Genomic DNA, 72,089 nt, shown 5'->3' with positions numbered 1-72,089 from the left:
CCAACGTTTTGCATGTCCCATGCTATCCTTGCAACCTCTATCTTTCACTCGATTTTGTACCCTATACAATGTTTAAACTTAAGATCACCTATTCCCCCTTTACTTCTTGTTTTTCTTTAATTCAAGTTTAACCTTCACAAAACCAAGTGTATAAATGATTGTTACATTATGTAGAAATCATATACCCTTGAGATCTTAATTCCCTAATTTATTCTTACTCTCTTTTAATAATTTTTTTTTCAAGAAAATCCTATTTATTTTCTTCTCTAGTTTTGACCACAAAACTACTTCTAGTTTTATCAAAGCTTTTCAAATTATTTTCTCAAATAAAATGGGAGATGTGTGTGGTACTTTATATCACCCTATCTCCACCCAAAAATACTTTATTTTTTTAATTATTTTATTTGTTTTATTTTCTTTTTGACAAAGTGCATGATCATGGTACTTCTACCATATCTGGCCTCTCCTTGCTTACATACAATTTGAGAAAATCTATCTTCCTTGATAAGTAAGTAGAACATTGGAAAACCTATCTACCCTCTTACTATTCTCCAGAGGTTTCTAAAAACTTAACAAATGAATTCCCTTCCAATTGACCATAGGCATAGAGAGTGATCCAAACCATTGTGAAATAAATCCAGAAATAAATGACAACCCTTGGACACCCTATGCACCTCTCTGAATCATCCATCATCATTTCCTTACCAAACAATAATTTTGTGGATTGGTCGTTTCACTATTCAAATGATCACTTTCCCTTTTTCACCTCTTTATCCAAATTTATTCAAATCCCTCTAACCAAACTTCACTAATCTAACCTCTATTAGGGCCACCACCTTACTAGCCTACTTGACCTAGGGGAGCGCATGGTGAGCCATTTTGGCTTGCTTCATAAGAGTGGCCGGCCATACCACCCTCCATTTTCTTCTCTCTCTATCTCTTGCCTTGACTAGTCTATGGGAGAGCCACAATCCTGCACCACTCCCCTCTCCCTCTCTCATGGTCAACATGCATGGCCCTCTCCTTGTCATCTTCTTGAAGGACGCTTGGTGGTGGCCGGTTATGCCAACTCATGGCAAGGATATGTCAAGCACCTCACTCTCTCCCCCCTACCTTGCTCCACCACTTAGCTGCACCTGCACTCCTCCTGAACCACCAGCATGCATCGAACCACCCCAGCTGGCCCCAAACCCTCCTCCCTCTCTCATGATGACCTAGGACACCCGTCGGCATGGACACCAATTAATCAAGCACCTCTGCCACGACCAGCGCGCCACTAGGCTCCCCTAGCTGACCTCGAGGCGTCCCTATCACGCTCCCGTTCTTGTCCGGTCCCTTCTGGCCGCGCTTGGCCCTGCTCTGTAAGCAGACGCGGCATTGAGCACCTGGCGTGCACAGGTTAGTCGTCCTCCCTCTGAGCCGACCGACCTCCCCCTCACCTGTCCTCTCGCAAGCGGCACCGCCTCACCTCATTGGCGTACCGGCATAGCCACCACCCCTCTCCCTGTCCTTTTTCTCTTGGTCGAGCTCGCCGCCCTAACTAGCCTGTCCGTGGTGACCACGTCACCCGAACGGACGGTGCGGCGCCCCTCCTCTCCACTTATAAGTTATCCCCATGCCTCTCCCTACCCGACTCCTCTCACTCTCACCAGAGCACCACCAGGGCGTACCCCTCTTCACCCTCGATCAAGGACAAGGCCGAGCCGCGCCGTCGTTCTGCTTGACGTCGCGCGCGACGCACGTCGCGCTGTCATCGCTCTCCACCTTCGTTCTGCATCCCTTCCGCATCAGCACTTCCTCCTGGTCCTGACCATGCCCCTTTCCTTTGCCAGATGCCTGTAAGGACGCCGTCGCCGGTGAGCTCAGTCCGCGGCACGTCTGCCGTCATCGTCGAGAACCACGGCCGCGCAGTCAGCCACGAGCCCGCGCGTCCGAGACGGCCTGGGCGTGCTGCGCCGCCTCACCCCTGGGCCTTCTCCGCGCGTCTCTGCGCCGTCTTCCTCCTCCCCGAGCTACCCACGTCTCCGTCCGCGCACGCGACCGGCAGCCTCGCCTCGCATCCGAATCGACCAAGCAGAAGAGCAGCACACCGCTGCACCCTTCCCTGCATCTCCTCCATCGTCTCCAAGACCCCTGGTGTGCTCTCCGTCTTCATCGCTGATGGGGCCGTGCGAGCAGACGCCATGGAAGCCCTCGACCTTGCCGGCATACGGGAGCCTGGTGAGCACGTCCTTCACGTCGTCGCGAGCTGCCCCCGGCCACCGCCCCATCCTCTTCGCGTCTGCGTTGCCCCTGCACCACCCCGGAGCTCGCCGGAGAACCTCCGCTCGACCACGCCGTCGCCCGCGGCAGCCCCATGGTGAGTGCTCCCTTCCTCCGTCACGCGTACGCGGCGGCGCCGCTGTCCGTTGATCGTGGCCGGCGGAAGCCGTGCGATCCGTTGGATCGTGGATCCACGGCCGCATGCAGGCCTAGCCATGCATGGCCGCGGGACTGGCGGGCCCCAGGCTCCAGCTCGACGGGCCACGTCCCTGCCCGTTTGAAACGGCAAACTCCCGCGCTGCGCCGCTGCTCTTGGGCCAAATCTGGCCGAGTCCAGCGAGCCCCGGCCCGATTCCTTTTCTTTTTTTTCTCTCCATTAATCAGCCAGTAAATCCTTGCTCAGGAATTAAATCACCGAAAATTCATCGATTGACCAAATAAACTGATTCAAGTTTCTGGATGTTCAAAAATGTTTTCTCTACCAATAGAAGTTGCATGCACATGGTTTAGTGTTGCAGAAATGTGCCAACAAATTAAACCCTAAAAAGTTACAGATTAGGCATTTTAATTCGTGTGATGGTTGTACTAGCCCTTTTTGAATGAGGTCAATTCTGTAGTGATATATATGTTAGTACCTTCCATTTCGCACTGGTCCCACATGCAAAAGCTTCCTGGATTTGGTTTGGTTAATAAATTAAATATTGTCCAGAGGGCTCTTCTCTGATTTTTAGTTCAAAAACTACACATGTTATTGAAGCAAACCAAGGGCTACCAGTAGAAATTGTTAAGGTATTTCTGTGCCAAAGGAAATAATTTTTTAGAGTGGTAGTTTATTCCTGGGGAATTTATTACTGAAACATGACACCTTTTCAGTATTTTATTTTTTATAAAATCATTTACAAAACAGAAAAATACCAAACCAGTGGGGTTAGTTCAAATTTAGTCTCATCTATCCAGGGGTATGTTTGGTGTTGTTTTGTGATGCTCTGATACTGGTGTGGCTAGCTGTTTGTGTTCTCTGGATTCTGGATTGTTTAATTTGTCTAGGATAATTAAAAATTAATCTGCAAATGATTCTTGTGTAAGTGTGTTCTAAATGTTGTTAGCTTTCTGTAGGTATGCTGCATGCATTTTTTGTGACTCACAGAAAGATTTAGAACATTTAATTGGTCCCTAAGTCATTTCTGGTTTTATAAAAATCATAACTTTTGTTTTAAAAACCCAAATTTAGTGAATTCAATTCCTGTAGCTTTATAAAATCAAGCTTTACTCTCTGTGATTTTACCAAAAATTTGTGTGCATTATTCTGGAGTGGCTGGTTAAATTGTTGCTGGTGCTTAATTTACCCATAGTACAATTGGGTTATTTTTGTTTAAGATGTTTTGTAATGAACTTTGGCACCAGACCCTTTCTGGTGGTTTCCAATATTCATTACCTACCAGTATTAGTGCGGATTATATCTTGGTATGTGCTAGAGCCTTTTTAACTTATAGTTGTTATGTTAAGGCCTTTTCGAGTAGCGGTAAAATCAGCCCCTTTATAAATAAAATGACCATCTGGCACTAGGTGCTATTTATTCTGTGTGTTTAGTGCCTCTAATTGAGTGGTTTGATACTGATTTTGTATGAGTGGTTTTTGCTATGGCTATGTGTTGATTGTTCGTCTTTTATTTTGCGACGTTAGAATGCGAACGCTACCGGAGAAGGAGAGGATCTTGGTGAGGATTTCGAAGAGGAAGGAAGAGCAGAAGGTTCGTGAAGATGAAGTCCATGGACAAATAGCCAACCAAGGCAAGCCACCTCTTGATGCATCTCTGATCCTATATATATATCTTATGCTTGCATTATTTCAGATTTTATAAAGTGCATGTCTTTTATTTCCATTTTGGTGGTTAGTGCCACCCGGAGTTTTATAAATCCACCCTTGGGGTGTAGCCCTCGTTGGTACCTACTGAACACATCTCTATTAGTGATATGGTGCTTATCACCTTGTCATCCTTGTCGCCATTTTTCGAAGAAGAATTGGACTATAGGTTGGGAGCCCTGGAAAAATGGTTACGAAAATGTTTTCCTGAAAAGAAGTTTTTCGAAAACCTTGGAATGGGGTAGCCCTGCCCAAGTGTGAGTTTATCAAATGAAAAATGTTTATGAAAGGGAGATTTGCTGGAGGCAAGTGGAGAAAAGAAAATATTTTCGAAAACTTTAGCGCCTAAGTACTCACCCGGACTGAAAAATAGTGCAACCACATTACCCCAAAGTGGGCACGGGGCGTAGTGTAGTAGTTTGTCTCGCCTTAGTTTGGGTCCTGCAAGTGTAGTGGCAGTCCGACTATGGACACTTCGACCGGGGTTCTCCCCATGAGGAGGGACGCAACCCATTTGCCTGTTTAGGTACGCGGGGTACAACTTATGAGCTCCCATTGAAAGATGCCTAAGTGGTTGGATGGCATTCCGGAGGGTCGGGTGTCGGGGACTTTGCAACTCCTGGGTAAACGGCATCCCGGACTCTGGTGTTGGGAGGTACAACTCATTCGACATGTCTTAGGCTAAGGCGAGCAGGCGAAAAACTATGATCGAGTATTTGTGGCATAGCTTATTATGCAGGGATGATGCCCACACGATGAATATCCGGATCTTGTGGGGAAAGTGTACAACCTCTGCAGAGTGAAAACTATTCGAATAGCCGTGTCCGCGGTTATGGACGGTTGGAAAGGCTGCTGCTTAGCACTAAAGGGTTTTGGTCTTTAAAAGTGTTTTCTCAAATATTGTTTTGGGAAAGTGACGCCAGTGGGGCTGGTGGAAAGGTACCTGCGAGGTACGGTGGAGAGTTGGAAAGGAAATGGCCATATGAGATGGCTGAAGTTAAATTGGGTCACCCTTACCTATTAGTCTGCAAATAAAATGGTTTACCAAAAAGTTTTCAACAAAGATAGGGAAATGCCATACTCTCGAGAGGATCCACCTCTCGCTCCTTGTCGCCCTAGTTAGTGCCTGTTCCTTGCTACTGCCATACTGCATATCCTTTATTTCTCTCTAAGGTGGTTTGCGAGTACATTCAAACGTACTCATTGGCATTGTTGTCCTGGCTATTTACTTGGCCAGACTTTGAAGAGGAGTACCACGAAGAAGAAGAGTACGACGCCGAAGACGCGAACTAGGACGCTCTCCCAGTCAGCCGCCTGTAGGGTAAAGGCCTGACTTGGGTGCCACCACTTTTGGAGTCAAGTTGTTTCCGCTGCTGTTTGGTGAACTACGGCCTTGATGGCCTATGATGTAAGACTTCGTATCACTTGAGTTCGGTACTGTAATGGATGATGTAATCTGGTATCAGTTCGGTTATGTATTCACGATGGAATGATCTTGGGATCGTGAAATTGTATGCATAACAGGAGTTCTGGACTGGTAAGTCCGGGGCCCCACACAACCGCAAGCAATGCAATGGATCGAGGTAAACAGATCGCTGCTGGTTCTGTCGATTTTGTTCCTCACCCACCCTCCCGTTTGGATGCATATGCGTATCTGGCGGAGCCTATGGAGATGACGTTCGGAAGGTTTCACTTTCGCGTCGAGAAAGAAGGATCGTATCGTGTCGAAATTCCGATTTCGTCGGGATCATCGGCGGTCGATTCCGATTTTTCAAGCTATACATCGTCAACCGAATCAGGAGAAGAAGAAACTTCATCGTCACGCTACATCAGCATCAGGGCAAGAGAGAAACTCGCCAAGATCTTCAGCGACATGTCGTTTGAGTCATCTGCGGACTCATATATAAGCGATGGCTCAAGCAGTGTCGACAGTTACGACTTCATCGACAAATCTACTATAGTGGGCAAGGTCTTCACCAATCTCAACGATGGTGTCACCAAACCCAACATAGATCTGAATACAAAATATCATCAGATTTATGTCATTGGAGAGTCAAGCAATGACCAAGAGGAAACATCCGAGGCTTTCGACGGTCTGGGAAATCCATACGTCGATCCCTCCGATCTGCGACGAGGTTTGGGCAATAAATACGTCAGGCCACAGCCGCGACACAGAGTTCGACTCCCGCAAGCAGCATGGGATAGAGACGCGAGAGCTATAGACGGCTCAGAACCAATGGCCACCACAGCCACGCCAGAGGAATTACAAGCATATCAATATAGGCTTGCACGAGCTGCAAGAGAATTGGAAAAACAGGCAGCTGAGTTAAATAGAAGAAAGGAGGCAGCTTCTGCATCCAGCAGGAGAAGGGCAGAGTTGAGTCGACAATCTAGAACTTCGGGTGATAGCCACAGGGAAGCTCGGAACAGAGCAAGATCAAGGTTACAACACATACCCGAAGCAGAAAGAGAGCACCTGGTCCAAAACCTCGACATGTCCTTTATGTCGATAGATACAAGAGGAAACATCATCCCTAAGACACCAGAGGCTGGGTATATGGCGACACATGCTTTTATCCTCGCATCTAAACCACCTCCAGGGGATCCAAGGGAAACACTTTACAACATGGCGATAGAAGGAGTTGGTGCCATGGGGACGGCGTTTGTATCAACACCTCCCGAAGGAACAGCAAGGCAAAATAGTCCACGACCTGCGGCAGCAGCAGCAGCTCCTGAAGGACCAAGTGGAGCAATAGATACGGCAGCACAAGCAAGGGTCGACAGAGCGCGACAAAGCAGAAGAGAACATCGACAGTCCCCAGAGTTAAACGACGAGGATATGTGCGGTTTGCCGTGCTTCACGAGGAGAGTGCGAAAAACTCGAGTACCTTCGGGATTCAAGTTGCCTGATAATTTCAAAAAATTCGACGGCCTTCAAGATCCAGAAGATTGGCTAGTTGATTATCTCGAGACGGTGAAACTCACAGGAGGAACCAGAGCAACAGCTATGCAAAGCATCCAGGTGCATTTAAGTGGAGCCGCACGGTCTTGGATAAAGAAACTCCCTCCAGGATCTATCGACAGTTGGGAAAGCTTCGAGGACGTGTTCGTCAAGAACTTCATGTCCACGTGCAAAAAACCTGCGTCGTTAGAGGAGTTGAGAGCATGTCGACAAAAGCCAGACGAGCCAATGAGAAAATATATCCAAAGGTGGAACATCATCAAAAACTCGGCAGAAAATATATCTGACGAAAGAGCGATAGATGCGTTTGTCGCAGGAATCAGGCGTGGAGATTTTGTCGAGGACTTGGGAAGGACCAACCCAAAGACAGTATCCGCGTTAATGGAAATAGCAAACAGATGGGCAGATGGAGAAGATGCTGTCCACAACAAACGGCACAGGTCGCCAGAGGAGGACCGTGGTCGAAATTATCAACCGAGGCGACGATTTCCTCGGCAGTACCCGAACTATGATGCTCCAGGACAGATTTCGGCAGGTTTTCGGGCAAACACAGGAGGAAACAACAGAGATGATTATCAAAGAAGCAATGAGCAGCGAGGCGATAATAGAGACGATTCTCGATACAACAGGCAAAATAGCGGTCCTAGGTTCCCGAGGCCTTTCGTGTCTCCTAAAGAGATGATGAGTGGGCCGTGTCAGATGCACTTTTTCCTCGACAGCAACGGAAAAAGACAGTCAGGACATCTGCAGAAAGATTGTCGCAATTTCCAGGCAATGTTAAGGTGGGCAGAACACGCTAACGCTCGGGCAGCACAGAGAAATCCTCGAGAACCCAGGAGCGAGATTCACTTGCCACCTCCTCCCGCGATTACAGAAGATAATCGACATCAGCTCAGAATAGCGGCAGCACCTCCACCACCACCTTACGTTGATCCTAACTCTAATGGAGCGGTGTCGATGATTCAGAAGGGAAGGCCATCCAATAGAGCTCAGAAAGTAATCTCACGACAGGTGTTCATGGCAGAAAAAATGCCTCCACCAACGGTCGAGTATCTTAATTGGTCAGGGCAAGATATTGGCTTCACCATAGCAGATCATCCGCAGCAAGTTCCTCGACCAGGGCAGTCAGCACTTATCTTACCAGCAGTTATTGCGGGATTTGATGTCTCTCGAGTGTTCATAGATGGCGGCAACAGCTTAAACCTTATGTATGCAGATACATTGAGGAAAATGAACATATCCCTAGCAAACTTGGAGCCAACAGACACGAGGTTCCATGGTATCACACCGGAAAAACCAAGTTATCCATTGGGGAAGATCAATCTCGACGTTCAGTTTGGAACCCGAGAAAATTATAGAATTGAGAAGCTGGAGTTTGAAGTTGTGGATTTTCCGTCGCAGTACCACGCTCTGTTGGGACGACCAGCATATGCTAGATTTATGGCGGTACCACACTATACATACCTGTTGTGGAGGATGCCTGGACCGAAGGGACCAATCACAGTCAAAGGAAGCTTCGCCTTAGCCGATAAGTGCGATAAGGATTTTCATCGGATATCAGAAACTTTCGGGATGCAAGCTGAGTATTTGGCGTCAAGGAGTATGACTGACTACGACGTGCTGCCAGACGTTGGAAGGCCAAATAAAGAATCAACTTTCAATACCGAGAAAAATTCTAAGGAGGTGCAGATTCACCCGACAGACCCGAAAAAGACGACGTCCATCGCAAACGACATGGACCTCGCATAGGAAAGCGCGCTCGTCGAGTTCCTCCGTGAGAACTGGAAAATCTTCGCATGGTGTCCAGCTGACATGCCAGGAGTACCCAGGGAACTTGCCGAGCACCACCTAAACTTGGATCCACTAGCGAGACCAATCAAACAACCCTTGCGGCGTTTTTCGGAACCAAACCGCAAGGCCATGCTGTCAGAAATCGATCGACTACGAGAAGCTGGTTTTATCAAGGAGTTGCACACAGAAGCCACATGGGTAGCAAATCCTGTGTTGGTGCCGAAGAAAAACACTAAGGTCCTTCGCATGTGCGTCGACTTTACATGTCTCAATAAACATTGTCCAAAGGATCACTTTCCCCTCATGAGGATCGATCAAATTATCGACTCCACGACTGGATGTGAACGTCTTTCCTTCCTGGACGCATATTCTGGTTACAACCAGATCAGATTGAAAGAAGAAGATGAAGTAAAGACAGCGTTCATCACACCTTATGGCGTGTTTTGCTACAGAACTATGCCCTTTGGTCTGAAAAACGCGGGAGCAACATATCAGAGGATGATGCAGAAGTGTTTGGCGACACAGATTGGGAAAAACGTGCAAGTATACATCGACGATGTCGTCATAACGTCAAAAAAGGGGGCAACGCTGATCGAGGATCTCAAGGAAACCTTTGACAACCTCGACAAATTCTGCCTCAAGCTGAACCCGACGAAGTGTTCTTTTGGCGTTCCAGCAGGAGAACTTCTGGGGTTTCTAGTTTCAGCAAGAGGGATTGAAGCAAATCCCGACAAAATACAGGCTATCGTAACAATGAGGAAGCCAACAAAGTTGAAAGAAATACAGCAGCTAACTGGGCGAGTCGCAGCTTTGAGCAGATTCGTCGCCAGGCTGGGAGAAAAAGCGTTACCATTTTACGCTCTGATAAAGCAAGGAGAGAAATTCCAGTGGAACGAAGAGGCCGACAGAGCTTTCGAGGATTTGAAGCGCACAGTCTCGACACCACCAATCTTGGTGGCGCCGAAGGAAAAGGAACCTCTCCTATTGTATATTGCAGCCACGCCCCAAGTGGTTAGCACGGTGCTAGTCGTTGAAAGAGAAGAAGAAGGAAAACTCCATGGAGTGCAAAGGCCAGTATATTTCATCAGTGAAGTTTTATCGCCTTCCAAACAGCGGTACCCGCAGTACCAGAAACTAGCATATGGAGTAATTGCAACGGCAAGGAAGTTGCGCCACTATTTTTCGGCACACCCGATAATAGTAGTCAACGAAGCACCTCTTTCAAATATACTGAACAATCCAGAAGCTACAGGGCGTGTCTCCCTTTGGGGAATAGAACTTTCCCCTCGGGACATCACGTATGAAAAAAGAAAGGCAATCAAGTCGCAAGTTCTGCCAGATTTCATTGCAGAGTGGATGGAGCTACAAAACACGGGACCCCCAGATTTGTCGAGAACTTGGACCATGAACTTCGATGGGTCCAAGAGAGCAGAAGGAGCTGGCGCAGGAGTAGTACTTATATCACCTGAAGGCGACAAATTGAAATACGTCCTTCGGATGACGTTCCCTAACGCATCCAACAATGAAGCAGAATATGAAGCCCTCATACACGGGATGAAGATGGCGAAAGCTTGCGGTGCAACTCGACTAAAAATCTTTGGCGACTCACAATTGGTGGCTCAACAAGTTATGAACCAATGTGACGCAGTCAATGATAGCATGATGGCATACAAGGAGGTGTACAATGAGCTTGAGAAGCTGTTTGATGGGTGTGAGGTAAATCACATCAGTAGATTGAGCAATGATGAAGCCGACGTTCTCGCAAACATCGGATCGCAGTGCCTCCCAATCCCGCCAGGAGTATTTTGGGAAGAAATAGCGGAGAGATCCACGAAGCCGAAAAAGGTGCAAAAAAAAGCAAAGGAAGGAAAAACTTCGGCGCCCCTCAAAGAAACTACGGAGGATGAAGAGGACCAAGAACTTGTGATGATGGTAGAAGTTCCTTGGATGCAAGTGTATATATCATATATCCTCAGGAAAGAAATACCCGACGATCCAGTTGAGGCCAGGCGAATTATTCGACGATCCAAAGCTTTCACAGTGATCAAGGGGGAGTTATACAAGCGAAGTATTTCAGGCGTTATGCAAAGGTGTGTCACACCCGAGGAAGGAAGAATAATTCTGAAAGATGTACACGAAGGAATATGTGGCCACCACGCAAGTAGTCGAGCTATTGCAGCCAAAGTTTTTCGGGCAGGATTCTATTGGTTGACAACAATCAAGGATGCCAAGGAAATAGTAAGAACTTGCGACGCGTGTCAAAGATTTGCCGCAAAACCTCACTCTCCAGCGGCGGAATTAACACCAATACCATTGTCGTGGCCCTTTTCCCAATGGGGACTTGATATGGTGGGCAAGTTGCACAAAGCTTCGCCAGGAGGGTATGAGTACTTGCTGGTCGCTGTCGACAAATTCACCAAGTGGGTAGAAGCGAAGCCAATAAATTCACCAGATGCAGCATCGGCAATAAAGTTTGTGAAAGGCCTGGTTTTTCGGTTTGGAGTGCCTCATAGCATTGTCACAGATAATGGTTCAAACTTCACATCCAAGGAATTCAAGGAATAGTGCGCAGAAGTAGGCATTAAATTGCACTTTGCGTCAGTTGGGCACCCGCAAACTAACGGACAAGTCGAGAAAGCCAATGGAATCATCTGCAACGGCCTCAAAAAGCGCCTGCTAGGACCGCTTGAAAAAGCTCGACATACTTGGCCAGAGGAATTGCCAAGTGTTTTGTGGAGCATCCGAACAACACCAAATACGGCGACACAAGAAACTCCATTTTTTCTCGTCCACGGAGCCGAAGCAGTACTACCAATTGAAATAGAGCATGATTCTCCAAGAGTAACAGAGTATGACGAAGAAACATCACAAAAAGCTCGGGAGGATGATATGGACGCACTCGACGAAGCTCGAGATGAAGTACTTTCACGAGTCACCAAATACCAGCAAGACCTCAAAAACTACCACAGTTCGACGGTTAAGGCCAAGATCTTTTCAAGTTGGGGATTTGGTCTTGCGGTTAAATCAAAAAAGTACTGAGAAGCTCGAATCACCATGGTTGGGGCCTTACGTTGTCATGGAAGTCATCGACGGAGGCGCATACAGGATCAAGGACAAGAAGACAGGGGCTCCCGAGAAAAACCCCTGGAACATGGCGCAGCTCAGGCGGTTCTACGCCTAGAGCTGAAATATAGTCCTTCTCTGTAAAAATACAATGTACTGAAACGCCCGCGAGTTTTCAGACGCACTCTTTTCCTTTTCGGGGCACCGAGTGGGGCCGAAAAGGTTTTTAATGAGGCGGGCTCGCGGTGCTGCAATATAATAAAGATAGTGGAGATATACTTCTTATTCTTCGACACGCTCGGGGGCTCAACGCCTTCAAGTCTCAAAATACGTACAATATAGACAAACTAGACTTACCGAAATATTTCGCCTTGGTACACTAATACCTCGCCAAATATAAAAATCGGAAGCTAACAATTATAAATATAGTGTACACGTCAAAAATCTTATTGCTTTGGTCCAAGAACCTCGCAACAAAAATATAGAACTTCGACACTAAGATACTCGAGGGCTTACAATCCATCAATAAAAAACAAAGATGTCTTATTACAACAGAAGGAAAAATCTTCGAGATGGAAAAAACAGTACAAACTCTAGCCAGAAGGCTCGGGGGCTCCAACAATATAGAGCACTTTGCAATATACAACAAATTTCTTCGGAAATAAAAAAGAAATCAAAAAAGATAGAGACACAAGGTTTTGCAATATGGTACAAATCAGTCAAAGCCTAAAATACTATCTATGGACAAGCCTCTGGTTGTTTTATGTTCAGCATAGGACCCCTTGACGAAGAATTCTGAGTCCATCCGAAGAAGCTCATCTATCATCGACTCGGCCACAGGAGTTACCATCTCATTGATTGTGTCAATATCATTTTTTCGCCGCGATTTCTTGGCCAGGCAATCAGCAACAATCTTTGTCAGGTCTAATTTTGGATGACAAATATTTATCATAATCATGGCGAACCTTGCTCCAGCAGTCAATTGAGCTCGCACAAAATTATGAATGTGGGGAGCATCTCTGAATATCTCCAGCAATTCAAGAAGAGTTTTGGGAACCTCATTTCGAGGAAACAAAGTCTTGTAAACAAGGGTTAATGTTATCATGCAAAAATTGAGAAATTTGCGCACTTGGCAAGCACGATCTTGGAACCTGACAATTTGCTGGGTTCGTTCAGGGGTGGCCCAGAATAAACAGCCATGGTTAAGGGAAAGATTGACAAGAAGATTTGTTCTCTCGTTTACTCTTCGATCTTCGGCGGCAGCATCAAAAACCGAGCCTATTAAGCGACAAGGCAAGAAATTTGAAGGGGGGCACAGCAAAACAAAGAGGAGGCATTGTGAGGTTGGAAAAACATACCTAACATATCTGTGCTAGCTTCCAACATTAGCTCGAGCATGCTATTTTCTCGGGTAGTGGCTCCCTTTGCTTCCAATACAACAGTATCCTTGGCAGCCATAGCCTCTTTGGCTTGTTGGAGAGCAAGTTTTTCTTGTTCGGACGCTTTCCGAGATTGTTCCATCATTGCCAGAGTTTGTTTCTTCATGGATTGAAGTTGTTGTCGAAGTTCTTGCAAATCTTCCGACAAATGTTTGCTTGAAGAACCTTCGAGGGGATTATCATCGACTAGTATTTTCTTCGAGAAGGAAGACGCAGGTGAAGCATCGGCAGAGCAAGGGTTGGTCGAATAATTATCAAATATTAACTGGAAAAGAAAGTCCCAGGATCAATGATAGTACCAAGAGGAATTTCATTGATTTCTAGAAAGTTTACACGGACATTACAAAAGAAGTTCTCCAAAGGGACTAACAGGGTAATTGTTGCCAAGGCTAAAATGGCGACAACAGCAAAAGAAATAGAGAAAGCAAAGGAAAGAAAAGGCAAAGGCATTCAACTAGACCTCCGGCCTTGATGAGCTAGGAGTTGAAGATGGCTTGATCCCGAGATAGGCCAGGATTTTCTTCGTGTTGGGCTTGGCTGCCTTGATCAACGACCTCCATTTTGATTGTTCTATCTGCTCGGTGTCGCCTACCTTCATCCAGTCAACAGTTCGTTGATTGTCAGCGACCAAGGCAATAGTGTTCTCAACAGCAACCTTCATGTTCTCCTGGCGCATCTTCAGTCCAAGATCCTCTGGTGGATTGAAGTCCTTGGCAAGGGCAAGGAAAGTCTTAGGCTCCTCTTTCTTCGGGAAGAAGTAGGGGAACAACTTCGACAATCCTGCGTCAGCATTCACCACGCCTTCGCGAATTTCTTGGCCATGAAACTCCAGATAAGACAGTGCGTCAAGCAGAGGATCATTGGTGGGATTCTCAAGGTCAAAATCTTGGCTTGTTTGACCTGCCATAGAAATTATATGTTAGTTGACAGCAAGTAAAAACAAAAGAAAGCAAGTCTTAAGAAAAATAGAAGGGATCAACAAAGTTACCGAGGAAGCGACGATTTTGTGTGTTCAAGCGCTTGAGGATTCCCTTTTCACGAGTGTCCTATGCGGCTTTGTGCTCGTTCAAAGCAGCTTCAGCATCATCAAGTTTCTTCTGCAGTTCTTCGACACTAGCAGGTTTTGCTTTGGCCTCATCAGCCTCTACTTTTGCTTGGCTAGCATCAAGTTCGGCTTTCTTGCGAGCCGTTTCACTTTGCTCCAATTTCTGAGCAAGAGTGTCGGCAAGCCTGTTGGCCTCTGCAAGTTTCTCTGCCAAAATAGAAAAGAACAGTCAAAATTGCGACAAAAATAGGAGCAAGAAGATTAGAAACAATGACAGCAAAAAAGTTGTTACCTTCAGTCCTGCTGGCATATTCACGGTACCCAATGAATTGGGATCCAATGCGAACAAGCTCTTTGATCATGGGCTGTCAAAGAAGAACAGAGAAAGAAAATATCGGTACGAGAAAAATATGAAGGCACAAAAAGAAGTAAACAGAGGAAATATAGATACTAGCAGGAAAGTCAAAAACTTACATCATCTAAGAGCGAATGAGAAGAGCTACCCAATTGAGGGGCAAGCTCGATGATCGTTTCAACCCTTGTCCTTTTTGGTGAAGGAACAAGGGGGCTTGAAGGAGGAGTGGTGGTGACGACGTTTTGTTGAGGAGGCGAGGATTCTTCTCCTTCAATTGGCGTCTCTGAAACAAGTAAAGTGTGTGACGCGCTCGTCCAAGGAGCCACGTCACGAGTTGGTACTTCTTCCTCATCATCACTGTGATTAAAGATCGACAGCATAAAAAGCAAGATGAGACAAAAAACTTCGACTACAAAAATAAGGGGAAATCAAGGTGACTTACGAGCTGACGAGGGATGCGAGATATGGATCATAAGTTGCCTTCTGACGTGAAGGATCAACTTCTTCGGCTTTGGAAGTGCCGGAATCTTCGACGTCATTCCTCTTCCTTTTGCCATTTGGAGAAACAGCGGGAGGAGGAGATAGTGCCGACGCAGTGCCTTCGGAAGATCCCGCAGATTTTCGAGAATCCACGGGTTCATTCACAAAAGATGGAGCTTCTTGATTGTCATCAGTGACAATGGCCCTTTCTTCGACTTCTCCACCTTCAGGAAGAGGAGGAAGCGAGACAAGGTCTGGATGATTCTGTGCAAAATAAAACAGGGAGAGATGTCAGAAAAGAAGTTACAAAAAAAAATAGCAAAGCAACAACAAGACAATAGGCAAAGATTACCTTGGGAAGTGGATTGGCGGCGCTGAATGGTGTCACACGGCAAGAAGAAGGGACATCATCTTTTTTTGCTGGGAGATGAAATTTTTCGGACAAGTCTTTCTAAATCCTTGACCTCCAAATTCACCGACAGCCGATCTACGTCCTTGTCGCCGGCATATTTCCAGAGAGGATATTTGCGAGCCTGAAGCGGCTGCACTCTAGTCCTAAGAAAGTATGCAGTGATTTGGACACCCGATAACTCTTTGCCGCGAGTATTTTGCAACTCGTGGATACGAGCCATCAAGGTTTCTGTCGACGCCCTTTCTTCTTCGGTGGCCTCCGCGTCCCAGGAGCGGCGGCGAAAGATTTTCTCGGCGCCATCAAAAGGAGGGATGTTGTCCTCCGCACATCCATGGTTCTCCTCCTGAATGTACAACCACTTCTTGCGCCATCCTTGAACTGAGTCAGGAAGCTTGACGTCGAAGTAGTCAACAGTGGGCCAAACAGAAATTACAACGCCGCCTATATTATAGGCGACATTGGGCGAGCCATTACGGCGGCAGAAGAAAATGCGCTTCCATAGCGCCCAATTAGGCTGGACGCCAAGGAAGGCCTCGCAAAGAGTGATGAAAATGGAGATGTGAAGAATGGAGTTTGGCGTGAGGTGGTGGAGTTGCAGACCGTAGATAAAAAGCAGTCCACGGAGAAAAGGATGAATGGGGGCGGACAGACCGCGGATGAGGTGATCGACAAAACTTACCCGGTACCCCATTGGAGGGGTTGGGTAGCTCTCCTCACTGGGGAAGCACAATGCCTTGGGTTTCTTGCTGATCCCCAGCTTCTTCAGCATGTTGATGTCTTGAGTGGAAATTTTCGATCTTTCCCACTCCGCCGCCCCAAGATCCACGGCGGCCATAGAGGATTCCGGCGTGCTGTGCCTTGTCAATCGACACGGTGGCATCAACAATGGCGCAGGGTTTGCAGTTTGGAGGCGAGGAGCTTAGGAGGTTGTGGACCGCAGGAGGAAATTTGCAGATGAGAGAAGGAGGACGGCGCGAGCGGAAGTGCTCAAGGAGGAAGAAGACGATCTTATATAGGGGTGCGGTGAAACGACGAACCGTTGGATAAGGAAAATGTGTGACAGATGATAGCCACGTGGCAACAAGGGTAAAAAAGTAACTCAACGTTGGGGAAGTTACGGTGCGTGCGCCAGAAAAAGCGGAGGACGTGTGTCCCCCACTTGCACGACGTGTCAAGATAGTGGATCAATTGGGCCCGCATGGCAGCGAGAAAAGACTTGTCGCAAATTTTTGACTAGCAATCGTGGCTATCGTCAGCAATAACGTCACCTTGGCAGAAGAAAAAATTCGACTGAACAGCTTCATAAAAGGCGACACGGAAAAATAATGCTGAGCCTTTGATCAAATACAAGTTTTTGATCAAATGCTCGGGGCTACTTTGGAAAAAAGGAAAAGATCCAGAATGACAAGATAGAAATGGCATGAGCCTATGACCAAATACAAATATTTGTTCATAGCCTCGGGGGCTACTCCCATAGGGAGCGCTGTTCGCGCACCCGAGAAATTATAAAACTTTGGGAGATAAAAGAAGATATAGCGGCATAAGGCGTGGAGCCTACACCCAAGTACAAGTCCTTGGCTGTAGCCTCGGGGGCTACTCCCATCGGGCCGATGAAATTATAAAAAAGAAAGAAAGAAAGAGAAAAAAAGAAAGATAGAAGAGCAAAAAAGTATATTTCGAGTTATAATTAACTCTACATACACTCCCATCGGGAGGGCAATATAAGTCATTTTCGACTCGATAAAATGTGCCATTCCAACAGCCGAAAAAGCACTCGACAATATATTCTCAGAACGCCGAAGTTGCGATCAATTTCTGAATGCCGCAAATTTGCGAAGGTAAGGCCCCAGATCCGTTCTGCTGGGCGTGGCATCGCCAAAGACTGCGCTCTGCTACTTTTATCCGTATCAACAGATACGAAGAAAAATCCTAACGGACGCGTTAGGTACCCGATAAATTTTACTGGGGCTCGACAGAATGGTAAGACCTTAAGCGGCACCTGTCGAAGTTTACACCAGTATCCCGAGGTCATGTCCAGGGACGTGATCTTGAAGTAGGTTTTTGCGGATTGCCACTAGAGCAGTTAACTAGTACCTGATCCGTCAGATGAACTAGCCCCAACTACCATCATCCCTGTACAATATAGATGTTTATGAGAAGAAATATAGAAAAAGTCGAAGCTGTCGAATAAAAATAAACAGTAGAGATTTTCCTTGACCCTACGATTCAAGCAAAATCTCGGGGGCTACTGACATAGGCATCCCAAATGGGCCTGCCGAAGATAGTACCCGGGGTTTACTGAAGGCCCATTACCCGAAGAATAAGAAGATTCGGAAGCCCAATATATTATTAAGGAAAGCTAGAGTTGTAATAGAAAGTCTTATTTGTAATCTTACGGGATGAGTTAGAAACATTCCTGGACTTTGTAACTTTTACAGCACGAATCCCTCGGCTCCGCCTCCTATATAAGGGGGAGTCGAGGGACGCAGAGATCATCGAATCATTGTTTACAAACCCTAGTTTTCATAATCGTCGAGTACTTTTCGGCTGAAACCTTCGAGATCTACTTGCCCTCTACTTCCAACTAAACCCTAGCCTACAATCTATAGGCATTGACAAGTTGATACCTTGTCAACAAGCTCTACGGTAGTTCTCCACTAATAGGTTTAAACTACATGGTGCAAGAGCTTAACCTTGATCTACTTGAGAGCTCAAAACAATTGCCAAGTATCAAATTATCCAAGACATTATGAAGCATTTTCTGTTTCCAACCAAATAACAATAAGTGCTCCAGCTTTTAACTTTTGCCATGAATATGAAAAACGAAGAACACAAGTGTTCAAACGAAAAAGCGGAGCGTGTCTCTCTCCCACACAAGGATTGCTAGGATCCGAATTTATTCAAACACAAACAAAAATAAAAACACACAGACGCTCCAAGTAAAGCACATAAGATGTGACCGAATAAAAATATAGTTTCACTAGAAGTGACCTGATAAGTTGTCGATGAAGAAGGGGATGCCTTGGGCATCCCCAAGCTTAGACGCTTGAGTATTCTTTAAATATGCAGGGATGAACCACGGGGGCATCCCCAAGCTTAGACTTTTCATTCTTCTTGATCATATATCATCCTCCTCTCTTGACCCTTGAAAACTTCTGCCACACCAAACTTCCCATAAACTTCATTAGAGGGGTTAGTACTCAAAAAAACATTAATACACTTTAGTCCTGTAGGTGACACATTGCAAGAACTCAATAAAACATTAGCTACACCTCTCCACGTCTAGAAAGCCTTGCTTAAAGTCCACAAGAAACAATGCAAAAAACAGAGACAGAATCCGCCAAAATAGAACAGCCAGTAAAGACGAATTTTGTAGAGGTGCTTCCGTTGATCAAATCATAAAACTCAAAACTAAAGAAAGTTGCGTACATATCTGAGGAACACGCATGAAAATTGGCAGAATTTTTAGGTTCTCCTACAGAGAGACCTACTCAAATTCGTGACAGCTAAAAATCTGTTTCTGCGCAGATATCCAAATCTAGTATCAACTTCCTATTAGAGACTTTACTTGGCACAACAATGCAATAAAATAAAGATAAGGAGAGGTTGCTACAGTAGTAACAACTTCCAAGACACAACAAAACAGTAGAAAAATAAAAACATGGGTTATCTCCCAAGAAGTGCTTTCTTTATAGCCATTAAGATGGCTCAGCAATTTTAATGATGCTCACATAAGGATGAGAGTTGAAGCAAAGAGAGCATCAAAAAGCAAGTTCAAAACACATTTAAGTCTAACCCACTTCCTATGCATAGGAGTCTTGTACACAAATAAATTCATGAAGATCAAAGTGACAAGCATTGGAAGATAAAACAAGAGTAACTTCAAATGTTTCAGCATATAGAGAGGTGTTTTAGTACCATGCAAATTTCTACAACCATATTTTCCTCTCTCATAATAATTTTCAGTAGCTTCATGAATAAACTCAATAATATAACTATCACATAAAGCATATTTTTCATGATCCACAAACACATAATTTTTAGCAAGCTCAAAAATAGTGGGATTAAAACTTTCAAACCCACTTTTATCAATAATATAACAAGATGATTGATCAATCTCAAGAGATATGGGACTCCTAGATAAGGTCAAGACCTCTCCAATCCCATTTTCATTAGTAGTACAATTAATATTATCAAGTAACATAGGACCATCATCTAGAGCTTTATCATAACATTTTCCAAGCAAAACTCTTTAGTACCATGCATTTCGATATCAGGCACAAACAAAGCATTGTCATAAGATTTATCAAAATGCATGGATTATCATAGATAAAAGTAGCATAATTATTCTCATAAGTTTTATTCATAGGTCATATTTGTCGGCCCCCGAAGTTAGATACGCATCACGGAGCTAGTACCCCTCGTGACTACGAATCCGTGTCGTAGTACCAAGCTGTTGACCCTAGGAGTAGGAATACGGACGCGGAACTAGTGCCCCTCGCGTACACGCATCCAGGCCTAGGTGTCTCGCCTTCCTGTGCACTCGATATGAAACACACACGGTGCACAGGTTACAAGGGCATAGCATCACAGATGATATCACAACATTAACTCTACGACACAAAAGAGTTAAATAAGTATATAGCAACGCTCATAGAGCAAGATAGCAAATGACACTCAGAGGACACATGTCCACAATACATCAATACATCATGCGGAAGCGAATATACGTCTGAGTACAGACAAGATGCAAATGGGACTAAGAGTCCATAAATAAAGCAGTCGGATCCATATCCAGCAAGCCCCAGGCTGCTGCCTTAGGAGCGTCCTCTCTACTCGACGTAGTCGTCCTCAGCGTAGTCCACAAAGTAGTGTCCAGGTGGATACTCAAAACCTGTCGTACCTGCAAACATCGGGCCAACGGTTGCCGGAAAAAGAGAGGAAAAGCGAGGGTGAGTACCAAGGCGCGTACCCAGCGAGACTTAGAATATTGGCTGCGCTCGCCGGCTATATGGTGGGTTTAGCGGCAGCAAAGCTTGCACTACAACCTATAGATACACTCTCAACTTTCCGTCTGCAAGATATAGATAAGAGAGCGTGCGTCTAACAGTTCTAAAACTCTGCAAACATAACTCAGCCGATACATTCCCCCTTCTACATGCTACAGGAAGAAGATACAAAGGCACTCACACGGTTTACAGTTTTAACCAGTTTTTATTACAATTCTGCTAATTACTACGCAAGTTAATTAGCAGATAAAGGGTGAAAGTTGTCTATGATCAAGTAACACTTCTCCAAGTCGTCCATAACCGCGGACACGGCTTTTCGAAAGATTGTAACCCTGCAGGGGTGCACTACTGGTCTCATACGCTCGATCAACCCCTCTTTGGATCAAAGCAGAGTATCACGACACTACCTCTCCCTTCACTACAAACCAAGTCCAAGAGCCACCTAACTAAGTTAAACCCGTATCGAAGTTCGGCCGTATCTCCGAAGCGGACCTAGCTGTTTGCGACAGCGTACTAGGTGGTTTAACACACACTGGGGCGATAAACCACTTCGCAGCGGCTCCGCGACCTATACGTGCATACCAGAAACAAGGGATACAAGGCACCCAGGGGCTTCCCAAATATAAAGAAGTAACAGGCTGGTATGCACGCAAACAACAAATGGTAAAACATTGCAAACTAGTTGTGGCCACTGGACAATGGAAGTAGTTCAGGAATTGGTCGAGGGGGCCCCACTGAACCCCACGTATGGTTAGTGCGCTCAGTCTTGGATCAGATAACAAGAACTCGGGATCCTAAGGTATTAGTGGACACAAGTGAGCCGTGTTCAAGCGGAAAATCAGCTGACCCACCGATGCCTCTACTTAGCAGTTTTATTATTAGCATGAATAAGTAAGGTGTGAACTTATCGAACAGATATAACCATAAGCATGTATCTCGGAACCCCCCAACAGATATAACCCAACTAGATAACAGTGGCGATAACGGTAATAGTAGCAATGTAATAACGGTATTAAGCAAGCCTACGACTCGCATGGCTGACCCTGTAACCAAACAACAGCTGTAGGATATATGTATGGGTCTAAGGCTTGCAGTAGGTGACATGCGATAGGATACGTGACAAGAACGGCACACCATGGTAGCAGTAAGGTAAAGAGGCAAAAGCAGAAATAGGTAGCAGGGAAAAAATGCTCGCCTGTCAAGTCAGAAGAAGAGAAACCGGCACGATCCTCCTCGGGGTAGTAGTCGTACTCCTCGCCGTACTCCTCGGTACCGGCGTCTAACGAGAAGAACCAAACACACATACAAGAGAGAGTACACAATCAATACAAGAAATAAAATGCGACAATATGATGCATGTCATGTGATATGCAAGAGGGACCATGCTTAGCAAAATTAAGTGGGGCAATCTGATAGACAAGATAGTTAATAATTGCCCGCACATATCATTTAGTTATCATGGAATTAACCATCTGGCAGAGATAGAGAGGTCTATGATGCATGACAAGTTCATAGTTGGATTCGTGTCGGAAAAATGATTTCGGAGACACGGTTCTCAAGATATGATTTATGCAAATTTTAAATTGTAAAATCTGTTTTTATTACTTGGTCAAAATTATTTATTCAAGAATAAATTGTAACAGGATGAGTTTTAAAGTAATTCAAATCCCTGTCATCAATATAAATACACAGTTTAGAAGATCAATTTTAAACTGCATTTGGAAACCAGGGAGCAAAATAGAATGATTTGTTTTGTCCAGGTCGGAGAAATTGATCCTGGACCTTTTGAGTATCAAGCAAGGGCACCACCGTTTGGCTGGGTATTCGATTGAAACGAGCACAGGAAAACACAGCAGCTGTGAGCGCTACAGGTAACTGAAGGTGTGTCAACCAAAACTGAACTTTCTGCAGTGTTTCTGGGATTTGGACTTTGGACTGTTGGGAACTAGAACGAAAGAACATCTGTGCTTCCTGGGAAACCAGAGCAGCGGCACCACCAAAGTGGAGCCTCAGCACGTATTGAAACTACAGGGTAACAACGTGGAAGTACTAACAAAAGGCTAACTGAAGGTGACACTCTAACTGAAGAACTAGACAGTGCATTGGAAAACAGAAACAGAGAAAAGAAGATGGATTTCGTGACTTGTGCGAAAAGATCTTGCTTCCAGGTTGCTGCGCATATGCTTAACCAAAAGGACTGGTGTTCGTTCTTGAAATAGATCAAGGTGCGGAGAAACTGAGTGCAGTGCTGCATTAACTGAAGATGAAAACATAACTGAAACTTTCAACAGCGAAGCTGAACCAAAAACTGGCACTTTACAAGCTTGCCGCGCGTGGGACGATCGCTGGCCCGCTGTGAGCTCATGTTGCTACGATGCTGCTGCTGGATAGGTTGCAGCGGAAGGCAAGGAATAGCAGCAGGGAAGTACGGACTGCTCACCGCGCTCGCAAACGAGTCGAAGAAGATCAAGGCGACGGAGTCGGTGTGGAAGAAGCAGACGACGTGACGGCGACCGTGGCGGCGCTTGGTGATGACGAGGACGGTGGAGACGTCCTGGGGTAGCTCCCGCTCCGGACCTTCAGCGAGGAGGACGAGGGCGCCATGGCGGCTCCATCCCTGCGCTTGGCGCAGCGAACGGCGGCGAACAACGACGGCGATCTCCGGCAGGATTCTTGGTGGCTCTCGGATGTGGTTCTGGCTGGGTGCTTGGAGGAGCAGAGGAGGCAGCGGTGGCACAAGGGGAAGAGGGAGCCTAGGGTTTTGCTCTGGTTCGATTTTGAGGAGAGGGGAGAAGGATAGAGGAGCTGGGCAGGTGACCGTGAAAGGGAGGATTGGGAGATGCTCACGGTGTCTGATTTCTGACGGAAAGAAGATAGATGAACAGGAGCTGGCTGGACGTCCAAGCAGAAAAATAGGAACAGACTAGGCTGCTTTCTTTTCCATTTTATTTCAAATTCTTTTCTGGTTTTTTTTTTTACTCAACCAAGACCAAAACCATTTTGAATTAGGATAAGAGGAAGGTTTGTAAATAATTTTAATTCACTGTTGCTTTGGATTAAACCAAGCAAAGTATTTTAGTAAACCAAAAGTTGATTATTATGTTGAACAATTACAAAATAAGAGAATAAAGAGAGGGTATAATATCAACCCATATTTACTAGAGGTTTTGGCATGACCATTTGAAAAGTGGTCAAGGTGTAGGAATAGAATGGCTAGGTTTTAGATTGGAACATCTCAAGTGAGATAGATGTAAAACAAAGAGAGAGAAGCCAACACATCAAAGATGAAAGACAAAATAAAACCAAATGCAATTTTTATAAGAACCAAAAGTGACATGATGAGATGCATGAATGCAATATGATGCACAAACTTGCAAAACTAAAAGGGTAGCTCACTTGGGATGTTACAACTCGCCCCCCCTTGAAGGAATCGCGCCCCGAGATTCCTAAGGAGATGTGAAGAGAGCGGGATACTCGGATCTGAGAAGATCTTCGCGTTCCCAAGTTGCTTCTTTCTCGGAATGATTAGACCAAAGGACCTTGAGAAACTTGACAGAACTGTTCCTTGTCTTCCTTTCGGCTTCATCAAGAATGCGAACTGGATGCTCACGATAGGAAAGATCCTCTTGAAGGTCAATAGACTCGTGATCAACTGCACGGCCTGGATCTTTGAAACATTGCTTGAGCTGTGACACGTGAAACACATCGTGCACTTTGGAGAGATTTGGTGGAAGCTCTAACATGTAGGAAACTTGACCACGCCTTGCAAGAACCTTGAAAGGACCAATGTATCTTGGAGCCAACTTGCCCTTGATACCGAAGCGATGTGTACCCCTCATGGGAGTCACACGGAGGTAAGCCAGATCATCAGGCTTATAGACCATATCACGGTGCTTGCTATCATAATAGCTTTTCTGACGAGACTGAGCTATCTTCAGATTGTCACGAATGATTCTGACTTGTTCTTCAGCTTCTTTGACAATGTCAGGACCAAAGAGTTTTCTTTCACCGGGACCTGACCAGTTTAGAGGCGTTCTGCACTTGCGACCATATTGAACTTCAAATGGTGCCATGCCAAGACTGGATTGATAGCTATTGTTGTAGGAGAACTCAGCATATGGAAGACATTCTTCCCATTTCATGCCAAAGGAGATCACACAAGCACGAAGCATATCTTCAAGGATTTGATTTACCCTTTCAACTTGTCCACTAGTTTGAGGGTGATAAGCCGTGCTGAACAGAAGAGTTGTTCCCATAGCTTTCTGAAAGCTTGCCCAAAATCTGGAAGTGAAGATGCTTCCACGATCGGAGCTTATTTCCAAGGGAACACCATGAAGAGAGACAATTCTAGAGGTGTAGAGCTCAGCCAACTGACTAGCAGAGATTGTTTCTTTGACAGGAAGGAAGTGAGCAACCTTAGAGAGGCGGTCTATCACAACGAAGATTGCATCATTGCCCTTGCGGGACTTTGGAAGGCCAGTGATGAAGTCCATCTCGACTTTATCCCATTTCCACTCCGGAACTTTCAAGGGTTGGAGAACACCGGCCGGTCTTTTACATTCAGCTTTGACTCGGCGGCAAACATCACATTCGGAGACATACTTTGCTATCTCACGCTTCATTCTTGTCCACCAGAATGTTGACCTTAGATCATGATACATTTTGGTGCTTCCAGGATGGATAGACAAGGGAGTATCATGAGCTTCTTTCATTATCAACGCTCGTAAGCTTTCGACTTTAGGAACGACCATGCGCCCTTCAAAGAACACAGTGCCTTGATCATCAAGAGAGAAAGCCTTGTACTTTGATTGATGCATATTCTCCTTGATTTTCTCGATTAAGGCATCACCCAACTGTGCTTTTCTTATCTTTTCTTCAAGAGTAGGCTCAACTACCAAGGTTGCAACAAAGCCTTGGGGAACGATTTGAAGATTCAACTTCTGGAATTCTTCATGAAGAAGAGGTTGTGCTTCTTTAACCATGAGATTATTGCAATACTCCTTGCGACTCAGCGCATCAGCCATCACATTTGCTTTGCCAGGAGTGTAGGAGATAGACAAGTCAAAGTCTGTGATGGTCTCCATCCATCTCGTTTGACGCATGTTCAAATTGGGTTGAGTGAAGATGTATTTGAGGCTTTTGTGGTCGGTGAAGATTTCACAACGGTTGCCCAACAAGTAGGGACGCCAAGTTGTCAAAGCATGTATAACCGCTGCAAGCTCGAGATCATGAGTGGGATAGTTCAATTCATGCTTGCGCAACTGACGAGAAGCATACGCCACAACTTGACGTTCTTGCATGAGAACTGCACCCAAACCTTGAAGAGAGGCATCACAGAATATCTGGAAGGGCTTGGAAGTATCTGGAGCAACAAGAACTGGAGTTGAAGTGAGTTTCTGTTTCAAGAGTTCAAAGCTTTCTTGACACATCGGAGACCAAAGGAACTTCTTGTCTTTCTTCAGAAGATCCGTGAGAGGCTTGGCAATTTTGGAGAAGTTCTCAACAAAGCGGCGGCAATAACTAGCCAAACCAAGGAAGCTTCTCACTTGCTTGACATTCTTCGGAGGAAGCCATTCAACAATTGCCTTGACTGTTTCAGGATTGACGGCTATGCCTTTTGCAGAAATGACATGCCCAAGATAGACGACCTCTGGAAGCCAAAACTCGCACTTGGAGAACTTGGCATAAAGGCGATGCTCGCGGAGCTTGGTGAGGACGAGGCGAAGATGCTCTTCATGTTCTTCATTAGACTTGGAATAGACAAGAATATCATCAAGGTAGACCACCACAAACTTGTCAAGGTACTCCATGAAGACTGAGTTCATGAGGCGAGAGAAAGTTGCTGGAGCATTAGTGAGGCCAAAGGACATGACTGTGTACTCATACAATCCATAGCGAGTGGTGAAAGCTGTTTTTGGAATATCCTCCTTACGGATTTTTATTTGGTGATAGCCGCTTCTCAAGTCCATCTTAGAGAACACAACGGCACCCGCAAGTTGGTCGAAGAGATCAATGATGCGAGGAAGAGGATATTTATTCTTGATCGTCTTCTCATTCAGAGGGCGGTAGTCAACCACCAAGCGATCAGTTTTATCCTTCTTCTTGACAAAGATGGTGGGGCAACCCCACGGGGAAGTGCTGGGCTGAATGAAACCAAGCTTTTCCAACTCATCAAGTTGTTTCTTGAGTTCAGCTAACTCATTTGGACCCATCTTGTAAGGCCTCTTGGAGATAGGAGCTGTACCAGGTTCTAGCTCAATGACAAACTCAACAGCCCTGTCAGGTGGCATTCCTGGAAGCTCATTTGGAAAGACATCGGGGAAATCACAAACCACCGGAACATCTTCAATTGAAGGTAGAGGATTTGCTTCAAGAGAGAACACTTGCACTGTTGAAGAAGTTGGAGAATAGACTATCCGGCCAAAAGGATGAACAAGAGTGACAGACTTTGTGGCACAATCAATCTTTGCCTTGTTAGCTTTCAACCAATCCATACCAAGGATCACATCAAGACTGGAAGAACAAAGCTCTATGAGTGAAGCAAAGAACACATAGCCCCCAATTAGAATTTGGTTGCCATGACTTATCTTGGAAGTAGCCATCTTTGCACCCGGAGATGTAACCATGAGCTTTTGAGACAAGGACTCCAAAGGAAAACTATGCATCTGAGCAAACATTTGAGACACAAAAGAATGCGATGCACCAGTATCAAACAGAACTTTAGCAGGAATAGAGTTCACAAGTAAGGTACCAAGCACAACGTCTGATGCCTTCTCAGCTTCCTCTGTGGTGATGTTGTTGACAGTGGCAGATCTAGGCTTATTGTTATAGTTGAAAGCCTTGCCTGTAGAAGGAGCACGCACCATCGTCTGGGTCGAGGAAGGACGAGGTGGTGGTGGTGGAAGTTGCTGCTTCTGAGAACAAGTACGAGAAGTGTGCCCGGGCTGACCACAAGAGTAGCAAGTGACTGAAGAAGGACGAGGAGCAAACTGTCTCTGAGGAGGACCAAAAGCTGGCCTCTGCTGCTGAACAAAACCTCCGTGCTGCTGAGGAGCGAAAGCTGGCCTGTGCTGAAACTGTGCTGGCCTGTGAGCAAACTGAGGGGTGGGTGGGCGGGGAGCAAACCCAGGCGGTCTCGAGTGGAAGGACCGTGGTGCTGGTGGAGCAGTGTCAGGAAACCAAACTCTGCGCTTCTGAGGTGGCATAGCTGGTGTCGAAGAAGAGCCATTGTCACGAGAGTGCTTCCTTGACTGCTCAAACTCTTGTCTACCAGTCTCAGCCTTGATAGCTGTATCAACAAGCTCATCGAAGTTTTTGCACTTGATCAGGTTGATAGCAAACTTGACTGTAGGATTGAGGCCTCTGCGAAACTTGTCTTGCTTCCTCTCATCGGTGGAGATCTCATCACCTGCATAGCGAGCAAGGTTGGTGAAGGCTCTGCTGTAGGTTTCCACATCCATATCAGCCTGTGTGAGCCTACGAAACTCCTCACGCATCTTGTCCATGGCACCATCACGAATGTGATGACGCCTGAAAAGCGCCTGGAACTCATCCCAACTAGTCTCAACATCTGGATCTCTCCTCTCCAGGTAGCTGTCCCACCACGCAGCAGACTCACCTCTCAGGAGGAAGGTCACAAAGGAAACTCTGTCTGCTGGAGCTACACGCGCGGTGTTGAGGGTGCGGTTCATCTCACGCAGCCAATCATCTGCATCTAGTGGCTTCAGAGGAGTGTCGAAGGTGCGCGGGTTGAGGTTAAGGAACTCTCTGATAGTGACCCGGCCATTCCCTTCATTGTTTTGCGCCTGGTTCTGGGCCAACTGCGCTAGAATCTGAGTCACATTCAGCAGAGCTTGCCCAATCTCCAGAGGTGGAGGTGGAGGAGGCGGAGGTACGCGCCTTGGAGGCATCCTGATGACAAACATCAAGATTGCAGATTAGTACACAGTAGGATAAAATCCAACATAAGTACATTAGAAGAATGGCGACTTGGAATATAGAAACATGAATATGACAGATATCATCAAGGTACAAGAATTCAAGTACACAAGAGCTAGCCATAACATATTGAAGATTAGAACGATAGCAAAACAATACTTCACAAATCTCGCAAGACAGTGGTATGTAGCTATACTGAATTTTTTTTTTAACATTGACAAGTGTCAACACGACCCAAGATATGTTTATTGGAAGATGAACAACACAAACATTAACTTGATAGGAATAACTCCGTAGAGGAAAAGAACTCGATATTAGCACCGGAAACAACAACCAGTTAACATGATTATGCCAACAAGCTAGAAAAGAGTTTCAACGGAAACATGACTGATGAAGTAACAAAGGAATTGGATCGAAGCAACATTTTTCTCAACACAAAACCACACAACAATCTATGGTACTACGGAAGCCCGAAGACGTGAAATCCTAGATGAAATTTAGGTAAGAATAGAGTAAAATTCGTTTCACTTCCTTAACAGAGGGAGGGTGGGTGGGGTAAGAAGTAAAAACAGAATTCCTACTCTCGCGCATAAAGTTTTCCTATATAGCTACTAAAGTATTAGTTCTAGACACGACTACGTCCGCTGCAAGGGCTCCTAAAAGGCAGTCCATGCTCTGATACCAAGTCTGTCGGCCCCCGAAGTTAGATACGCATCACGGAGCTAGTACCCCTCGTGACTACGAATCCGTGTCGGAGTACCAAGCTGTTGACCCTAGGAGTAGGAATACGGACGCGGAACTAGTGCCCCTCGCGTACACGCATCCAGGCCTAGGTGTCTCGCCTTCCTGTGCACTCGATATGAAACACGCACGGTGCACAGGTTACAAGGGCATAGCATCACAGATGATATCACAACATTAACTCTACGACACAAAAGAGTTAAATAAGTATATAGCAACGCTCATAGAGCAAGATAGCAAATGACACTCAGAGGACACATGTCCACAATACATCAATACATCATGCGGAAGCGAATATACGTCTGAGTACAGACAAGATGCAAATGGGACTAAGAGTCCATAAATAAAGCAGTCGGATCCATATCCAGCAAGCCCCAGGCTGCTACCTTAGGAGCGTCCTCTCTACTCGACGTAGTCGTCCTCAGCGTAGTCCACAAAGTAGTGTCCAGGTGGATACTCAAAACCTGTCGTACCTGCAAACATCGGGCCAACGGTTGCCGGAAAAAGAGAGGAAAAGCGAGGGTGAGTACCAAGGCGTGTACCCAGTGAGACTTAGAATATTGGCTGCGCTCGCCGGCTATATGGTGGGTTTAGCGGCAGCAAAGCTTGCACTACAACCTATAGATACACTCTCAACTTTCCGTCTGCAAGATATAGATAAGAGAGCGTGCGTCTAACAGTTCTAAAACTCTGCAAACATAACTCAGCCGATACATTCCCCCTTCTACATGCTACAGGAAGAAGATGCAAAGGCACTCACACGGTTTACAGTTTTAACCAGTTTTTATTACAATTCTGCTAATTACTACGCAAGTTAATTAGCAGATAAAGGGTGAAAGTTGTCTATGATCAAGTAACACTTCTCCAAGTCGTCCATAACCGCGGACACGGCTTTTCGAAAGATTGTAACCCTGCAGGGGTGCACTACTGGTCTCATACGCTCGATCAACCCTACTGGATCAAAGCAGAGTATCACGACACTACCTCTCCCTTCACTACAAACCAAGTCCAAGAGCCACCTAACTAAGTTAAACCCGTATCGAAGTTCGGCCATATCTCCGAAGCGGACCTAGCTGTTTGCGACAGCGTACTAGGTGGTTTAACACACACTGGGGCGATAAACCACTTCGCAGCGGCTCCGCGACCTATACGTGCATACCAGAAACAAGGGATACAAGGCACCCAGGGGCTTCCCAAATATAAAGAAGTAACAGGCTGGTATGCACGCAAACAACAAATGGTAAAACATTGCAAACTAGTTGTGGCCACTGGACAATGGAAGTAGTTCAGGAATTGGTCGAGGGGGCCCCACTGAACCCCACGTATGGTTAGTGCGCTCAGTCTTGGATCAGATAACAAGAACTCGGGATCCTAAGGTATTAGTGGACACAAGTGAGCCGTGTTCAAGCGGAAAATCAGCTGACCCACCGATGCCTCTACTTAGCAGTTTTATTATTAGCATGAATAAGTAAGGTGTGAACTTATCGAACAGATATAACCATAAGCATGTATCTCGGAACCCCCCAACAGATATAACCCAACTAGATAACAGTGGCGATAACGGTAATAGTAGCAATGTAATAACGGTATTAAGCAAGCCTACGACTCGCATGGCTGACCCTGTAACCAAACAACAGCTGTAGGATATATGTATGGGTCTAAGGCTTGCAGTAGGTGACATGCGATAGGATACGTGACAAGAACGGCACACCATGGTAGCAGTAAGGTAAAGAGGCAAAAGCAGAAATAGGTAGCAGGGAAAAAATGCTCGCCTGTCAAGTCAGAAGAAGAGAAACCGGCACGATCCTCCTCGGGGTAGTAGTCGTACTCCTCGCCGTACTCCTCGGTACCGGCGTCTAACGAGAAGAACCAAACACACATACAAGAGAGAGTACACAATCAATACAAGAAATAAAATGCGACAATATGATGCATGTCATGTGATATGCAAGAGGGACCATGCTTAGCAAAATTAAGTGGGGCAATCTGATAGACAAGATAGTTAATAATTGCCCGCACATATCATTTAGTTATCATGGAATTAACCATCTGGCAGAGATAGAGAGGTCTATGATGCATGACAAGTTCATAGTTGGATTCGTGTCAGAAAAATGATTTCGGAGACACGGTTCTCAAGATATGATTTATGCAAATTTTAAATTGTAAAATCTGTTTTTATTACTTGGTCAAAATTATTTATTCAAGAATAAATTGTAACAGGATGAGTTTTAAAGTAATTCAAATCCCTGTCATCAATATAAATACACAGTTTAGAAGATCAATTTTAAACTGCATTTGGAAACCAGGGAGCAAAATAGAATGATTTGTTTTGTCCAGGTCGGAGAAATTGATCCTGGACCTTTTGAGTATCAAGCAAGGGCACCACCGTTTGGCTGGGTATTCGATTGAAACGAGCACAGGAAAACACAGCAGCTGTGAGCGCTACAGGTAACTGAAGGTGTGTCAACCAAAACTGAACTTTCTGCAGTGTTTCTGGGATTTGGACTTTGGACTGTTGGGAACTAGAACGAAAGAACATCTGTGCTTCCTGGGAAACCAGAGCAGCGGCACCACCAAAGTGGAGCCTCAGCACGTATTGAAACTACAGGGTAACAACGTGGAAGTACTAACAAAAGGCTAACTGAAGGTGACACTCTAACTGAAGAACTAGACAGTGCATTGGAAAACAGAAACAGAGAAAAGAAGATGGATTTCGTGACTTGTGCGAAAAGATCTTGCTTCCAGGTTGCTGCGCATATGCTTAACCAAAAGGACTGGTGTTCGTTCTTGAAATAGATCAAGGTGCGGAGAAACTGAGTGCAGTGCTGCATTAACTGAAGATGAAAACATAACTGAAACTTTCAACAGCGAAGCTGAACCAAAAACTGGCACTTTACAAGCTTGCCGCGCGTGGGACGATCGCTGGCCCGCTGTGAGCTCATGTTGCTACGATGCTGCTGCTGGATAGGTTGCAGCGGAAGGCAAGGAATAGCAGCAGGGAAGTACGGACTGCTCACCGCGCTCGCAAACGAGTCGAAGAAGATCAAGGCGACGGAGTCGGTGTGGAAGAAGCAGACGACGTGACGGCGACCGTGGCGGCGCTTGGTGATGACGAGGACGGTGGAGACGTCCTGGGGTAGCTCCCGCTCCGGACCTTCAGCGAGGAGGACGAGGGCGCCACGGCGGCTCCATCCCTGCGCTTGGCGCAGCGAACGGCGGCGAACAACGACGGCGATCTCCGGCAGGATTCTTGGTGGCTCTCGGATGTGGTTCTGGCTGGGTGCTTGGAGGAGCAGAGGAGGCAGCGGCGGCACAAGGGGAAGAGGGAGCCTAGGGTTTTGCTCTGGTTCGATTTTGAGGAGAGGGGAGAAGGATAGAGGAGCTGGGCAGGTGACCGTGAAAGGGAGGATTGGGAGATGCTCACGGTGTCTGATTTCTGACGGAAAGAAGATAGATGAACAGGAGCTGGCTGGACGTCCAAGCAGAAAAATAGGAATAGACTAGGCTGCTTTCTTTTCCATTTTATTTCAAATTCTTTTCTGGTTTTTTTTTTACTCAACCAAGACCAAAACCATTTTGAATTAGGATAAGAGGAAGGTTTGTAAATAATTTTAATTCACTGTTGCTTTGGATTAAACCAAGCAAAGTATTTTAGTAAACCAAAAGTTGATTATTATGTTGAACAATTACAAAATAAGAGAATAAAGAGAGGGTATAATATCAACCCATATTTACTAGAGGTTTTGGCATGACCATTTGAAAAGTGGTCAAGGTGTAGGAATAGAATGGCTAGGTTTTAGATTGGAACATCTCAAGTGAGATAGATGTAAAACAAAGAGAGAGAAGCCAACACATCAAAGATGAAAGACAAAATAAAACCAAATGCAATTTTTATAAGAACCAAAAGTGACATGATGAGATGCATGAATGCAATATGATGCACAAACTTGCAAAACTAAAAGGGTAGCTCACTTGGGATGTTACAATATTTCAAGAGAATCCATAGGAAAATAACATTCATCCTCCGTTGGTAAGCATGGATGACAATCAAATAGTGTAAGGGATAAAGAGTTACTCTCATTAGAAGGTTGGCATGGGTAGCTAATCCATTCTTCCTCCTTTTGTTCATCACTCTCCTCCTCTTTTTCATCCAATGAGCTTTCGGGTTCATCAATTTCCTCCTCTTTTTCATCCAATGAGCTTTCAGGTTCATCAATTTCTTCTTTCACAGGTTCCTGCAAATTGTGAGTGCATTCTTGTGCATTAATGAGTCTCTCTTTATAATCAATAATATAAGGATTATTGCTGTAACTTTCTATGCAAAAATTAAGGATAGAAGAGAAATAATCTTTAAGGTCCTTACAAACAATACAATTTTCATAATTTTTAGCCATGAAGGATTCTATCTCAGAGGCTCCCATAAATAAAACAAATTGTTCTACCTCTTCGAACCCAAAATGAATATAGTTATTCAAATTATAGTTCATAATCAAAACTTCTTCACTGAAGCCACATTGGAATTTAAGATGTTTAGTATCCTGTTGAGAGCAACAGTTTATATCATGGCGTTTAAGCAAGATTTTAGAAATTATATTCAATTTTTTTAACACAGCACTCATGACTTCACCCTTTCTTGATTCTCTATAATTCTTATATAATTCTATAAGCTCCGTAATGGGTGAGAGTTCTTCCATAACAACAGTTTTTAATTTTTTGGTTTTTCAAATTTTTATGGATTTTTGGGTATATAAGAAAAATAAAACAATACAAAAAAAAACAAACTAGACAAAAATAAACTAAGCAAAATAATACTAGACAGAAATAAACTAAGCACAAATAAATTAGACAAAAGTAAACTAAGCAAAACGAAATAAAACAAAATAAAAACAGAGAGAGAGGTAGAGTGTACTCCCCAGGTGAACTTATGAGTAGAGCTATGCCTCCCCGGCAATGGCGCCAGAAAATAGTCTTGATAACCCACAAGTATAGGGAATCGCAACAGTCTTTGAGGAAGTAAAACCAAAATTTATTGATACGACACAAGGGGAGGTAAAGAATACTTATAAGCCTTAACAACTGAGTTGTCAATTCAGCTGCACCTGGAAAAGCACTAGTAACAGGGGTGATGTGAAATCAGCAGTAATATGAGAGCAATAGTAATAGTAACACATCAGCAGTAACAGTAACACAGAGGCAATGGCACCAGAAAATAGTCGATACTACTTCCAATGTCATATAGGAACGAGTATATGATGATGAGAGATGGACCGGGGTTCCCAGCTATCTACACTAGTGGTAACTCTCCAATAACAAGTGACAAGTGTTGGGTGAACAAATTACAGTTGGGCAATTGATAGGATTGAAACAACATTAAGACAGAACATCAATTTATTAATCATGTAGGCATGTTTTTGTAGGGATTCGTTGCATAGAAAACAAAAAATTTCCTACCGCGAACACGCAATCCAAGCCAAGATGCAATCTAGAAGACGGTAGCAACGAGGGGATGATCGAGACTCACCCTTGAAGATTTCCAAAGCCTACAAGATGAGGCTCTTGTTGCTGCGGTAGACGTTCACTTGCCGCTTGCAAAAGCGCATAGAAGATCTTGATCACGGCGCCACGAACGGGCAGCACCTCTGTACTCGGTCACACGTTCGGTGTTGATGAAGTCGACGTCCACCTCCCCGTTCCAGCGGGCAGCGGAAGTAGTAGCTCCTCTTGAATCCGGCAGCACGACGGCGTGGTGTCGGTGGTGGTGGAGAATCCCGGCGGAGCTTCGCTAAGCGTGCGGGGAAGAAGGAGGAGTGGGGCGGCTAGGGTTTGGGGAGAGGGGGGCGCCGGCCACTTAAGGGGTGCGGCCACCTTGTGGTGTTTGGGTGGCCGGCCCCCTCCCCTTGGCCCTCATTATATAGGTGGAACACCCAAGAGTTGGTCTACAAGTCTTCGAATAAAACCCCAAACCAAAACCTTCCATATGACATGAAACCTACCCAAGCTAAGACTCCCACTAGAGGTGGGATTCCCACCTTCCCTTGGGAGGGGGTGGCCGGCCACCTTAGGTGGAGTCCACCTGGGACTCCACCCCCTAGGGTTGGCCGGCCATGGTGGTGGAGTCCCTTCGGGACTCCGCCTTCCAAAGTGACTTTCTTCCAGAATATTCTAGAACCTTCTAGAACCTTCCATAAATGCACCGGATCATTTTCAAACTTATAAAATGACTTCCTATATATGAATCTTATTCTCCGGACCATTTTGGAACTCCTCGTGATGTCCGGGATCCCATCCGAGACTCCGAACAAAACTTCAAACTCCATTCCATATTCAAGTTCTACCATTTCAACATCAAACCTTAAGTGTGTCACCCTACGGTTCGTGAACTATGCGGACATGGTTGAGTACTCTCTCCGACCAATAACCAATAGCGGGATCTGGAGATCCATAATGGCTCCCACATATTCAACGATGACTTCAGTGATCGAATGAACCATTTACATACGATACCAATTCCCTTTGTCACGCGATATTTTACTTGTCCGAGGTTTGATCATCGGTATCACTCTATACCTTGTTCAACCTCGTCTCCTGACAAGTACTCTTTACTCGTACCGTGGTATGTGGTCTCTTATGAACTTATTCATATGCTTGCAAGACATTAGACGACATTCCACCGAGAGGGCCCAGCGTATATCTATCCGTCATCGGGATGGACAAATCCCACTGTTGATCCATATGCCTCAACTCATACTTTCCGGATACTTAATCCCACCTTTATAACCACCCATTTACGTAGTGGCGTTTGATGTAATCAAAGTACCTTTCCGGTATAAGTGATTTACATGATCTCATGGTCATAAGGACTAGGTAACTATGTATCGAAAGCTAATAGCAAATAACTTAATGACGTGATCTTATGCTACGCTTAATTGGGTGTGTCCATTACATCATTCATACAATGATATAACCTTGTTATCAATAACATCCAATGTTCATGATTATGAAACTAATCATCCATTAATCAACAAGCTAGTTAAGAGGCATACTAGGGACTCTTTGTTGTTTACATATCACACATGTATCAATGTATCGGTTAATACAATTATAGCATGGTATATAAACATTTATCATAAACATAAAGATATATAATAACCACTTTTATTATTGCCTCTTGGGAATATCTCCTTCAGTCTCCCACTTGCACTAGAGTCAATAATCTAGATTACATTGTAATGTACCTAACACCCATGGCATTCTGGTGTTGGTCATGCTTAGCCCTAGGGAGAGCTTTAGTCAACGGATCTGCTACATTCAGATCAGTGTGTACTTTGCAAATCTTTACTTCTCCATCTTCGATGTACTCGCGAATCGTGTGGTAACGCAGCTTGATATGCTTCAGCCTCTTGTGTGACCTTGGTTCTTGTGCATTGGCGATGGCACCCATGTTGTCACAGTAGATGACTACTGGGTCCAATGCACTAGGAACCACACCGAGCTCTACAATGAACCTCTTCATCCATACCACTTCTGATGAAGCCTCTGAAGCCGCTATGTACTCTGATTCTGTTGAAGACTTCGCCACTGTGCACTGCTTCGAGCTTGCCCAGCTTACTGCAGAACCATTCAATATAAACACGTACCCAGACTGTGACTTAGAGTCATCAGGATCAGTGTTCCAACTTGCATCGGTGTAACCTCTTACAACGAGCTCTTGGTCACCTCCATAACAAAGAAACATATCCTTAGTTCTTTTCAAGTACTTCAGGATATTCTTGACCGCTGTCCAGTGTTCCATTCCTGGATCACTTTGATATCTGCTAGTCAAACTAACAACATGTGCTATATCCGGTCTAGTACATAGCATGGCATACATGATAGATCCTACTGCCGAGGCATAGGGGATATTACTCATCCTTTCTCTTTCTTCTGCCGTAGCCGTTCCTTGAGTCTTACTCAAGACCTTGCCTGGTAACATAGGTAAAAACCCTTTCTTACTTTCGTTCATTCTAAACTTCTTTAGAATCTTGTCCAGGTATGTACTCTGTGATAGCCCTATTAGGCGTCTTGATCTATCTCTATAAATCTTGATGCCTAATATATACGATGCTTCACCAAGGTCTTTCATTGAAAAACTATTATTCAAATAACCTTTTACATCTTTAATAGTTCTATATCATTCCCAATCAATAATATGTCATCTACATATAATATCAGGAATGCTACAGAGCTCCCACTCACTTTCTTGTAAATACAGGCCTCTCCATGACACTGTATAAACCCGAAGTCTTTTATCACCTTATCAAAGCATCGGTTCCAACTTCTTGATGCTTGCTTCAGTCCATAGATTGAACGCTGAAGTTTGCATACTTTGTCAGCATTTTTAGGATCGACAAAACCTTTCGGTTGTACCATATACAACTCTTCCTCAATGTCTCCATTAAGGAACAACGTTTTGACATCCATCTGCCAAATCTCATAATCGAAAAATGCAGCTATTGCTAACAAAATCCTCACAGATTTTAGCTTCGCTACAGGTGAGAAAGTCTCATCGTAGTCAACTCCTTGAATTTGTCGGAAACCCTTTGCGACAAGTCGAGCTTTATAGACAGTAATATTACCATCAGCATCTGTTTTTCTCTTGAAGATCCATTTATTCTCGACAGCCTTGCGGCTATCAGGTAAGTCTACCAAAGTCCATACTTTGTTATCATACATGGATCCCATTTCGGATTTCATGGCTTCTTGCCATTTGTTGGAATCTGGGCTCATCATCGCTTTTTCATACGTCGCAGGGTCCTCATCATTGTTGTCCACAATCATGACATTTAGACAAGGATCATACCAATCAGGAGTGGCACGTTCCCTTGACGATCTGCGAGGTTCAGTAGTTTCCTCGTTCGAAGTTTCATGATCATTATCATTAGCTTCCTCTGTTGCCGGTGTAGGCGGTACATGTACAACTTCCGGTACTGCGCTACTCTGATCAACGAGTATAGATTCATCAATCTCATCGAGTTCTACGTTTCTTCCAGTCACTTCTTTAGTGAGAAATTCTTTCTCAAGAAAGGTTCCGTTCTTAGCAACAAAGATTTTGCCTTCGGATCTGTGATAGAAAGTGTACCCTATAGTTTCCTTAGGGTATCCTATGAAGACGCATTTCTCCGCTTTGGGTTCTAGCTTGTCCGGTTGTAACTTCTTTACATAGGCTTCGCAACCCCAAACTTTAAGGAATGACAGCTTAGGTTTCTTATTAAACCATAATTCATACGGTGTCGTTTCTACAGATTTTGATGGTGCTCTATTTAAAGTGAATGCGGTTGTCTCTAATGCATAACTCCAAAATGATAACGGCAAATCAGTAAGAGACATCATAGAACGAACCATATCTAAGAGAGTTCGATTACGACGTTCGGACACACCGTTTCGTTGTGGTGTTCCCGGCGGTGTCAATTGTGAAAGTATTCCGCATTTCTTTAAATGCATGCCAAACTCATAACTCAGATATTCACCTCCGCGATCAGATCGTAGAAATTTAATCTTCCTGTTACGTTGATTTTCTACTTCACTTTGGAATTCCTTAACCTTCTCGAAAGTTTCGGATTTATGTTTCATGAAATAGATATACCCATATCTACTCAGATCATCTGTGAAGGTTAGAACATAATGATAACCACCGCGCGATGCTACACTCATTGGTCCGCACACATCGGTATGTATGATTTCCAATAAGTCAGTAGCTCGCTCCATCATACCAGAAAATGGAGTCTTAGTCATTTTTCCCATTAGACATGCTTCGCATCTATCAAGTGACTCAAAGTCAAGTGATTCAAGTAATCCATCAGTATGGAGTTTCTTCATGCGTTTCGCTCCAATATGACCAAGACGACAGTGCCACATATAAGTAGAATTATCATTCAATTTAATTCGCTTAGCATCAATGTTATGTATATGCGTATCACTACTATCGAGATCTAATAGAAATAAGCCATTCTTTTCAGGTGCTCGACCATAAAAGATATTATTCATAAAAATAGAACAACCATTATTCTCAGACTTGAATGAATAACCGTCTTGCATTAAACAAGATCCAGATATAATGTTCATGCTCAACGCGGGTACAAAATAACAATTATTTAGGCTTAAAACTAATCCCGAAGGTAGATGTAGAGGAAGTGTGCCGACAGCAATCACATCGACTTTGGATCCGTTTCCAACGCGCATCGTCACTTCATCTTTCAGTAGTCTTCGTTTATTCTTTAGTTCCTGTTTCGAGTTACAAATATGAGCAACCGAACCAGTATCAAATACCCAGGTACTAGAAAGAGAACCAGTGAGATAAACATCTATAACATGTATATCAGATATACCTTCTTTCTTCTTCTTGACAAGGCCGCTCTTCAGATCAGCCAGATACTTGGAGCAATTACGCTTCCAGTGTCCCTTCTCCTTGCAGTAATAGCACTCAGCATCAGGCTTAGGGCCGTTCTTAGGTTTCATAGGAGGCGTGGCAGCTTTCTTGCCACCCTTCTTGAATTTCCCCTTAGACTTGCCCTGTTTCTTGAAACTGGTGGTGTTGTTGACCATCAACACTTGGTGCTCTTTCTTGATCTCAATCTCAGCAGCTTTTAGCATGCCAAAGAGTTCAGGTAACTCCTTGTTCATGTTCTGCATATTGTAGTTCATTACAAAGTTCTTGTAACTTGGTGGCAGTGATTGAAGGACACGATTAATCCCCAGTCTGTTAGGAATCACTATTCCCAAGTCACTGAGTTTCTTCGCATGCCCGGTCATAACAAGCATGTGCTCACTAACGGAGCTGCCTTCTTCCATCATACAGCTGAAGAAGTGTTTCGATGCTTCATAGCATTCCACGGACGCATGAGTCTCAAATATAGCTTTCAGCTCATTGACTAACTCATGAGGATCGTGGTGCTCAAAACGTTTTTGAAGATCGGATTCCAGACTGCACAGGATGGCACACTGTACTTGAGAGTACCGAGCTTTCCGAGTAGCGTAAACATTCTTTACTTCCTCGGTTTCAGTTTCTGTAGGAGGGTCACCTAGCGGTGCATCAAGCACATATTGCAGATTTCCGCCAGCGAGGAAGATCCTCACATGACGGAACCAGTCGGTGAAGTTGCTACCGTTGCTCTTAAGCTTTTCTTTCTCTAGGAACTGGTTAAAATTGATTGGGGACGCCATCTCTACAACATATATTTGCAAAAGTTTAGACTAAGTTTATGACAAATTGAGTTCAAATTTTAATTCAACATAATTAAAAATCTAGGTGAACTCCCACTCAAAACAATATCCCTCGCATTGTCTTAGTGATCACACGAACCAAATCCACCACACCTAAGTCCGATCATCACGAGACAAGGTGTAATTTCAATGGCGAACACTCAAAGTGTTCATCATATCAACCATATGATTCATGCTATACCTTTCGGTATCACGTGTTCCGAGACCATGTCTGTACATGCTAGGCTCATCAAGGCCACCTTAGTATCCGCATGTGCAAAACTGGCTTGCACCCGTTGTATGCACTTGTTGATTCTATCACACCCGATCGTCACGAGATGCTTCGAAACGACAAGTCTTGGCAACGGTGCTACTAAGGATGAACAATTTATTATCTTGAGATTTTAGTGAGGGATCATCTTATAATGCTACCGTCGCGATCTAAGCAAAATAAGATGCATAAAAGGATTAACATCACATGTAGTTCATATGTGATATGATATGGCCCTTTTGTCTTTGCGCCTTTGATCTTCATCTCCAAAGCACGGACATGATCTCCATAATCTTCGGGCATGATCTCCATGATCGTCGGCGTAGCGTCAAGGTCAATGGCGCCGTCTTCATGGTTGTTCACCTCATGTAGCAACTATTACAACTACTTTGAAATACTACTCAACATGAAATTTAAAGACAACCATAAGGCTCCTACCGGTTGCCACAATACAATAATGATCATCTCATACATATTCATCATCACATTATGGCCATATCACATCACCAAACCCTGCAAAAACAAGTTAGACGTCTCTAATTTGGTTTGCATATTTTACGTGGTTTAGGGTTTTCGAGAGAGATCTAATCTACCTACGAACATGAACCACAACGTTGATACTAATGTTGTCAATAGAAGAGTAAATTGAATCTTCACTATAGTAGGAGAGACAGACACCCGCAAAGCCTCTTATGCAATACAAGTTGCATGTCGAACGAGGAACAAGTCTCATGAACGCGGTCATGTAAAGTTAGTCCGAGCCGCTTCATCCCACTATGCCACAAAGATGCAAAGTACTCAAACTAAAGATAACAAGAGCATCAACGCCCACAAAACCATTGTGTTCTACTCGTGCAACCATCTATGCATAGACACGGCTCTGATACTACTGTAGGGATTCGTTGCATAGAAAACAAAAAATTTCCTACCGCGAACACGCAATCCAAGCCAAGATGCAATCTAGAAGACGGTAGCAACGAGGGGATGATCGAGATACTAACGAAAAATATATTCCACTAGCGTAGGCCTACCATAGACTAGTAGAAAAAAACCTTTTCTTTGTCTGTCAGCGCCTTGAAGATTTCCAAAGCCTACAAGATGAGGCTCTTGTTTCTGCGGTAGACGTTCACTTGCCGCTTGCAACAGCGCGTAGAAGATCTTGATCATGGCTCCACGAATGGGCAGCACCTCCGTACTCGGTCACACGTTCGGTGTTGATGAAGTCGACGTCCACCTCCCCGTTCCAGAGGGCAGCGGAAGTAGTAGCTCCTCTTGAATCCGGCAGCACGACGGCATGGTGTCGGTGGAGGTGGAGAATCCCGGCGGAGCTTCGCTAAGCGTGCGGGGAAGAAAGAGGAGTGGGGCGGCTAGGGTTTGGGGAGAGGGGGGCGCCGGCCACTTAAGGGGTGCGGCCACCTTGTGGTGTTTGGGTGGACGCCCCCCTCCCCTTGGCCCTCATTATATAGGTGGAACACCCAAGAGTTGGTCTACAAGTCTTCGAATAAGACCCCAAACCAAAACCTTCCATATGACATGAAACCTACCCAAGCTAGGACTCCAACTAGAGGTGGGATTCCCACCTTCCCTTGGGAGGGGGTGGCCGACCACCTTAGGTGGAGTCCACCTGGGACTCCACCCCCTAGGGTTGGCCAGCCATGGTGGTGGAGTCCCTTCGGGACTCCGCCTTCCAAAGTGACTTTCTTCCGGAATATTCTAGAACCATCTAGAACCTTCCATAAATGCACCGGATCATTTTCAAACTTATAAAATGACTTCCTATATATGAATCTTATTCTCCGGACCATTCCGGAACTCCTCGTGATGTCCGGGATCCCATCCGAGACTCCGAACAAAACTTCGAACTCCATTCCATATTCAAGTTCTACCATTTCAACATCAAACCTTAAGTGTGTCACCCTACGGTTCGTGAACTATGCGGACATGGTTGAGTACTCTCTCCGACCAATAACCAATAGTGGGATCTGGAGATCCATAATGGCTCCCACATATTCAACGATGACTTCAGTGATCGAATGAACCATTTACATACGATACCAATTCCCTTTGTCGCGCGATATTTTACTTGTTCGAGGTTTGATCATCGGTATCACTCTATACCTTGTTCAACCTCGTCTCCTGACAAGTACTCTTTACTCGTACCGTGGTATGTGGTCTCTTATGAACTTATTCATATGCTTGCAAGACATTAGACGACATTCCACCGAGAGGGCCCAGCGTATATCTATCCGTCATCGGGATGGACAAATCCCACTGTTGATCCATATGCCTCAACTCATACTTTCCGGATACTTAATCCCACCTTTATAACCACCCATTTACGCAGTGGCGTTTGATGTAATCAAAGTACCTTTCCGGTATAAGTGATTTACATGATCTCATGGTCATAAGGACTAGGTAACTATGTATCGAAAGCTAATAGCAAATAACTTAATGACGTGATCTTATGCTACGCTTAATTGGGTGTGTCCATTACATCATTCATACAATGATATAACCTTGTTATTAATAACATCCAATGTTCATGATTATGAAACTAATCATCCATTAATCAACAAGCTAGTTAAGAGGCATACTAGGGACTCTTTGTTGTTTACATATCACACATGTATCAATGTTTCGGTTAATACAATTATAGCATGGTATATAAACATTTATCATAAACATAAAGATATATAATAACCACTTTTATTACTGCCTCTTGGGCATATCTCCTTCAGTTTTCCATATATAGTCATACGTGCTCGCAATGAGAAACTTGCATAACATCTTTTGTCCTACCAGCCGGTGGCAGCCGGGCCTCAAGGGAATCTACTGGTAATTAAGGTACTCCTTTTAATAGAGCACCGGAGCAAAGCATTAACACTTGGTGAAAACATGTGATCCTCATACCTAAATCTTCCCCTCTAGTTATCCTAGTTGCTGTCACTCTGGGTCCTCGGGTTCCGGACATAGACATGTGCAAACAACTTGTAGATACAATCTAATCAATAATTATAGAGCTTAAGTCTAAGATCATGCCACTCGTGCACTAGTGACAAGCATTAAACACAACAAGATTGCAGCAACAATAACTTCACAAACTTTATAGATAGACTAATCATAATGTAACAATCCATCGGATCCCAACAAACACAACACCGATTACATCAGATGGATCTCAATCATGTAAGGCAGCTCATGAGATCATTGTATTGAAGTACATGCGAGAGAGAGTACCAACTAGCTACTGCTAGAACCCGTAGTCCATGGGGGAACTACTCACGGAGCATGATGGAGGCGGTGGCGTCGATGGAGATGGCTTCCGGGGGCACTTCCCCGTCCTGGCAGCGTGCCGGAACAGAGATTCTGTCCCCCGAAACGGAGTTTCGCGATGGCGGCAGCGCCCCTGGAGTCTTTCTAGAATATGATCGATTGTTGTAGGGTTTTCGCGTCGCGAGGAATATATAGGCGAAAGGGCGGCGTTGGAGGGGTCCCGAGGGGCCCACACCACACCTGGGCGCGCCCCCTCCTAGGCCGCGCCGCCTGGTGGTCTGGAGGCTGTGGGCCTCCTCACCGTCTCTCCTTCGGTGTTCTGGTCCGTCTCGGTGAAATAGGAGGTTTGGCTTTTGTTTCATCCAATTCCGAGTATATTTCCTGAACAGCTTTTCTGGAACCAAAAATAGCAGAAAACAGGGACTGGCGCTTTGGCATCTTGTTAATAGGTTAGTCCCGGAAAATGCATAAAATCATTATAAAGTGTGAGCAAAACATGTAGGTATTGTCATAAAACTAGCATGGAACATCAGAAATTATAGATACATTGGAGACGTATCAGAGGCGATCTCCTGAATCCCCCGAGATGGGATTGGCGGCGGCGGCGTCTCTGGAACTTTTCTCGTATCGTGGCTCTCGGTAATAGGGTTTTCACGACGGAGAGAATATATAGGCGAAGGGGCAGAGTCGGGGGACGCTCGAGGGGCCCACCCCATAGGGCGGCGCGCCCCCCTCTTGGTCGCGCCACCAGGTGGTGTGGGGCCCACTCGGCTCCTCTCCGTCTCTCCTTCGGTCTTCTGGAAGGCTCCGTGGAAAATAAGACCCTGGGCTTTTGTTTCGTCCAATTCCGAGAATATTTCGTGTGTAGGATTTCTGAAACCAAAAACAGCAGAAAACAAGAACTGGCGCTTCGGCATCTTGTTAATAGGTTAGTGCCGAAAAATGCATAAAAATGATATAAAGTGTATATAAAACATGTGAGTATTGTCATAAAACTAGCATGGAACATAAGAAATTATAGATACGTTTGAGACGTATCAAGCATCCCCAAGCTTAGTTCCTACTCGCCCTCGAGTAGGTAAACGATAACAAGGAAAATTTCTGAAGTGACATGCTACTGTCATAATCTTGATCAATACTATTGTAAAGCATATGAGATGAATGAAGTGATTCAAAGCAATGGTAAAGATAATGACTAAACAACTGAATCATATAGCAAAGACTTTTCATGAATAGTACTTTCAAGACAAGCATCAATAAGTCTTGCATAGGAGTTAACTCATAAAGCAATAAATGCTTAATAGAAGGTTTTGAAGCAATACAAAGGAAGATATAAGTTTCAGCAGTTGCTTTCAACTTCAACATGTATATCTCATGGATAATTGTCAACACAAAGTAATATGATGAGTGCAAATAAGAAAGTATGTAGGAATCAATGCACACAATTGACACAAGTGTTTGCTTCTAAGATAGAAAGAAGTAGGTAAACTGACTCAAGATAAAGTAAAAGAAAGGCCCTTCGCAGAGGGAAGCAGGGATTACTTATGTGCTAGAGCTTTTTTATTTTGAAAACATGGAAACAATTTTGTCAACGGTAGTAATAATTCATATGTGTTATGCATAAAACATCCTATAAGTTGCAAGCCTCATGCATCGAATACCAATAGTGCTCGCACCTTGTCCTAATTAGCTCAGATTTCCATGGATTATCATTGCATCACATATGTTTCAACCAAGTGTCACAAAGGGGTACCTCTATGCCACCTGTACAAAGGTCCAAGGAGATAAATCGCATTTGATTTCTCGATTTTGATAGATCTCAACTTGAGGACAACCATACCGGGACAACATAGAAAACAGATAATGGACTCCTCTTTTATGCTTTAAGCATTCAACAAAAGATAATATTCTCATAAGAGATTGAGGATTAATGTCCAAGCTAAAACTTCCACCATGATACATGGCTTTGGTTAGCGGCCCAATGTTCTTCTCTAACAATATGCATACTCAAACCATTTAATTATGACAAATCACCCTTACTTCAGACAAGACGAACATGCATAGCAACTCACATGATATTCAACAAAAGTGTGATAGTTGATGGCATCCCCAGAAACGTGGTTACCGCTCAACAAGCAACTTATAAGAAATAAGATACATAAGCGACATATTCTTTACCACAATACTTTTTTTGCTACTTTCCCATGAGCTATATATTGCAAAGACAAGGAATGAAATTTTTAAAGGTAGCACGCAAGCAATTTACTTTGGAATGGCTGAGAAATACCACATAGTAGGTAGTTATGGTGGACACAAATGGCATAGGTTTTGGCTCAAGGTTTTGGATGTACGAGAAGCATTCCCTCTCAGTACAAGGCTTTGGCTAGCAAGGTTGTTTGAAGCAAACACAAGTATGAACCGGTACATCAAAACTTACATAAGAACATATTGCAAGCATTATAAGACTCTACACTGTCTTCCTTGTTGTTCAAACACTTTTACCAGAAAATATCTAGACTTTAGAGAGACCAATCATGCAAACCAAATTTCAACAAGCTCTACAGCAATTCTCCACTAATAGGTTCAATCTACATGATGCAAGAGATTAAACATGATCTATTTGAGAGCTCAAAACAATTGCCAAGTACCAAATTATTCAAGATAATATACCAATTACCACATGAAGCATTTTCTGTTTCCAACCAAATAGCAATGAACGAAGCGGTTTTCAACCTTCGTCATGAACATTAAAAGTAAAGCTAAGAACACCAGTGTTCATATGAACAAGCGGAGCGTGTCTATCTCTCACACAAGGAATGCTAGGATCCAATTTTATTCAGACAAAAACAAAAATAGAAACATACAGACGCTCCAAGTAAAGCACATAAGATGTGACAGAATAAAAATATAGTTTCACTAGAGGTGACCTGATAAGTTGTCGATGAAGAAGGGGATGCCTTGGGCATCCCCAAGCTTAGATGCTTGAGTCTTCTTGAAATATGCAGGGGTGAACCACGGGGGCATCCCTAAGCTTAGACTTTTCACTCTTCTTGATCATATTATATCATCCTCCTCTCTTGATCCTTGAAAACTTCCTCCACGCCAAACTCAAAAAGATCTCATTAGAGGGTTAGTGCATAATCAAAAATTCACATGTTCAGAGAGGACACAATCATTCCCAACACTTCTGGACATTACCCAAAGCTACTGAAAGTTAATGGAACAAAGAAATCCACTCAACACAGTAAAAGAGGCTATGTGAAATAAAAGACAGAATCTGTCAAAACAGAACAGTCCGTAAAGACGAATTTTTATGAGGCACTTTAACATGCTCAGATGAAGAAGCTCAAATTGAATGAAAGTTGCATACATATCTGTGGATTACTCATGATTTTTTGCAGATTTTTCTGAGTTTCCTACAGAGAGATCTACTCAAATTCGTGACAGCTAAAAATCTGTTTCTACGCAGTAATCCAAATCTAGTATCAACCTTACTATCAAAGACTTTACTTGGCACAACAATGCAATAAAATAAAGATAAGGAGAGGTTGCTACAGTAGTAAAACTTCCAAGACACAAATATAAAACAAAAATTGCAGAAATAAAATAATGGGTTGTCTCCCATAAGCGCTTTTCTTTAACGCCTTTCAGCTAGGCGCAGAAAGTGTAAATCAAGTATTCTCAAGAGATGAAGCATCAACATCATAATTTGTTCTAATAATAGAATCAAAAGGCAACTTCATTCTCTTTCTAGGGAAGTGTTCCATACCTTTTTTAAGAGGGAATAGATACTTAATATTCCCTTCCTTCATATCAATAATAGCACCAACAGTTCGAAGAAAGGATCTTCCCAAAATAATAGGACAAGATGCATTGCATTCAATATCCAAGACAACAAAATCAACGGGGACAAGGTTATTGTTAACCATAATGTGAACATTATCAATCCTCCCCAAAGGTTTCTTTATAGAATTATCAGCAAGATTAACATCCAAATAACAATATTTCAATGGTGGCAAGTCAAGCACACTACAAGAAAAGTTGCCATGGCCGACGAAGTTGAAGTCGCGCCGTGGTTGCTGGTGTACCATGGCCGACGATTTTGGGTCCCTCCGTGGTGCATGTCAAAACTTTTTTTTTCTCGTTTTTGAGGCCACCTAGCCTGACGAAAGCGGCCAAAACGTCGCGTATGGTGGCCCGGGACGTGGTGCATCTCGAAATCTCGGGTTCGCCGGCCGAGTCAACGCAAATCCGCACCGCCGAGGGATGTAGGGCCCAGATGGCAGCCTCTCTGGCATTGTTTTTTTTCTCGATCGCGCCATCTCGTTCAACGTTCTCCGATCGAGCCGTTTACGATGCATGATCATGGGTCCCGCATGTCATCCTCTATGAACCAAAATTCTTTCTATTCTTGGATTTTTTTTGACCCCCTGATTTCTGGCTACTTCCTTTTTCTTTTGATCCCTTGCCGCCTTGGAAACGTTGAGACCGCTGCTACTAAATGGGACCCGCATGTCATTCTCTATGTGCAATCAACTTTCTTTTCTTGGAGTTTTTTTTGGCACCTCATATTTGGTCACTTGCCTTTTTTTTTCGATCCCCTGCAGCCTCTCAAACGGTGATACCGCTGCTGCTAAATGGGACCCGCATGTCATCCTCTATGTACTATAAAACTTTCTTTTCTTGGATTTTTTTGGCACCTCATATTTGGTCACTTGCCTTTTTCTTTCGATCCCCTGCCGCCTCTCAAACGGTGATACCGCTGCTGCTAAATGGGACCCGCATGTCATCCTCTATGTACTATAAAACTTTCTTTTCTTGGATTTTTTTTGGCACCTCATATTTGGTCACTTGCCTTTTTCTTTCGATCCCCTGCCGCCTCTCAAACGGTGATACCGCTACTGCTAAATGGGACCCGCATGTCATCCTCTATGTGCAATCAACTTTCTTTTCTTGGAGTTTTTTTTGGCACCTCATATTTGGTCACTTGCCTTTTTTTTCGATCCCCTGCCGCCTCTCAAACGGTGATACCGCTGCCGCTAAATGGGACCCGCATGTCATCCTCTATGTACTATAAAACTTTCTTTTCTTGGATTTTTTTGGCACCTCATATTTGGTCACTTGCCTTTTTCTTTCGATCCCTGCCGCCTCTCAAACGGTGATACCGCTGCCGCTAAATGGGACCCGCATGTCATCCTCTATGTACTATAAAACTTTCTTTTCTTGGATTTTTTTGGCACCTCATATTTGGTCACTTGCCTTTTTCTTTCGATCCCCGCCGCCTCTCAAACGGTGATACCGCTCTTGCTAAATGGGACCCGCATGTCATCCTCTATGGACTATAAAACTTTCTTTTCTTGAATTATTTTTGGCTCTGATATTTGGTCACTTGCCTTTTTCTTTCGATCCCCTGCCGCCTCTCAAACAGTGAGACCGCTGCAGCTAAATGGGACCCGCATGTCATCCTCTATGTGCAATCAACTTTGTTGTGTTGGAGTTTTTTTTGGCACCTCATATTTGGGCACTTGCCTTTTTCTTTCGATCTCATGCCACGTTTGAAACGTTGAGGAACCTGCAGGCTCATGGGACCCGCATGTCATCCTCTATGTACTATAAAAGTTTATTTTCTTGGTTTTTTTCACCCTCTGATTTTTGGCTATTTCTTTTTTCTTTTGAACCCCTGCCGCCTCTCAAACGGTGATACCGCTGCTGCTAAATGGGACCCGCATGTCATCCTCTATGTACTATAAAACTTTCTTTTCTTGAATTATTTTTGGCTCCTCATATTTGGTCACTTGCCTTTTTCTTTCGATCTCATGCCACGTTTGAAACGTTGAGGAACCTGCTGGCTCGTGGGACCCGCATGTCATCCTCTATGTGCTATAAAAGTTTATTTTCTTTATTTTTTTTTCACCCTTTGATTTTTGGCTATTTCCTTTTTCTTTTGATCCCCTGCCGCCTTGGAAACGTTGGGTAAGCTGCTGACTCATGGGACCCGCATGTCATCCTCTATGTACAATCAACTTTCTTTTTCTTTCGATCTCAAGCCGCATTTGAAACGTTGAGACCGCTGCTGCTAAATGGGACCCACATGTCATCCTCTACGTACAATAAAGTTTCTTTTCTTGGATTATCTTTGGCTCCTGATATTTTGTCACTTGCCTTTTTCTTTCGATCTCATGCCGCCTTTGAAACGTTGAGTAAGCTGCTGGCTCATGGGTCACGCATGTCATCCTCTACGAACAATAAAAGTTTCCTTTCTTGGAGTTATTTTTTACCCCTAATTTCTGGCTATTTGCCTTTTTCTTTTGATCTCCTGCCCCCTACGAAACGATGAGGAGCCCATTTGTTGGCAGGTCGGTCCCACATGTCATCCTCTATGAACAATAAAAGTTTCCTTTGATGGATTTATTTTGAACCCCTAATTAATTTCTGGATATTTCCCCTGCCGCCTTGGAATCGTTGAGGATGCTGCTGCCTCATGGGTCCCGCATGTCATCCTCTCAGAACGGTAAATGTTTATTTTCTTGGATTTTGTTGACCAAACGATTTTTGGCTTATTTTTTCTTTCGATCACGTGCAGCCTTTAAAACGTTGAGGACGCTGGCGGCTCCACGGGTCCCACATGTCAACCTCTATGAACAATAAACGCTGAGGATGCTGCTGCCTCATGGGTCCCGCATGTCATCCTCTCAGAATGAAAATGTTTCTTTTCTTGGATTTTTTCCCAACAGATTTATGGTTTATTTTTTCTTTCCATCCCCTGCCGCCTTTAAAACGTTGACGACGCTGTTGGCTCATGGGTCCCCGATGTTAGCCTCCCCGTACAAGAAACATATGATATCTTGATTATTTTGCAAACAATAAACAATGTATTGCGCTCTGAGCTATTTCAAACGGATAATTAAATCTTTATTTTTACATAAACAAACTTATATGTTGAATCTCCTTGTTTTTTGTCTTTGCGAAGCATAGGACTTTCCTTTTTTTTAGAAAATTAGGAACTTTCCTGTTTTGGAGTGGGCTGAAATTTTAAGAGTTAAAAGGCCAAGCAGGATAGTTCGAAGGCCCGGATGTCCGGATGCAGCCCAATTGAAATCTTTCTTCTTGGATTTTTTCACCCACGATTTACGGCTACTTCATTTTTCTTTTGGTTCTGTGCCGCCTTGGAAACGTTGAGACCGCTGCTGCAAAATGGGACCCGCATGTCATCCTCTACGTACAATAAAATTTCTTTTCTTGGATTATTTTTGGCTCCTGATATTAGGTCACTTGCCTTTTTCTTTCGATCCTGTGCAGCCTCTCAAACGGTGATACCGCTGCTGCTAATTGGGACCCGCATGTCATCCTCTATGTACAATCAAGTTTCTTTTCTTGAATTATTTTTGGCTCCTGATATTTGGTCACTTGCCTTTTTCTTTCGATCTCATGCCACGTTTGAAACGTTGAGGAACCTGCTGGCTCATGGGACCCGCATGTCATCCTCTATGTACTATAAAAGTTCATTTTTTTTTTCACCCTCTGATTTTTGGCTATTTCCTTTTTCTTTTGATCCCCTGCCGCCTTGGAAACATTGAGTAAGCTGCTAGCTCATGGGACCCGCATGTCATCCTCTATGTCCATCAACTTTATTTTCTTGGATTTTTTTTGACCCCCTAATTTCTGGCTACTTTCTTTTTCTTTTGATCTCAAGCCGCATTTGAAACGTTGGGACCGCTGCTGCAAAATGGGACCCGCATGTCATCTTGGGCTCCTGATATTTTGTCACTTGCCTTTTTCTTTCGATCTCATGCCGCCTTTGAAACGTTAAGTAAGCTGCTGGCTCATGGGTCCCGCATGTCATCCTCTACGAAAAATAAAAGTTTCCTTTCTTGGAGTTATTTTGTACCCCTAATTTCTGGCTATTTGCCTTTTTCTTTTGATCTCCTGCCCCCTTTGAAACGATGAGGACGCTGTTGGCAGGTCGGTCCCACATGTCATCCTCTATGAACAATAAAACTTTCCTTTGATGGATTTATTTTGAACCCCTAATTAATTTCTGGCTATTTCCTTTTTTCTTTGATCCCTGCCGCCTTGGAAACGTTGAGGATCTGCTGCCTCATCGGTCCCGCATGTCATCCTCTCGTAACGATAAATGTTTTCTTTTATTGGATTTTTTTACCAAGCGATATTTGGTTTTTTTATTTTCGATCCCCTGCCGCCTTTGAAACGTTGACGACGCCGATGGCTCATGGGTCCACGATGTCGACCTCCCCGTACAAGAAACATGTGATATCTTGATTATTTTGCAGACAATAAACAGTGTATTTCGCTCTGAGCTATTGCAAACGGATAAATTAAATCTTTATTTTTACAACTTATATCTTGAATCTCCTTGTTTTTTGTTTTGGCGAAGCATAGGACTTTCTGTTTTTTTTGAGAAAAATCCGAACTTTCATGTTCGGAGTGGGCTGAAATTGTACGAGTCAAAAGGCCCGAAGGATAGTTCGAAGGCCCCGGATGTCCAGATGCAGCCCAATTGAAATCTTTCTTTTCTTGGATTTTTTCACCCTGATTTCTGGCTACTTCATTTTTCTTTTGGTCCTGTGCCGCCTTGGAAACGTTGAGACCGCTGCTGCAAAATGGGACCCGCATGTCATCCTCTATGTACAATAAAGTTTCTTTTCTTGGATTATTTTTGGCTCCTGATATTTGGTCACTTGCCTTTTTCTTTCGATCTCATGCCACGTTTGAAACGTTGAGGAATCTGCTGACTCATGGGACCCGCATGTCATCCTCTATGTACAATAAAAGTTTGATTTCTTGGATTTTTTTCACCCTCTGATTTTTGGCTATTTCCTTTTTCTTTTGATCCCCTGCCGCCTTTGAAACGTTTAGTAAGCTGCTGGCTCATAGGTCCCACATGTCAGCCTGTATGAACGATAAAGCTTTCCTTTCTTGGAGTTTTTTTTTTGACCCCCTAATTTCTGGCTACTTTCATTTTCTTTTGATCTCAAGCCGCATTTGAAACGTTGGGACCACTGCCGCACAATGGGACCCGCATGTCATCCTCTATGTACAATCAAGTTTCTTTTCTTGGATTATTTTTGGCTCCTGATATTTGGTCACTTGCCTTTTTTTTCGATCCCCTGCCGCCTCTCAAACGGTGATACCGCTGCTGCTAAATGGGACCCGCATGTCATCCTCTATGTACTATAAAACTTTCTTTTCTTGGAGTTTTTTTTGGCACCTCATATTTGGGCACTTGCCTTTTTCTTTCGATCTCATGCCACGTTTGAAACGTTGAGGAACCTGCTGGCTCATGGGACCCGCATGTCATCCTCTATGTACAATCAAGTTTCTTTTCTTGGATTATTTTTGGCTCCTGATATTTGGTCACTTGCCTTTTTCTTTTGATCCCCTCTGCCCCCTTTGAAACGTTGAGTAAGCTGCTGGCTCAAGGGACCCGCATGTCATCCTCTATGTCCATCAACATTCTTTTCTTGGATTTTTTTTGACCACCTAATTACTAGCTACTTTTTTTTTCTTTTGATCTCAAGCCGCATTTCAAACATTGAGACCGCTGCTGCAAAATTGGACCCACATGTCGTCCTCTATGTACAATAAATCTTGGATTATTTTTGGCTCCTGATATTGGGTCACTTGCCTTTTTCTTTCGATCTCATGCCGCATTTGAAACGTTGAGTAAGCTGCTGGCTCATGGGTCCCGCATGTCATCCTCTACGAACAATAAAAGTTTCCTTTCTTGGAGTTATTTTTGACCCCTAATTTTTGGCTATTTGCCTTTTTCTTTTCATCCCCTGCCCCCTTTGAAACGATGAGGACGCTGTTGGCAGGTCGGTCCCACATGTCATCCTCAATGAACAATAAAAGTTTCCTTTGGTGGATTTATTTTTGACCCCTAATTAATTTCTGGCTATTTCCTTTTATTCTTTTGATCCCCTGGCGCCTTGGAATCGTTAAGGATGCTGCTGCCTCATGGGTCCCGCATGTCATCCTCTCAGAAAGGTTAATGTTTCTTTTCTTGGATTTTGTTTACCAACTGATTTTTGGCTTTTTTTTCTTCTTTCGATCTCCTGCCGCCTTTAAAACGTTGACGACGCTGCTGGCTCACGGGTCCCACATGTCAGCCTCTATAAACAATAAACGTTGAGGATGCTGCTGCCTCATGGGTCCCGCAGGTCATCCTCTCAGAATGATAAATGTTTTCTTTTCTTGGATTTTTTTTACCAACTTATTTTTGGTTTTTTTTATTTTCGATCCCCTGCCGCCTTTGAAACGTTGACGACGCTGCTGGCTCATGGGTCCCCGATGTCAGCCTCCCCGTACAAGAAACATGTGATATCTTATTTTATGAGACAATAAACATTGTATTTCGCTCTGAGCTATTGCAAACTGATAAATTAAATCTTTATATTTACATAAACAAACTTATATGTTGAATCTCCTTGTTTTTTGTTTTTGCGAAGCATAGGACTTTCCTGTTTTTTTTTTTAGAAAAATCCGAACTTTCCTGTTTTGGAGTGGGCTGAAATTGTACGAGTCAAAAGGCCCAGCAAGATAGTTCGAAGGCCCAGATGTCCAGATGCAGCCCAATTGAAATCTTTCTTTTCTTGGATTTCTGGCTACTTCATTTTTCTTTTGGTCCTGTGCCGCCTTGGAAGCGTTGAGGCTGCTGCTACAAAATGGGACCCGCATGTCATCCTCTATGTACTATAAAACTTTCGTTTCTTGGATTTTTTTTTGGCACCTCATATTTGGTCACTTGCCTTTTTCTTTCGATCGCCTGCCGCCTCTCAAACGTTGATACAGCTGCTGCTAAATGGGACCCGCATGTCATCCTCTATGTACATTCAAGTTTCTTTTCTTGGATTATTTTTGGCTCTTGATATTTGTTCACTTGCCTTTTTCTTTCGATCTCATGCCGACTTTGAAACGTTGAGGCTGCTGGCTCATGGGTCCCGCATGTCATCCTCTATGAACAATAAAAGTTTCCTTTGTTGGATTTATTTTTGACCCCTAATTAATTTCTGGCTATTTCCTTTTTTTTCTTTTGATCCCCTGTCGCTTCTCAAACGGTGATACCGCTGATGCTAAATGGGACCCGCATGTCATCCTCTATGTACTATAAAACTTTCTTTTCTTGGATTTTTTTGGCACCTCATATTTGGTCACTTGCCTTTTTCTTTCGATCGCCTGCCGCCTCTCAAACGTTGATACAGCTGTTGCTAAATGGGACCCGCATGTTATCCTCTATGTACATTCAAGTTTCTTTTCTTGGATTATTTTTGGCTCTTGATATTTGGTCACTTGCCTTTTTCTTTCGATCTCATGCCGACTTTGAAACGTTGAGGCTGCTGGCTCATGGGTCCCGCATGTCATCCTCTATGAACAATAAAAGTTTCCTTTGTTGGATTTATTTTTGACCCCTAATTAATTTCTGCTATTTCCTTTTTTTTCTTTTGATCCCCTGTCGCTTCTCAAACGGTGATACCGCTGATGCTAAATGGGACCCGCATGAATAAAGTTTCTTTTCTTGGATTATCTTTGGCTCCTGATATTTTGGTCACTTGCCTTTTTCTTTCGATCTCATGCCGACTTTGAAACGTTGAGGCTGCTGGCTCATGGGTCCCGCATGTCATCCTCTATGAACAATAAAAGTTTCCTTTGTTGGATTTATTTTTTACCCTACTTAATTTCTGGCTATTTCCTTTTTCTTTTGATCCCCTGCCGCCTTGGAATAGTTGAGGATGCTGCTGCCTCATGGGTCCCGCATGTCATCCCCTCAGAAAGGTAAATGTTTCTTTTCTTGGTTTTGTTTACCAACTGATTTTTGGCTTATTTTTTCTTTCGATCTCCTGCCGCCTTTAAAACATTGACGACGCTGCTGGCTCATGGGTCCCTGATGTCAGCCTCCCCGTACAAGAAACATGTGATATCTTGATTATTTTGCAGACAATAAACAGTGTATTTCGCTCTGAGCTATTGCAAAGGGATAAATTAAATCTTTGTTTTTACATAAACAAACTTATATGTTGAATCTCCTTGTTTTTTGTTTTTGCCAAGCATTGGACTTTCCTGTTTTGGAGTGGGCTTAAATTGTACGAGTCAAAAGGCTTCCAGCACGATAGTTCGAAGGCCCAGATGTCCAGATGCAGCCCAATTGAAATCTTTCTTTTCATGGATTTTTTGACACCAAGATTTACGGCTACTTCCTTTTTCTTTTGATCTGTGCCGCTTTGGAAACTATGAGACCGCTATTGCAAAATGGGACCCACATGTCATCCTCTATGTACAATAAAAGTTTGTTTTCGTGGATTATTTTTGGCTCCTGATATTTGGTCACTTGCCTTTTTTCTTTCGATCCCGTGCAAAATGGGACCCGCATGTCGTCCTTTATTTACAAAAAAAGTTTCCTTTCTTGGAGTTATTTTTTACCCTAATTTGTGGCTACTTCCTTTTTTTTATCCCCTGCCGCCTTTGAAACGTTGAGGACTCTGCTGGCTCATGGGCCCCACATGTCAGCCTCTGTGAACAATAAACCTTTCCTCTGTGAACACTAGCATTGACGAACTGAATGTGAACATGCGTTACATGCTTTTTTTTAGTAAATTTTGTCAACCAATTGCTAGCTTCTGTATATATCACTAGTAGTACATACATCGCGAAAGCATTAGAATATTAGACCATGTTCACAAGAATAACATCAAGTCTGAACTACATTAACAGAGTGATAAAATATATTGTTCAGACCAGTACAAAATATAGGGAGTTAAACTAACACTATGCAGAAATTGGCCCATCTCTTGCATATATCCCTCTAGCAAAGGGATCAGCCACTGACAAGTCATGTACCAACCAGCTAAGAACACCGTCCGAGCTGAACTTATCTAAGGATGGTAAATATCCAAACTGAAAATCAACATCTCTATAAGCGGTGTTCTTCAGGTCTAGCTGCTTGAACTGGGTATCCCACCAGATCTTCTTGTGATGATATCTTACACCAAAATTCATTACTTTGAGCATTCTAGTGTTCTGTATAAAGAACCTGGAGACAATAACATCATTTCTCCTTACTCGGTAGTCAGAAATCGAAATTTCTTTGAGGTGGAGATCAAGGCATTCAATGGGACAGGCTGGCTCATTATGCAGCACATGAACCTTATTGCCGGTTCTATAAAACTGCAAAGAAGTCAAATTAAGTAGTCAGTACAATAACAAAGTACTTCATAGCTATCAACTAATGAATATCTCAGGTGAGTTGAATCATGTGTTAATTGAGGACCGTGGAACAACATAATCCCCTGACACGTTCCAATTTGATAGATGCACTTTTTTACATCTGTTATTGTCATTGTAAAGTTGGGGAAAGGTTACCAACATGGGAAACTCCAATCCGCAACTAGTTGCGGGTGCACCCCATTTTCTTTTGACACTTCCAAGTTTCCAAAAAAAATGTAAACTAAAAGTCTGGACATACATTGTGTTCTATCATGTGCTTCTGTGAAGTTTCATCCAAAAATATGATAATATGTGATCTACACAAAAAAACAACAAATGATGTGTAAATAGTAAGTCACACTATTTACATATGTCTTCTCTTTTTTACATAGATCACATATTATCATGTGTTTATATGAAACTTCACAGATGCACAAGATACAACACATTGTATGACAAGAAGTTTAGTTTTGAACCAACATAATATAACTCCATTGTGGATGTTCTTCTAGTACAATTGTTCAACTGATCTAGGCTAATAACAGGTTAACTCCATGTAACTCTACAGTTTTTGCTCATAGTGGTAAACAGTTAACAACAACGAATTTACCTGGATATATAGCTTCTCTGTGCGGGAAAGCATCTAAGAAATGCAAGTAGTTGATCCAGACGAGGGCCGTCAGATTTTAGAACCAAGTTCTTCACTTGTACCTGAGAGAATTTTCCAAGCTTATGGGCATCATCCTCTACAGGACAATGGTACATATGTCAAAAAAAATAACAAAAATGTGAGTTAATTCAACAAGAAGAAGGCTGTTCTACCAAAAAGTTTATGCGTCCAATAACAAGTTGGCAGCCAGGGTACGACGCAAAGCCCAACACCATCAACTTTGGTGCGTTGGCGACCTGGATTAGTAGTGGAACATCATCAACGCATATGACCAATCTCTCGAGGCAAGATGCATCCATAATTTGCACCGTGTCTAACAGAATAAGTTCGGTGGTGTTGCGTTTCCAATAGCTAGCCACACTAATTGTACGAAGATTTGGCATTTCAATGTTGAGTTGGGTGAACCCGTGGACCCCCTCAAGGTGAAGTGCCTCGAGCACAATACAGCGGGTGAACAGGCGGTCGATGTTCGTCGCCTTACAGATGTAGACGTTATAGAGCAAGAGCCTTTTGAGTTGGGGGAAAAGAAGCATGGAGTTGGCATGAATCTCGGGCAAATAGCAAGTAGAAATGCTGACAATGCGCAGCGTGGGCGCGCAGCGGAACGCGGACAGCGGGAAGGAGCGCATCACTGTTCCAGCATCAAATCTGAGGTTCTCGACGCAAGATAGGGTGCTGGACCGGAACCAGCTGTCGAGCGTGGTGTCGACCTTGCAAGTGGTTCTGAAGGGGTCGATTGACACGCTTCTGGCGGGGCCAGGGTGAGCGGCGAGGATGCGGAGACCGCGGCGATGCGTTTGTGGTTTTGCTTGGCGAGTTGGTCGTCGATCTCGAGGTTAAGTGGGACGGAGTGCCAGAGGTGGCGCCACCGTTTGGAGACCAAGGTTGTGCTTACAGCGGATATAGTGGGCAGGTGGGAGATGATGATGTGGAGAATCTGGTCCGGTAGGCGGCTGATGAGGTCGTTGTCGCCGACGAGGAGGTTAAGTGGGACGGAGAGCCAGAGGTGGTGCCACCGTTTGGAGAGCAATGTTGTCCTTACAGCGGATATCATGGGCAGGAGGGAGATGATGATGTGCAGCATCTCGTCGGGGAGGCGGCTGATGAGGTCGAGGCTCGACGGAGGCTCTTCCCGATCTGGCTCGACCCGCCTTCGGGAGTTGAGCGGCTCCGCCTCCATCTGACACGGCGGCGACACACGCAACACCGCAGTCGTCTGCTCGAAGTGTGTAGCAGGTAGCAGAGCGGATCTGCTGGACAGGGGAATAGGCGCAGCGGCGGTGGTGAGGACAGAAAGGTACTCGGCGGTGGATTTAGGTGGATGGCGGATGCAAGTGCGCTGGGGGTTTTTGGAGGAGACGGCAAGCGCTATGCAAGGAACTATTGCTGCGGGCGGCCAGCCGGGGTGCCTGAGGAGAGAAAGGTATACTACTAGTACTAATGATGCGGTGCGGCGTTTGCGTCTCCCTTCCCCACGCGTGCAGCCTTCACATTTCACAAGACGTGCGAGTTTTTCAACAGAGATTATCAAGTGGAGAGACTTTCCCAATGCAATTGTCTCTCCACTTGATAATCACTCTTGAAAACACCGAGAAGATGGCGGTGAAGAAGACGGAGAGGCAAGGAAAAAAACAATATGAATTGAAATCAAATATAATACGGGCGTTCCTTCTCTCTCTGGTCTCTGCTTGCACTTATCGCACTGTGGTGCAGGCGTGTGACCCGAGAAGAAGCTAATGTACTGTATAGCCGTCCCTTGCACGCCGTGTAGCTGTATTTTGTCTCGTCAAATCAGCTCGGGACAGTTTCAGCAGAGTTTTTTCTTGCCATCATCATAATAGGCGAACATTACCATGGGCACACGGTAGTGCACATCCAACTTCTACTACTCAATCCTCCATATGCTGCACAAACCACCACTTTAACTTTTTCTTCGCAGTTTTCATGATTTTTAGCAGTTTCCACCATGTGGTGGTCTAATCTGTTGCAATTTTTACCACTTGGTCATCTGATCAGTTATTTTGTCATGTCGATAGCAAAATCAACAAGTGGATGCCAACTTTTTTGAAGGGCTACTCTCTAAAACACAGTTTGCATTATGGCATGTTTGGTATTTTCCCTAGGTAGTACATCCAAAAAAAATTGACTACATGCTTTTATTTGCCTATTTTAAGCACCTTTTACCATGATTTCAAATTTAGGTCAAACTCATGGGGGCCATAGGATGCACCGCATTTATTTGGCAATTGTTTCAGTATGGCCAACTAGTTAGGCCTCCTTTGGTTCATAGGAAAAGGAAAATCATAGAATTGGGATGTCATGTCTACTTGAATCCTATGGGAATCGTGCTCCTTTGATTCATATGATTGTCATAGGAATTATGTTGGATTTGGTTCTTATGGGAAAAATTCCTATACAAGTCATTTGATTCATAGGAACTATTCATATAGGAATCTTGTAGTGCAAATCTTATAGGAAAAAACCATTAGCTAATACCTCATGGAAAAGTTCCTATGCCACAATCAAAGACACATCATGCCGAAGTTTTGTTCTAGGACATGGACACGTTCAAACTAATCATGGTAATAGATGATACAACATCGCACACATAAATAGACGACATGTCTAAAATCATACATTTTTTGAACACAGAAATGTCCCGAAGGACCTGGCGACACTGCTTTTATATTATGATGATGACGGTGGGATTACAGACTGCAAGCTAGGAGGACCCTCCAAGTAAAAGGAAACTACAGACAAGACATCCAAAAGTACAAAAAGAACTCTAGTTCTAGAAAAGGAAACTCCATCCGGTCCTTCTCCACCGAGTAAATATTCTCTTACTTTGCATCTCAAACATTTCCCTGACTTTGAGTCCCTGAACGCGCGCTAGTACACTCAATAAAGACAGAGAGAGAGAGAGACGCTGAGGAGGACTTTGAGTTCTAGTACCTCACCTGCCCGAAATAAGTACGCTGGCAGCCTGACCTGCCCTAAGTACGTCCGGTCAAATCGATGCCTTGCCTTGCACGCCTTCTGCGCGCATCCATGTCTTCCCGATGAAATTGTCAGTCCAATAAAATCGCAAATTTAATTCGGCTATTGGGCGGATATGCTACCTCGACCCAAAAAAACATATTTTTAATTTTCAAAAAATTCTAACAAAAAAATCCGCATGTACTTCTCGATAATCTATGTGTGTTCGTGTAGTTTCGTGAAAAGCCGATATTTTTTGTGGTTGATGTAAGAAGACAAAAGCAAGTACTCCGTATTACAAACAGCTTTATTTTTAGCAATAAATTTTATCTTTTTTACATAGCCCAAACGACAATTTAGTTTTTTATGGAAAGACTTTATGCGCTCTTAGCATGTGAAGATGAAAAGATTAATTTTTTGTTTGGAATTTTTTACATTTCAAAATATATAGATGTTGCAGTTCAAACTAAAGGGAGCATACGCAACCAGGAGCCAAAACATCCTCCCCCAAAAAATATGATTTGTTTTCTATTTGCGACGCTTCCGCGATGCCTATCACATGTCTGTATAGCCGCAGCTAGCACCATCGAGCACGCCCCAATGCTCTGTGTATTGTCTTGTCAATTCAATGGTCAAGGTAATCTGACCAAAAGATACGTCTTGGAGTACGCGTGCGCCTTATTCCTTGAAATGGAGGTAGTGTGGCCCAAATGCGAAAAGTGTTACTCCTCCTATTCTAGTATACCATACTACGTATTACTCAAAACAAGTTAGAAGTTATGTCAAGTATGACTAGTGCAAATAAACCCTCTGGCATTAAGAGTATGTTACAAGTTCGGATCATGATGAACAAGTTAAATGTAATCTTCAAAACGTACAGCTATGTCAAGTATGACTAGTGCAAATAAACCCTCTGGCATTAAGAGAAACATCAAATAGTACAAAACACCTGAACAAAAACGAAATTACAACAAAATCCTTGAGATGCCCTTCGTCTTCAACCTCCAGACCGTGTCGACAGCACCATGGCCGACACTATTCCAACCCAGGAAGCCAGAATCCTAGGATAAGCAAGCTCGGAAGGTAGGTGGCCACGGAAGCTCTAGCACGTACCAATTCAGCACGCGCGAGGGCCCGCCCAGCATCTCAATCGGCACGGTGTGAAGCCAGTCCTCGTCTCGAGCTCTCTCGAAGCGTGAGAGCTCGCCGGATTCTCTGTCGAGAGCAAGAATGAAGTTTCCGAGCCCACCGAACACGTACCACTGGAAGAAACGGGCGTTGCACCCCACAAAGAGGATATCCGACAGGCCTGTGTGCGTGGCGTGGAGAGGCACGATGGCGCCGGAGGAGGTCCAAGCGTGGCCACCAGGGCCAGGCGAGAACACGCAGGTCTTGCAGATGCCGTCATGATAGATCAGGCACGTCACCCTGTAATTTGACAGACTGATGCGCGCCGCAGCGTCCTCGCCATGGAGGGCGGCGCCCAGGAACAAGCTTACGAATGTTGTGTGCGAAACAGCAGGGGGTGGAGGGACCGTCACGTACTGACCTGCCAGGGGATCGCAGACGACGAGACGTGAAGGCTGCTCGAAAGGCTTTCCGTGTTCGGTGTGGTCGAAGTCCGCAAGGAGTAGGAGGCCGCCCCGAGAGTCGGCGAGCTCCAAACTGAGGTCGCCGTTTGGCGCCCGTGGGAGGAAGTCGAGCGCGAGATTATTTGCGGCGACCCCGGCCCAACATGACGAGGAAGAGGGAACGAAGTGGGGCAGCAAGCCAGACGGCCGATAGTGACAATGGGAGAAGCTGATGTGGTAGTGGCCGGCGACTATGGAGGATGGCGCACCGTGGCGAGCGGAGAGGACACGAAAGTCCTCCGCCGCGATGACCTTGCGCCGGCTCTGCAGCGAACGCGGCGCGGACGAGATCCAGAGGCGAGGTGAGGCGCAGGAACACCAGCCCGAGAAGTTCATCCGGGATGGCGTCACCCTTGTCCTCCTGCCCGGACTTCCTCTGAGCATTCTTCCAGCGGGGGCGGCTGTGCCCCATCTCCGGCTGGACCTAGCTCGCGTACGGGGGCGAGGTGTGATGTAGGGAGGAAGCTAGGGAAGTAGCGAGGCGGCCGGCTTGGTAGAGACTAGAGGAGTTAAGGAGGAGACTTATGTACTGAAAAAGTTCCGTGGAATCAACTTCCTATATTGGTTAATTACATGCAAGGATGAGCAGAGTAGTTGGTTGTGTAATTGAGACAAGATTACGAGCTTGATCCCCACACACGAACCACATCGTAAAGCTTCATGAAAGAAAAATAGGAAAACAACAAAATTGTGTGGCACAACAGTTGCTTTCTCCAAGTTCCTATAGAGGGAGTACTATGAACATATTCAAACTAGACAAATCATGTATCCCCTAACCCCTAAAACTCAGTCTTATGAAATCTAGCATAAAGAGATCGAAGTCGTTTTGGGTTTCAAACATGGAAATTTCAAGAACATCGCAAAAGCTTCATTTTAGAGTGACTAAGAAGGATCCATGCTTACCTTTTCATTTTCAAGTTTTAAACTTGTTTAAATCATGGTCAAACCTAGGATTTGACCAAGATTCAAATGGGCCTAAAAATTCAGAAAAAATCAAAAGAATGAAAAACCAAAGCACATATATAGCATTCTTATGTCATATATATAGTAAGCATTCAAGTTGATAAACAAGGTCTAGACATATATATTCAAACCAGAAAAATCATGTATATATCTACCCCTAAAACCCTAAACTCTGTCTTATGAAGTCAATCATGAAGAGAAGTGGTTTTGGGTTTCAAACATGGAAATTTCAAGAACCTCCCGAAAGCTTCATTTTAGAGTGACTAAGAAGGATCCAGGCTTATCTTTTCATTTCATGTTTTAAACTTGTTTAAATCCTGGTCAAACCTAGGATTTGATGAAGATACAAATGGGTGGGCACAATATTAAAAAAAATCAGAAAAATGAAAAACCAAATCACATTGTCTTCTTATGACATATCGTAAGCATTCAAGTTGATAAACAAGGTATAGATATATCCAAACCAGACAAATCATGTATCTACCCCCTGTCGATCTTATGAAGTCTAGCATGAAGGGAAGTCATTTTCGGTTTCAAACATGGAAATTTCAAGAACATCCCAAAAGCTTCCATTTTAGAGTGACTAAGAAGGATACAGACTTCCTTTTTATTTTCATGTTTTAAACTTGTTTAAATCTTGGTCAAACCAAGGATTTGACCAAGATTCACATGGGCCTAAAAATTTTTAAAAAAAATCCACAGAGAATGAAAAACCAAAGCACATAGCATTCTTATGTCATATGTATAGTAAGCATTCAAGTTGATAAACAAGGTCTAGACATATTCAAACCAGAAAAATCATGTATATATCTACCCCTAAAACCCTAAACTCTGTCTTATGAAGTCAATCATGAAGAGAAGTGGTTTTGGGTTTCAAACATGGAAATTTCAAGAACCTCCCAAAAGATTTATTTTAGAGTGACTAATAAGGATCCATGCTTACCTTTTCATTTTCATAATTTAAACTTGTTTAAATCTTTGTCAAACCTAGGATTTGACCAAGATTCAAATATATGGGCATAAAATTCAAAAAAAATCAGAAAAATGAAAAATAAAAGCATATAGTCTTCTTATGTCATATAGTAAGCATTCAAGTTGATAAATTAACAAGGTTTGGACATATTCAAACCATACAAATCATGTATCTACCCCCTAACCCTAAACTCAGTCGATCTTATGAAGTCTAGCATGAAGAGAGGTCGTTTTGGGTTTCAAACATGGAAATTTCAAGAACAACCCAAAAGTTCATTTTAGAGTGACTAAGAAGGATCCAGGCTTACTTATTCGTTTTCACGTGTTAAACTTGTCTAAATCTTGGTCAAACCTAGGATTTGACCAAGATTCAAATGCGCAGAAAATTAAAAAAATCAGAAAAATGAAACCCAAAGTACATAGTCTTCTTATGTCATATAGTAAGCATATTCAAGTTGATAAACAAGGTTTGAACCTTGATCTGTAGTACTGGGCAAAACCCTAGTTTAACCTATTTAGGGCTCCTTTGATTTAAAGGATAGGAAAAGCATAGGAATAGGAAAGGTATAGGATTGGAATGGCATGTCTACTTAAAACCTATAGGAAGATGAAGTTTGTTTGATTGTAGCAAAGGAATTTTTCCATGAGGTATGAGCTAATGCTTTTTTCCTATAGGAATTACACTAGGGCTCCTTTGATTTAAAGGATAGGAAAAGCATAGGAATAGGAAAGGTATAGGATTGGAATGGCATGTCTACTTAAAACCTATAGGAAGATGAAGTTTGTTTGATTGTAGCAAAGGAATTTTTCCATGAGGTATGAGCTAATGCTTTTTTCCTATAGGAAATACACTAGAAGATTTCTATAGGAATTTTTCCTATAGGATATATTCCTATGAATCAAACAACATGTAAAGGAATTTTTCCCATAGGAACCAAATCCTACACAATTCCTATGCAAATCCTTTGAATCAAAGGAGCCCTTAATTATAGATTCGTAGGTTGATTTTTCTACCTTTTTATTATTACTATGCAGCACATGTGTGTTTGCCCGTCGAGTGAAACTCGGAGGAAGAGGGATCACTCGGAAGGAGAGAAGAAGGGAGAGCATTATGGTGTCTTCCCTTTTTCGGGTGATGATGTTGACTTTTGTGCAGGGGTTTGTCAGTGAGCAGGAGGTGTGAGCGAGCGAGCGAGCGAGCAAGTCGAGCGAGGCCGAGAATGAGAGAGATTTGTTTTTTTTGTGAGAGGGACAACCGAAGGATCCAGAAGGACCCACAGGCTTCCAATACGCATCCTAATGCGTCTTCTCTTGACAAAGAAGATGGTTGGGAGTTTGCGTACCTATTGCACGTGACTTGTGCTCACTGAAGTGTGGGACCTCACGCGTGGGCACCACACGTAAGTGACAGACCTGTTGGTGTAAAAACTCGGTTGATTATTATAGTGCATTAGAACAAAGTTTCCTATGGATTCAAGGGTAGGAAATCCAAGTTAACTCATTTACATGACATTATTTTTCTTATGTCATATAGTAAGCATTAAAGTTGATAAACAATGTCTAGACATATTCAAACCAGACAAATCATGTATCTATAACCCTAACCCCTAAACTCTGTCTTATGAAGTCAAGCATGTGAAGAGATGTGGTTTTGGGTTTCAAACATGGAAATTTCAAAAACCTCCCAAAAGCTTCATTTTAGAGTGCCTAAGAAGGATACATGCTCCCCTTTTCATTTTCATGTTTTAAACTTGTTTTAATTATCTTGGTCAAACCTAGGATTTGACGAAGTTACAAATGGGTGGGCACAAAATTCAAAAAAATTAGAAAAATGGAAAACCAAATCACATAGTCTTCTTATGTCATATCGTAAGCATTCAAGTTGATAAACAAGGTCTAAATATATCCAAACCAGACAAATCATGTATCTACCCCCTGTCGATCTTATGAAGTCTAGCATGAAGGGAAGTCGTTTTGGGTTTCAAACATGGAAATTTCAAGAACATCCCAAAAGCTTCATTTTAGAGTAAATAAGAAGGATACAGACTTCCCTTTTCATTTTCATGTTTTAAACTTGTTTAAATCTTGGTCAAACCAAGGATTTGACCAGGATTCAAATGGCCCTAAAAATTCAGAAAAAATCAAAAGAATGAAAAACCAAAGCACATAGCATTCTTATGTCATATGTATATATAGTAAGCATTCATGTTGATAAACAAGGTCTAGACATATATATTCAAACCAGAAAAATCATGTATATATCTACCCCTAAAACCCAAATTAAACTCAGTCAATCATGAAGAGAAGTGGTTTTGGGTTTCAAACATGGAAATTTCAAGAACCTCCCAAAAGTTTCATTTTAGAGTGACTAAGAAGGATCCAGGCTTACTTATTCGTTTTCACGTGTTAAACTTGTCTAAATCTTGGTCAAACCTAGGATTTGACCAAGATATGATTCAAATGCACAAAAAATTAAAAAAATTAGAAAAAATGAAAAACCAAAGTACATCATATTCAAACCATACAAATCATGTATCTATACCCCTAACCCTAAACTTTGTCTTATGAAGACAAGCATGAAGAGAAGTGGTTTTGGGTTTCAAACATGGAAATTTCAAAAACCTCCCAAAAACTTCATTTTAAAGTGACTGAGAAGGTTACATGCTTCCCTTTTCATTTTCATGTTTTAAACTTGTTTAAATTATCTTGGTCAAACCTAGGATTTCATGAAGATACAAATGGGTGGGCACAATATTCAAAAAAATCAGAAAAATGAAAAACCAAATCATATTGTCTTCTTATGTCATATCGTAAGCATTCAAGTTGATAAACAAGGTCTAGATATATCCAAACCAGACAAATCATGTATCTACCCCTTGTCGATCTTATGAAGTCTAGCATGAAGGGAAGTCATTTTCGGTTTCAAACATGGAAATTTCAAGAACATCCCAAAAGCTTCCATTTTAGAGTGACTAAGAAGGATACAGACTTCCCTTTTCATTTTCATGTTTTAAACTTGTTTAAATCCTTGTCAAACCAAAGATTTGACCAAGATTCAAATGTGGGCCTAAAAATTTAGAAAAAAAATCAAAAGAGAATGAAAAACCAAAGCACATAGCATTCTTATGTCATATGTATAGTAAGCATTCAAGTTGATAAACCAGGTCTAGACATATATATTCAAACCAGAAAAATCATGTATATATCTACCCCTAAAACCCTAAACTCTGTCTTATTATGAAGTCAATCATGAAGAGAAGTGGTTTTGGGTTTCAAACATGGAAATTTCAAGAACCTCCCGAAAGCTTCATTTTAGAGTGACTAAGAAGGATCCAGGCTTATCTTTTCATTTCATGTTTTAAACTTGTTTAAATCCTGGTCAAACCTAGGATTTGATGAAGATACAAATGGGTGGGCACAATATTCAAAAAAATCAGAAAAATGAAAAACCAAATCACATTGTCTTCTTATGTCATATCGTAAGCATTCAAGTTGATAAACAAGGTCTAGATATATCCAAACCAGGACAAATCATGTATCTACCCCTGTCGATCTTATGAAGTCTAGCATGAAGGGAAGTCGTTTTCGGTTTCAAACATGGAAATTTCAAGAACATCCCAAAAGCTTCCATTTTAGAGTGACTAAGAAGGATACAGACTTCCTTTTTTATTTTCATGTTTTAAACTTGTTTAAATCTTGATCAAACCAAGGATTTGACCAAGATTCAAATGGGCCTAAAAATTTAGAAAAAAATCAAAAGAGAATGAAAAAACAAAGCACATAGCATTCTTATGTCATATGTATAGTAAGCATTCAAGTTGATAAACAAGGTCTAGACATATTCAAACCAGAAAAATCATGTATATATCTACCCCTAAAACCCTAAACTCTGTCTTATGAAGTCAATCATGAAGAGAAGTGGTTTTGGGTTTCAAACATGGAAATTTCAAGAACCTCCCAAAAGATTTATTTTAGAGTGACTAATAAGGATCCATGCTTACCTTTTCATTTTCATAATTTAAAATTGTTTAAATCTTTGTCAAACCTAGGATTTGACCAAGATTCAAATATATGGGCATAAAATTCAAAAAAATCAGAAAAATGAAAAACAAAAGCATATAGTCTTCTTATGTCATATAGTAAGCATTCAAGTTGATAAATTAACAAGGTTTGGACATATTCAAACCATACAAATCATGTATCTACCCCTAACCCTAAACTCGGTCGATCTTATGAAGTCTAGCATGAAGAGAGGTCGTTTTGGGTTTCAAACATGGAAATTTCAAGAACATCCCAAAAGCTTCATTTTAGAGTGACTAAGAAGGATCCAGGCTTACTTATTCGTTTTCACGTGTTAAACTTGTCTAAATCTCGGTCAAACCTAGGATTTGACCAAGATTCAAATGCGCAGAAAATTAAAAAAATCAGAAAAATGAAAACCAAAGTACATAGTCTTCTTATGTCATATAGTAAGCATATTCAAGTTGATAAACAAGGTTTGAACCTTGATCTGTAATCTTGGGCAAAACCCTAGTTTAACCTATTTAATTATAGATTCGTAGGTTGATTTTTCTACCTTTTTATTATTACTATGCAGCACATGTGTGTTTGCCCGTCGAGTGAAACTCGGAGGAAGAGGGATCACTCGGAAGGAGAGAAGAAGGGAGAGCATTATGGTGTCTCCCTTTTTCGGGTGATGATGTTGACTTTTGTGCAGGGTTTGTCGGTGAGCGGGGAGGTGCGAGCGAGCGAGCGAGGCCGAGAATGAGAGAGATTTGTTTTTTGTGAGAGGGACAACCGAAGGATCCGGAAGGACCCACAGACTTCCAATACGCATCTGATGCATCTTCTCTTGACAAAGAAGATGGCTGGGAGTTTGCGTACCTATTGCACGTGACTTGTGCTCACTGAAGTGTGGGACCTCACGCGTGGGCACCACACGTAAGTGACAGACCTATTGGTGTAAAAACTCGGTTGATTATTATAGTGCATTAGAACAAAGTTTCCTATGGATTCAAGGGTAGGAAATCCAAGTTAACTCATTTACATGACATTATTTTTCTTATGTCATATAGTAAGCATTAAAGTTGATAAACAATGTCTAGACATATTCCAACCAGACAAATCATATATCTATACCCCTAACCCCTAAACTCTGTCTTATGAAGTCAAGCATGTGAAGAGATGTGGTTTTGGGTTTCAAACATGGAAATTTCAAAAACCTCCCAAAAGCTTCATTTTATAGTGCCTAAGAAGGATACATGCTTCCCTTTTCATTTTCATGTTTTAAACTTGTTTTAATTATCTTGGTCAAACCTAGGATTTGACGAAGATACAAATGGGTGGGCACAAAATTCAAAAAAATCAGAAAAATGGAAAACCAAATCACATAGTCTTCTTATGTCATATCGTAAGCATTCAAGTTGATAAACAAGGTCTAAATATATCCAAACCAGACAAATCATGTATCTACCCCCCTGTCGATCTTATGAAGTCTAGCATGAAGGGAAGTCGTTTTGGGTTTCAAACATGGAAATTTCAAGAACATCCCAAAAGCTTCATTTTAGAGTAAATAAGAAGGATACAGACTTCCCTTTTCATTTTCATGTTTTAAACTTGTTTAAATCTTGGTCAAACCAAGTATTTGACCAAGATTCAAATGGCCCTAAAAATTCAGAAAAAATCAAAAGAATGAAAAACCAAAGCACATAGCATTCTTATGTCATATGTATATATAGTAAACATTCATGTTGATAAACAAGGTCTAGACATATATATTCAAACCAGAAAAATCATGTATATATCTACCCCTAAAACCCAAATTAAACTCAGTCAATCATGAAGAGAAGTGGTTTTGGGTTTCAAACATGGAAATTTCAAGAACCTCCCAAAAGCTTCATTTTAGAGTGACTAAGAAGGATCCAGGCTTACTTATTCGTTTTCACGTGTTAAACTTGTCTAAATCTTGGTCAAACCTAGGATTTGACCAAGATATGATTCAAATGCGCAAAAAATTAAAAAAATCAGAAAAAATGAAAAACCAAAGTACATCATATTCAAACCATACAAATCATGTATCTATACCCCCTAACCCTAAACTTTGTCTTATGAAGTCAAGCATGAAGAGAAGTGGTTTTGGGTTTCAAACATGGAAATTTCAAAAACCTCCCAAAAACTTCATTTTAAAGTGACTGAGAAGGTTACATGCTTCCCTTTTCATTTTCATGTTTTAAACTTGTTTAAATTATCTTGGTCAAACCTAGGATTTCATGAAGATACAAATGGGTGGGCACAATATTCAAAAAAATCAGAAAAATGAAAATCCAAATCACATTGTCTTCTTATGTCATATCGTAAGCATTCAAGTTGATAAACAAGGTCTAGATATATCCAAACCAGACAAATCATGTATCTACCCCCTGTCGATCTTATGAAGTCTAGCATGAAGGGAAGTCATTTTCGGTTTCAAACATGGAAATTTCAAGAACATCCCAAAAGCTTCCATTTTAGAGTGACTAAGAAGGATACAGACTTCCCTTTTCATTTTCATGTTTTAAACTTGTTTAAATCCTTGTCAAACCAAAGATTTGACCAAGATTCAAATGGGGGCCTAAAAATTTAGAAAAAAATCAAAAGAGAATGAAAAACCAAAGCACATAGCATTCTTATGTCATATGTATAGTAAGCATTCAAGTTGATAAACCAGGTCTAGACATATTCAAACCAGAAAAATCATGTATATATCTACCCCTAAAACCCTAAACTCTGTCTTATGAAGTCAATCATGAAGAGAAGTGGTTTTGGGTTTCAAACATGGAAATTTCAAGAACCTCCCAAAAGATTTATTTTAGAGTGACTAATAAGGATCCATGCTTACCTTTTCATTTTCATAATTTAAACTTGTTTAAATCTTTGTCAAACCTAGGATTTGACCAAGATTCAAATATATGGGCATAAAATTCAAAAAAATCAGAAAAATGAAAAACAAAAGCATATAGTCTTCTTATGTCATATAGTAAGCATTCAAGTTGATAAGATAACAAAGGTTTGGACATATTCAAACCATACAAATCATGTATCTACCCCCTAACCCTAAACTCAGTCGATCTTATGAAGTCTAGCATGAAGAGAGGTCGTTTTGGGTTTCAAACATGGAAATTTCAAGAACATCCCAAAAGCTTCATTTTAGAGTGACTAAGAAGGATCTAGGCTTACTTATTCGTTTTCACGTGTTAAACTTGTCTAAATCTTGGTCAAACCTAGGATTTGACCAAGATTCAAATGCGCAGAAAATTAAAAAAATCAGAAAAATGAAAACCAAAGTACATAGTCTTCTTATGTCATATAGTAAGCATATTCAAGTTGATAAACAAGGTTTGAACCTTGATCTGTAGTACTGGGCAAAACCCTAGTTTAACCTATTTAATTATAGATTCGTAGGTTGATTTTTCTACCTTTTTATTATTACTATGCAGCACATGTGTGTTTGCCCGTCGAGTGAAACTCGGAGGAAG

General features: G+C 43.0%; 1 protein-coding gene across 1 annotated transcript; it reads right to left on the bottom strand.

Moving 5' to 3' along the window:
* Positions 1–20,269: 20,269 nt before the first annotated feature.
* LOC139830984 (uncharacterized) lies at positions 20,270–32,793 on the bottom strand. The gene is made up of 5 exons (XM_071819796.1): positions 32,378–32,793; positions 31,133–31,216; positions 27,433–28,592; positions 21,877–21,960; positions 20,270–20,575 (listed from the first exon to the last, which is right to left on the bottom strand). The coding sequence occupies exons 3-5, from the start codon at positions 28,589–28,591 to the stop codon at positions 20,505–20,507; spliced, it is 1,314 nt and encodes a 437-aa protein (XP_071675897.1). The 5' UTR covers position 28,592; positions 31,133–31,216; positions 32,378–32,793; the 3' UTR covers positions 20,270–20,504.
* Positions 32,794–72,089: the final 39,296 nt, after the last annotated feature.

The sequence above is a fragment of the Lolium perenne genome, chromosome 5, assembly GCF_019359855.2.
Source record: "Lolium perenne isolate Kyuss_39 chromosome 5, Kyuss_2.0, whole genome shotgun sequence".
NCBI classification, from domain to species: Eukaryota; Viridiplantae; Streptophyta; class Magnoliopsida; order Poales; family Poaceae; genus Lolium; species Lolium perenne.
This window is presented reverse-complemented; position numbering and strand designations above follow the sequence as displayed.

Coding starts and splice junctions, on each gene's coding strand:
- LOC139830984 (XM_071819796.1), bottom strand. CDS start 28,591: ATGCCTCCAAGGCGCGTACCTCCGCCTCCTCCACCTCCACCTCTGGAG. Junction 21,961..27,432: donor GGCATCAGACGTTGTGCTTG/GTACCTTACTTG, acceptor TCTTCTCGTTAG/ACGCCGGTACCGAGGAGTAC. Junction 20,576..21,876: donor CTCTTCTTCTGACTTGACAG/GCGAGCATTTTT, acceptor CGATGTTTGCAG/GTACGACAGGTTTTGAGTAT.